This window comes from Antechinus flavipes, chromosome 3 (genome assembly GCF_016432865.1).
Source record: "Antechinus flavipes isolate AdamAnt ecotype Samford, QLD, Australia chromosome 3, AdamAnt_v2, whole genome shotgun sequence".
NCBI lineage: Eukaryota > Metazoa > Chordata > Mammalia > Dasyuromorphia > Dasyuridae > Antechinus > Antechinus flavipes.
In genome coordinates this window covers 547,637,562-547,709,650 of record NC_067400.1, presented here as the reverse complement: position 1 = coordinate 547,709,650, position 72,089 = coordinate 547,637,562, and positions in this window count along the sequence as shown.

The window sequence follows — 72,089 nt, the reverse complement described above, 5'->3', positions numbered from 1 at the left end:
GCAGGGCTTATTACAATTATGGGGAACTGGAGCCAAGCTACTTTACTTGTGAAACCCTAATCAGCACAGTGTGTAGAAAAACTGGAGCTATAGACCTGCCTTTTTTCCCCTCCTAATTATATATATTAATACAGACCAGTGATGTATATCAAGTCTGGTTTTTCCCTTCTGCTTTCACAGTCAAGATCACATGTGTCAGGAAAACAGAGACTTTTCACATGCCTCCCTCAATCTTAGCAACCTTCTAGCTCTCTCCCTTTAGTAACCCAGAAGTTATGTTGCTCTATAAACATAACTGAATTAATTGATCCCTGTTTATAGTTCATTTTGGGAAAAAACAGGCAGGAAAACCATGATCCTTTTCTCCAGATAAGATTCATCCCATGCATTCTTTTCATTTTCACCAAAATCTGGGCCAGCTAGATATGGCATTCACCTGTTTCCTGGCTATAAGTGTTCCTTATGAGTTTGCAGCTCTATATGTGTTCCTTGGTCCTTTATATTTTCTATAGTGTTGTTTTTTTTTTTTTTTCCTTTTCTTCTACTGATGGTGTGATAACATATGGGAGAATCCAGGCAGTGGGGAGAGAGATGCCTTTCTTGTTTGCTTTACTATTTAATTAAATGTCTTTTATTTTGAACTAATGTGTCTCCTATCTGGTAAAATTTGAGTGAGAACTTACTGATAGAGTGCCTTAAACCTAGAGTAATTTTTTTGGATCCCATGTATAAGAGAGGGATATTTAAAGATATTATGTGTATGATGAGAATTTATGGAACATTCAGGAAGGACTAATACCTCTGATGTAAAAGTTTACTGACCCCTTATCAGTGCTGCTTATCTACCTTTGATGTTCACCTTCACCCAACTTTCCCCTGTGGCTCCAAGAAGCTGGAGCATATACAGCAGCCACACCCCAGTAAAATCATCTTGGAAGATGGAATAAACCAAATTGAGAGTAATTAATTTGCAGCCTTCAAACCTTTAGGTGAGTTAGGGGAATGGCTGACCTAAGCATGTGAAGAGTTCCCTCTTTGGAATGGGTAGATGAGAACAATTTGTTACAGTGGCCATGAAACTAGCCAAAGTAAATGCTTTGGACCTCTTAGAGTTTGGTTAGACATCAGAGACATCCAGGCCATCTACTGCAGCCTGAGCCATTCTGACTTTGGTGGATTTGGATGACTCTAGAAGAGAGAGTGAAGTTGACCACTCTGTCTCACAAATCCAATTCATGGCATGAGTCAAGACATCACACTGTGCCGTCAATATCTTTTTAAAAAAATGAAGAGTGAACAACATATTTATGGCAAGTAAATTGGGTTAAAAATACATGAGGAAGATTCCCCCATATATTATTATGTTTTTTAGAATGATTTCAATCCCTGATTACAAGGACTGTTTCATATTTGTATTTGCATTCCCAGAACCTACTTATCTTATATCATGCAGCTTAAAATAGCTTTTTAAAAATTGAATAAGATCTTATATGTTTATATTCTGAATTAATATTTCCCTTATCTCCTATATCTCTATTCTTTGCAAAGAGATTGACTATTTACTGGGTAGGATGATTTCTAAGCTTGTTTTTTTGTGTGTGTGTGGTGATTAATTTATATCTATCAGACCTCCTTAGGAAATGGTGATAATCCACTTTGATATCCATTCTTTTATCCATTTCTCATTTTTCAGCTTTAGTAGCTCATTTAAATATATTGGGTTATCTCACTTGTATGCTCTATATTCTCATTTTTATTATTTCTTTTAATTTTCTATTAATTTTGAGTTTTGGTCTAAGAAGTTCATAATCTGGTTATAAAGATAGCAGATTTGGAGGTGACATCTACTTTGTTAATTAATTGTTTCCGGACTTTATAATTATATTCATTTTTTATATATTTAGAATTATTTCATTTGGATTTCTACATATCCAGTGCCTCCAGATTTCTTAAATGACGGATAATCAAGAAACTTCACTGAAGTTTCCAAATCTTTAATAGTATTCATTTCTTATTCCTGAATGATGTTTTTAAACATATTTTTTATCATCTTCCCTGTAACAATCTTTGCATTGAAGTCACTGAATATATATACTAAATATATAAATATAAATAATATATACTAAAGTATATATTTATTTGATAGGATAGATTCTGTTGAGTTCCTTACAACAATTCTCAATCTGTTCACATTTCTCTCTGCAATAGGAGATGAACAACTCTCCTATGAAATATTTTCTCTTTCCTTTGGATAAACATAAACCAATTCAGCCAACTTTTTTGTTTGCCTTTTTAGAGAGAATGTGAACTCTCTTTTCATTTCTCTTGATTTCACATATCATGAGAATATTAAGATTTATTCAATATTCTACTCAACAGTTTTAGAATGATAATAACATATTATCCAAAGCAATAGTTTTTGAATGATAATAGCAAATGAAAAAAAGCAAAATGTTTTTAAATGTTAAATATTGTGATTTTTAGCACTCTTTTACTTCTTTCTGACAATTGGCTACCTCTCTGCATGCAAGAGGATTACACACAAAGCTGAGGTGAATTTTACATCTTTCTTCTCTTTAAGAATTGCTTCGATCAAAGAATTTATCTCCAAGTGGCCTGCTAATTTGTGATAAGTTTCTCTATGATGAAACTTGTCTTGTTTAGGATAGCAGTCTGTTGGTAGATCATACTTAAAGCCTAACTTTTTGTATTATCATGGGCAAGTCACTTAAGTTATGTTTGCATCAGTTTATTCAACTGTAAAATAGAGATAATAACATCACTAACCTCCCATGGTTGTTGTAATAATGAGATATTTGCAAAAGTGCTTAACACAGTGCTTTGCACATAGTAGGTGCCATGTAAATGCTTATTCCCTTCCTCCTCTCCATCTAACATAGTAGAACCTGTCAGGGATGATGTTCCTGTAATGTAGATTTTGAGAATTCAAGATTATCTATCTTTACAACATGACAAAGAATCAGAGTAGGATTACACTGAGTGCAAAGAGAAAGCATTTGATAGGCACTTGTTCAATAGAATTTAACACCATTAATACCTTCTGTGCAAAGATTACTAAAATGATTAGAGGTGGTACTCAACCTGAGGTCATCTTTCAAACAAGTCAACTTGAAATAACTACTTGACTAAGGAATTTAACTTGGGAGCTTCCCTATGACAAAAAATGGAAATTGTATAGAAGGATATTGGGTATTAAGCTCAATAGAATGTTTTCATATCATGCATGAGTTTTAAAGTATCTCAGGAAATTAAAACATAAAAACCATAATGACTTTACTTTTTTAAAATAGTATTTTATTTTTCCAAATACATGCAAAGATAGTTTTCAGCATTCACTTTTGCAAAGCCTTGTGTTTCACATTTTTCTTCCTCTCCTCCCACCTTCCCTTTTCCCCAGGCAGCAAGTAATCTGATATAAGTTAAATTTTCATTTTTTCTAAAAATATTTCCGTATCCATCATACTGCACACACACACAAAAATTCAGATCATGATAGAAAAAAAAACACAAGAAAAGAAAAACAAGCAACTAAATAAACAACAATAACAATAAAAAGTGAAAATACTATGCTTTGATCCACATTCAATCTCCCTAGATTTGTTTCTGGATGTGGATGGGCAGTTTCCCTTACAAGTCTATTGAAATTACCTCGAATCACCTCATTGTTGAAAAGAGCCAACACAATCGCAATTGATTATCACATAATCCTCTTGTTACTGTGTACAATGTTTTCTTGGTTTTGCTCAGTTCACTCAGCATCAGTTCATGTAAGTCTTTCCAGGCTTTTCTAAAATCAACTGCTTGTTGTTTCTTTTTCTTTTTACTTATGTATTTATTTTTAATGCGCATTGCTTTATGAATCATGTTGGGAAAGAAAAATCAGAGCAAAAGGGAAAAAACATGGGAAAGATTAAAAAAAAACATAAAAAAAAAAGAAGTGAACATAGCATGTGTTGATTTGTAGCCAGTCTCCACGGTTCATTTTTGGTTGCAGATGGCATTTTTCTGTCCAAAGTCTATTTGGGATTGCTATGGATTACTGAACCACTGAGAAGAACCAAGTCTTTCATAGTTGATCATCACACATTCTTGCTATTATTGTGTACAATGTATTCCTGGTTCTGCTTGTTTTGTTTTGTTCAGCATTGGTTCATGTAACTCTTTCCAAGCTTTTCTAAAATCAGCTTGTTCATTATTTTTTATAGAATAAGAAATTCCATTATGCTCATTGTTTCTTTTTTTTTTAAAAAATAGCTTTTTATTTACAAGATATATGCATGGGTAATTTTACAGCATTAAATGTGGTGTTTTTCTTTTTAAAAATATAATGGTTCTCTCTGGGAGCAGGTTTCTTGGGGAGGTTTTCTGGAAGTAGTCCTAATATCAGTTAAAAGTAATAATCACCTCAAAACACAGCCAGGTGATAAAAGGTCAGATCTTTTATTGCTTCCTCCAAAATAGCCCAATTAGTTTTTCTTAGAAGCCTATCTCTCTGCTTGGTTCCAAGAGCTCCCTCCAAATGTCCCCAAATCCAAAAGTTTGTCCTTCAGCCTCCAGCCAGCACAAAGGTGGAAAATGGAATGGATCTGACTTTTCTAGCTCAACTTCGAATGTCTCCAGCCAGCACCAAGATGAAAGTTGGAATGAATCTCTCTTGCCTCCAAGAGAGGGCTTCTGGATGAACTCACTTGCCTCTCTCCTCTCAGTCTTTTCAGCTGAACTCACGACTGAGCCCCTGTCTACTTCTTATATATGATCTCCTCTGAGAGAGTGGGATTATGAGATCTGAGAGAGGGATTATGGGTTTCCTCCCAGAGTGCTCTCTGGCCCTAAGAGCTTCTAGGGAGATGTGAATTCACAAAGTTACACAGTTAACTTTGTGAATCTCCCATACTTGTGAACTCCAATGAGTACTTAAATACTTCTTGCTTATATGAGCTCTCTAAAGGTGTGAAAACAAGCATTGTTTCTATAAGTTCCACTTAGTATCTTGTCTCAAGTTCTCACCCATAACATCTCCTTGTAAGATCAGATCAATCATATTGAACCATGCTAAATTAGATAATTATTGTCTCTAAATGACTTAACAGTTTGTAAGGATTCCAATAATTGACAATTGCCAAACCTTTTGTTCTAATTCTTCCCTCCTTCCCCCCACTCCCTCCCCTAGATGGCAGAATGACCAATACATGTTAAATATGTTAAAGTATAAATTAAATACAAAATAAGTATACATGACCAAAAGGTTATTTTGCTGTACAAAAAGAATCAGACTCTGAAATAGTGTACAATTAACCTGTGAAGGAAATCAAAAATGCAGGCAGACAAAAATATAGGGATTGGGAATTCTATGTAATGGTTCTTAGTCATCTCCCAGAGTTCTTTCGCTGGGTGTAGCTGGTTCAATTCATTACTGCTCCACTGGAACTGATTTGGTTCATCTCATTGTTGAAGATGGCCAGGTCCATCAGAATTGATCATCATATAATATTGTTGTGAAGTACATAATGATCTCCTGGTCCTACTCATTTCACTCAGCATCAATTCATGTAAGTTTCTCCGGGCCTTTCTGAAATCATCCTGTTGGTCATTTCTTACTGAACAATAATATTCCATAACATTCATATACCACAATTTATTCGGCCATTCTCCAATTGATGGGTATCTACTCAGTTTCCAGTTTCTAGACACTACAAACAGGGCTGCCATAAACATTTGTGCACATACAGGTCCCTTTCCCTTCTTTAGTATCTCTTTGGGATATAAGCCCAGTAGTAACATTGCTAGATCAAAGGGTATGCACTTTGATAACTTTGATAACCTTTTTGGTGCTCATTGTTTCTTATACAACAATAATATTCCATTATATTCAACTACCATAACTTATTCAGCCATTCCCCAATTGAGGAACATCTACTCAATTTCTAGATCCTTGCCACTTTAAAAAGGGCTGCTACACTTTTGCACATGTGGAGTTCTTTCCCCTCTTTTATGATCTCTTTGGGCTACAGACAAAGTAGAGACACTGTAGGATCAAAGGTCATGAAGTTTGATAGCCCTTAGGGCATAGTTCCAGAATGGTTGGGTCATTTCACAACTCTACCAACAATAATTAGCATTTTTCCACATATCCTTCAACATTCACTATTATCTTTTCCTGTCATTTAGCCAATCTGAGATGTGAGGTGGTACCTCAGAGTTATCTTAATTTGCATTTATCTAATCAATGGTGGTTTTTCATATGACTAGAAATAGCTTTTAATTTTAAATTGCTGTAATTTCCTTGCTAATATTTAAGATTTTTACATTTCACCAGTGGAAAAAAATAAATTTTGATAATTTGAAAATTATCTGTTCATATCCTTTGACCATTTATCAATTGTGGAATGGCTTGTATTATTCAATTTGAGACATTTCTCTATATATTTTAGAAATCAGAAACAGTGGCTGTAAATTTTTTCCCCCAACTTTATGCTTCCCTTCTAATCTTGGCTACATTGGTTTATTTGTTCAAAAAACTTTTAAATTTAATATAATCAAAATTATCCATTTCGCATTTCATAATGCTCTCTAGTTCTTCTTTGGCTATAAATTCCTCCCTTCCCCACAGGTTTGAAAGATAAACTATCCCTTATTCTCTTAATTTACTTATAGTGTTATCCTTTATGTCTAAATTATGAACTCTTTTCAATTTTATCTTGGCATAAAGTTTTAGATTCTGGTCAACCCCTAGTTTCTGCCATACTATTTTCCAATTTTCCCAGCAATTTTTGTCAAATAGTGAGTTCTTATCCCAGAAGCTGAAATCTTTGAGTTTATTAAACACTAGATTTCTATTTCTTCAGTTAGCTTTTTTAGCTCCTTTTGCCATAGACCAATTAAATTCTTTTTTCATTGCATTATTTTTCCATTTTTTCCATTCCTTCTTGCAATGACCTCATTTCATTTCCCCATTTTTCTTCTAATTTTTTTTTTCTAATTATCTTTTAAGATCCTCTATGTAATCTTTGAAGAAAGCCTTGTGAAATGGGGACCAGCTCATGTCTCTCTTTGGGGCTTCTTCTGGAGTTGCTTTGCTTTTAGGAATCTCAGGATTTGAGATCTGTTTATGCTATGTTGAGGGTTCTTTTTTGCTTTTTATTCATTTTTTTAAGGCTTGAGGTCTGTTCAATGCAAAGAAGTAACAGCTGCTTTAATTTGCCAGCAGTTGTGCTGATTGATTTTCTGTGCAGAGTAATGGCAGCTAGGTCTGATTTTCTTCTGGGTCTCAGTGGTTTACAATTTGTCTTTAGTAGCAAATCTATCAAACCACCTGCTTGCAACCAGGACAAAGTAGCCTAAGAGGCTCACAGATTTCCAGGTGCATGGAACTGCAATGCTCTGACTCACTGCTCCATCTCCTTACCCTGTCTCCCTGTGCTGTGGTCTGGGGTCTACAGACTATCCCCTTCCCGATGGAAACAGACCTGTTTTGAAGTTTTTCCAAGAGGCTGCTTGGTTTGAGAGGTTAGAGGAGGTTACAGAGAGTCATGTCTTCTCTCCACCATCTTGGCTCTGTCCCTGGAATTCCCTACATTTATTTTAAATGGAATTTCTCTATCTCTTGCTACTGGACATTGTTGGTAACATATAGAAATACTAATGGTTAAATGGGTTTATTTTATATCCTGCAGCTCTGCTAAAATTGTTAATTGTTTCTAGTCATTTTCTAGTTGATTAAAAATACTATTATATCATCTGCAAAGAGTGATAGTTTTGTTTTCTCATTACCTATTCTAATTCCTTCAATTTCTTTGTCTTCTCTTATTGCTAAAGCTAACATTTCTAGTACAATATTGAATAATATTGGTGAAAATGGGCTACTTTATTTCATGCCTATACTTATTGAGAATGCTTCTAGCTTATTCCCATTACATACAATGCTTCCTGCTGGTTTTAAATAGATGCTAGTTATCATTTTAAGGAAAACGCCATTTATTCCTATTTTCTCTAGAATTTTTAATAGGAATGGATGCTGTATTTTTTAAAATTCTTTTTTGCATCTATTGAAATAATCATATGATTTCTGTTATTGATATTATTAATTATGCTGATAGTTTTCCTGATATTGAACTGGCCCTGTAGTACTGTTTGAATCTCATTTGATCATGGTGCATTATCCTGATGATAAATTGCTGTAATCTCCTTGCTAATATTTTATTTAAGATTTTTGCTTTTCACCAGTGAAATTTTTCTATAATTTTCTCTTTCTGCTTTGACCCTTTCTGATTTAGGTACCACATCTGTGTCATAAAAGGAATTTGATAGGACTCCTTATTCCCATATTTTTCTGAATAATGATTATCAGATTCATTGGCATACAATTGGGCAAAATAGCTTAGTTATGGTTTTAATGAGCTCTCTTTTTTCTTTCCTTTTTGGCTGAGGCAATTGGGGTTAAGTGATTTTCCCAGGGTCACACAGCTAGGAAGTGTTAAGTGTCTCAGACTAGATTTGAACTCAGATCTTCCTGACTTTAGGATTGATGTTCTTTCCACACAACCTAGCTGCCCCTTTTAATGTACTCTTCATTGGTGATAAGTTCACCCTTTTCATTTCTGATACTGGTAAGGTTGTTTTCTTTCCTTTATCTAATCAAATTAACCAAGGATTAATTTTATTTTGCTTCACTCCCTCCCCTTAAAACGAACTTTTTTTTAATAAACAGAACAAGTTTTGTTTATTAGTTCAATAGTTTTCTTACTTTCAATTTTATTACTCTCTCCTTTGATTTTCAGATTTTCTAATTTGGTATTTAATTGGGGGTTTTTAATTTGTTATTTTTTTCTAAATTTTTTAGTTGCATGTACAGTTCATTGATCTTCTCTTTCTTGATTTGATTCATGTAAGCATCTAGACATATAAAAATTCCCCTAAGAACTGCTTTGATTGCAACCCATAATTTTTGGTATGTTCTCTCATTATTGTCATTCTTTTGGATGAAATTATTAATTGTTCCTGTGACTTGTTTGACCAACTCAGTCTTTAGTATTAGATTATTAGTTTCCAATTAATTTTTGGTCTATTTTTCCATGGTCCTTTATTGTACATAATTTTTATTGTATCATGATCTGAAAAGAATGCATTTATTCTTTCTGCCTTTCTGTATTTGATTTTGAGGTTCTTAATGCCCTAATACATAATACATAATTTTTGAAAAACTGCCATGTACCACTGAGAAAAAGATACATTCCTTTCTATTTCCATTCATTTTTCACAAAGATCCATCATATCTAACTTTTCTAATATTCTATTATTTTTTTTAACTTCTTTCTTGTTTATTTTGTGGGTTAGATTTTTCTAGTTCTGATAGAGAGTTTGAGATCCTCCACTAACATAGTTTTGGCACTATTTCTTACTTAACCTCTCTAAAATTTTGGATGCTATATCATTTGGTGCATATAAATAAATAAATAAGTGTATATAGTTAGTATTGATACTACTTCATTATCTATGGTACCCTTCAGCAAAATGTAGTTTTTTTCCTTATCTCGTTTAATTAGACTTTTGCTTGGTCTGATCAGGATTCTTTACCCCTACCTTTTTTTTTTAAACTTTAGATGAAGTATAATATGCTTTTTACCTTTATTCTATATGTATCTCTTGGCTTTAAATGTATTTCTTGTAAACAACATATTATGGGATTCTGACTTTTAATCTACTCTGTCATACCATTCACATTTACAGTTAAGTAATCTTAATCTTTTCTCATCAGTGTTTTGCTTTTGACTATCATCTCTCAATCTGCTCTCTCTTTGTTCAGCTCTTCCCCACTTTCTTATCCCTTTGTCCATCTACTTTTTCCTTTTCTATTAGCTTTCCCCTTTCCTTTCCTCTCTCCCCTCCTACTTTCCTATAGGGTGAGACATTCCCCTCCCTTCTTTCCCTCAACTGTAATAAGTCTTTTGTGCCTTTTCATGATGTAATTTACTCCATTTTACCTTCCCTTTCCTCTTCTCCCAATACAGTCCCATTTCCACCCCAATTTCTTTTTGATATCATCACTTTAAAGCCAACTCTTACCAACACCTTCTAAGTTTACCCCTTCTAACTGCCCCGACAAAGGTACAATTTTCAAGAATTACATTATCCTCTTCCCATGTAGGAAAGTAAACTTTAACCTTTAAATACACATAGGGTTTTTTTTTTTCCTTCCCTTTTTACCTTCTTATACTTCTATTGAGTCTTGTATTTAAAGATCAAATTTTCTATTCAATTCTGTTTTTTTTTTTTCATCAGAGATGATTTCAACTCCCCTATTTCATTGAATGTTCATCTTTTCCCCTGAAAGATAATGCTTAATTTTGCTGGGTAATTGATTTTTATTTGTAGTCTAAGCTTCTTTGCCCTCATGAATATTATATTCCAGGCCCTTTGATATTTTATTGTGGAAGCTATTAGGTCTTGAGTAATTCTGTTTATAGTTCCTTGATATTTGAATTGTTTCCTTTTGGCTCTTTGCAGTATTTTCTCCTTGATCTGATAATTCTGGATTTAGTTACTATATTCCTTTCAGTTTTAATTTTGGGATTGGGGAGTGATTCATGAGTTCTTTCAATGACTATTTTACTTTCTGGTTCTAGGATGTAAGGGCAGTTTTCCTTGATTTCTTGAAAGATTTTGTCCAGGCTTATTTTTTTGAAACAAAACTTTCAAGTAGTCCAACAATTCTTAAATTGTCTCTTCTTTATCTGTTTTCAATGTCAGTTGTTTTTCTAATGAGGTATTTTACATTTTCTTCCATTTTTAATTTATTTTGAAATTTTGTTTAATTGATTCTTGATGTCACATTAAGTCATTCACTTCCATTAGTCTAATTCTAATATTTAGTGAATTATTTGCATCAATTAACTTTTTTTTAACCTTCCCTTCCAGACCTTTAAAGGAATTGTATATATATATTTTCATTACATCAATTTTTTTTTTTTAGGAGTTGTTATCTTCAGTCAAATTGATAGCTTTTTCTACAAACTATCATAACTCTTCTTTATAGTTCTCATTTATTTTCCCCATTTTTCTTCTATCTATCTTTTAAGATACTTTTTGAACTTTTCCAAGAGGGCTTTTGAGCTGGAGACCAGTTCATATCTCACTTTGAGGTTTCACCTGAAGACATTTTGCCTTTACTATCCTCTTCTGGATATGTATTCTAACCTTGCTGTCTCCATAGTAGCTCTTGATGGGCAAAACTCTTTTTGTTTTTTTCTCATTTTTACAGGTTGAGATCTGCTCTTAGGTATAGGAAATATTGTTCCAAGCTTCCTCTTCAGGGTGATGGGTGTTTCTCACTGACTGTGCTGGAGCTAGTGGTGCTACAGGCTTTCCTATTGCACTGGGTGGATTGGCCAAGTCTTGCCTGCTATGCTGGGGTTGGGGGCTTACAATTTGTCTTTTGTAATTGTGTTGGTGGTTTCACAGCTAGTTGGCTGATCCACTAGCCTTCTGAACTAGGACAGAGTAGCTAACACTGCTGTATTTTGACTAAGAGTCTTCCACTAGATTCCCTCCACCAAGCCTTCCTGTGCCAGTCCTCTCCATTCCCCTTGACCAGATCTCCCTATGCTGCACCTTACATATCTCACATATATTGAACTGTGTTCCCCCCTCCCCAATTGAGGCAGACTTTTACTGAAGTCTTTCCAAGATATTTTAGACTGGAAAATTATTACACTCGAATATTTGTGGGTTCTGTAGCTCCAAAATCCATTCAGAAACTTGATCTAGTGTTGATTTGAAGGGAAGCTGGGGAGAGCTGAGGTAATAAATATCCTGTCTATTTTCCACCTGCCTCCCATGACTCCACTTTTGAATGATGATGGGCTGGAAATGGGGGTTTATAGGAAGTTTTACTTACTATTCTCATGCTCAACTTCTAGGCTGTGGTTGAGGCTTATTGGACACTAAACATAATTGTTTGTATGTCATGCTATATTTAGTTCTTATTAGCTCTCTTCCCTGACTTAGTTCCAGAAGATGCACAGATCTATACATTTTTATGACTTTAAACTTATTTCTGATATTTGAGTTTTTAGACTCAAATTATTTTATTTACCTTTCTAGATCAGTCTGTTGAATAGATAGTGTATTAAGATCATATTACTGCTTAATTTCCCCTATAATGTATAGACTTCCTTATATACTGCCCTCTCCCCTACCACTTCATTCACATGAACTAATACATTAGTCTATGATAGATTGAATCGTATATTCTACTAGTGAATTAGCTGCAATTTGTGAAGGATTCCAATGTTTTGGATAGTTCTACTAAATGACTTCTTACTTCCTACAGGTGAATGATTCACATAATACTGTATTTAAAATTCCAACACTATTTTCCTTAAGAGCTTAATGTACATTTGAGTAATCAAGGCAACAAAGCCTTTTCATACCAGTTCTTTCATATTGTAAGGATAAAGGTCTATACAACTTTATTGTTAGCTTGTCTTTTCCTGAATTAAGGTCTTTCCTTTGAGGCTAAGTAGCCCAATCAAACATTATCACCCCATTTTTCCCTCTACTGGCCAACATCCAGCAGCCAATCATCTAAGCACTGAAATAAAGCTTGCTAAAGACAGCAAAAACTTGGCTATGATCTGACTTAAGAATTGTACCCAATCCACCTGGCTCTTATTTTTTTCCTTTTTTCTTTTTGGATTATCAAACTGAACTGAAGTTAGGGATCCTGTGACAAATATCAGATATGCTATGAGTACAGTAATTCATTTCCTTTTTGGCAACTTTGAACAGAAAAGGTATTTTGTCATTATGTTGTTTTAATTCCAAATTAGTAATAAGAAACTAAGAGAATTCAATAGGAACCTCAGAGAACTTCAAGGACACTTTCAAGTCCTCAGACTATTCTTGCATCAAATTCCATACTTCTACTAAATTACTGGCTTATTCCCCACCACTACTGCTCATATTAGGAAAGCTAGTTGGTAGAGTAAATAAAGTACCAGACCTGAAGTCAGGAAGATTTATTTTTGTGAATTCACATATAGTCTCATACACTTACTGTGACCCTGAGCAAGTCACTTAACCATATTTGCCTTAGGGTCCTCGTCTGTAAAATGAGTTGGAGAAGGAAATGGCAAACTTCTTCAGTATCTCTATCAAGAAAATACAAATAGAGTCCTGAAGAATCAGACATGACTGTAACAACTGAATAACCACAAAATTGCTAGTATAACCTTTCCATTTTATTATCTGACTGTAATTCTTGAATTCTGAAAAACTATTTAATAGTACTTATTCAGGGAACTCAGAGTATTTAATAAATATCTTATTCCCCCCAAAAAACAAAACTGTGAGATATATAATAAATATTTTGGAGAAGAAGCAATGGATTTTTCATGTCTTCCCTTAAGCATTGAAATAGAAACTTTTCTAAGAAATAGTACTTGGGATGAATATTTTTATGTTATTGCATTAAGTTAAATTTCTGGAGTCAGGCCCTATATGATTTGTCTAATGTCTAGGACTTTGTTAACATCAGAATTCTCTATGCTCTCTCCTCAACCTACTTTCCCATTCCCCCTCTTTCATTCCCCCTCCCCCATCTACTTTCTGTTCCACCAGTTTGTCAATTCATTCTGCATCTGTTTCCCACTTAAAACTCCTAAACCAAAAAAAAAAATTATTTTACACTTTTGTACTTTTTCCACCCCTCATTCTGTTGTGCTTTTTCCTCTACATTTAACCCAGACATTACCCATCCTTCTATGCTCAGTTCAAGTCCCTTATGAAGTTTTCTTAATCCAGTAATTTCTCTCTAATGTCCCTGATGTCACAACAATTATAATTGATATTAACCTAGCACTTTAAACACTCAAGTTCTGACATTCATTAGGCAATTAATCATTGTTTTCACTACCACAGAGCCTCTTATACTGTTGTTTTGACAAGAAAAATACTAAAACATATGCCAACTTTACTAGGTGAAAAGGAGGACGAATCAGATGAGAATGGAGTTAATTACAATTCTGAGTATGATACTTCACAGCAGGAGGAATTAGGTGATTCCACATCTCATGACCCTCCCCCCGCAATTAACCTTTCATGGGTGGAACAAGGGGGAGGGAGAGGGACAGAAACACAGTCAGCTTCTCCTGTAAAGCAGAATTTGACAAGATTAGAAAAAGCATTAATTAAAGCAAAAAATGAAGGAGAAGATATATCTGATTTTATAAATGCATATCCTGTGATTGAAGAGCTCAACTCCTCAGGTCAGAAAGGGAGAAGATACACTCCTTTTAATTTGGGAAAAATTAAAGATTTGAAAAAGGGTTGCACTCTTTATGGGGCTACATCATCTTATGTGAAGATGTTACTGGATAATTTGTCTAATGAAATCCTAACCCCGAATGACTGGAAATCCATAACGAAAACTTGTCTAGAACCGGGACAAAATTTATTGTGGCTTTCGGAGTTTCATGAATTATGTAGGATTCAAGCCCAACGCAATAGGCAAAAAGGAGCTGTTGTACAAATCACTTTTGACCAACTAGCTGGTGAAGGTCAGTATGCAGAGAGTTCAGAACAGATTTATTATCCCATAACAGTCTATGAGCAAATTTCTAAGGCTGCCATAAAAGCTTGGAATTCTCTCCCTGGACAGAAAGATGGAAATAATGCTTTCACAAAAATAGAGCAAGGTCCCAATGAACCTTTTGCAGATTTTGTGGGACGTTTACAAACAGCTGTAATAAGAACCATTGGAGACAATGCAGCAACAGAAATAATGACTAAACATTTGGCTAAGGAAAATGCCAATGAGGTTTGCAAAAGAATTATATGGGGGCTAGACAAAGATGCTCCTTTAGAGGAAATCATTAGATGCTGTGCCACAGTGGGCACAAATGCTTATTATGCCCAGACTATGATGAACATGGAAAGACAAGGTCCTTCTTGGCAGAGGAATTCTAGAGAAACTCGTCGATGTTTTCACTGTGGAAAAGTTGGACATTTGAGAGCTCATTGTAGATATGGAGACAGAGTGAGAAGACAGGGTAAGAGAAAACCCAAAACCCCATGTCCAAAATGTAACGGAGGCTTTCATTGGGCCTCTAAATGTATATTGACCCAGAGGAATGAGAGGCAAGGCCCAGCTCCAAAGTATCAATCAAAGGACAGGTGGGGCATGATAGCAGCTGAGGTTACACCCAGAGAGACTTTAGAAATTCAGGACTCTGATGTCATCAACCAACAGAAAAGCAATCAGGATTACAGTTGGGAAAAATACAGGCTTTTTAAGACAACAAGACAATATCCAATGCAAACAACTCCAATGTAATTACCAGATGATGAGGAGAAATCCCAAACTTGGTAAATAGAAGAGAATTAAATAGGTTAATTGCTTGGGGAAGAGGATCTACTTATATTTTCACAGGTGGAAAAGGCTAACAATGAGACTGGCAAAAGAACTTTAAAATCTTCAGCTTTCAGTTCCTGAAAAACCAGCAAGAATCACTGGATTCCCTGAGATGAAAAATTGTTGATGAGACCTTTTGCAGTACTTCAGAGCTTACAGGAATTATTAGATTCCTGGCACATGAACTAATGGACAATGGAATCCTATTGGACTGTTTCTAGGACTTATGGACATGTGTAAATTTTCAGGATGATTCATGTTATTTGTTACATTACTACTAGCCTGTGTTATATTGCTATGTGCTTATGTAAATTATGTATAATGCCTCCCATATTGATGGATTTATGTATACCATGTATATCTGTTACAAAGTTCTGGCCCATATTGATGGATTTATGTGTACCCCCTCAGAAACCCCCTATGTTTTAAAACAAAAGAAAGGGGGAGATGTTGGAATCCTTACTAACTGCTAAGTAATTAGAGTTGATCTAATCTTACAAGAAGTTGTTTTGGGCAGAACCTGAAACAAGGTACTAAGTAGAACTACCCATAATCCCTCTCTCTGGAAGGAGCATAAATAGGCCAATGGGCCAGTCGGAGAGTTCTTCAGAGGAAGACGCTACAAGTCAAGATTTCACCGGAATGACATGAAGACTGGAGCTGGCTGGAGGCTGAAGAAAAGCAGAGGCAGAGGCTGAAGGACCAGACCTTTGGATTTAAAGACATTTGGAGAGAGCTCTTGGAACCAAGCAGAGAGATAGGCCTCTAAGCTAACCGGGCTATATTGGGATAATAAAAGATCTGAACTTTTATCATCTGGCTGCGTTTTGAGAAGAAAAAGCTCACAACACATTTCAAAGAGGACTAATGACATTATAGGGTGATATCTTAACTCATTCTAAGTGAGTGACAAAGTTGCAGCTTTACTCTCTCTTCCAGAATCATCTAAGTCCAATGACAATAAAAAAGTCAGGATGACTTCTGGTGGATGATCTTACCATCTTCAATGTTCATCAGACATGGGGGAATTCTAAATACTTCACAGAAGCTGCTTCAGCCTTTTCTGTGACTATTGGAAAAAACTGTTCTTCATCCCATTCTCCCAAGCAAAACCATCACATTTGGGATAGATATCCCCCAACTCACCGGCAAGTTTGAAATCTCTTGGTTGTTTTCAACCTGTGTTAGCCTGTCTGCTGAGAAGCTTTTATTGGGTTGCAACTGTTGCATATGCTACAGCTTTTTGGAGTCTCAGGTGAGAGTTGGGTGAAGGAGGGCACCAAAAGGTGTTCAATGAACCCACACATCAGAGCTGCTAGTCCTTCTTGAATACTCTATAAACTCTTGTCATTCATATACTGTCCCTAGGTACATCTCTCTTATACTTTGGACCCACCAAAAATTACTCCAGTTTTATGGCATTCTATCAGTAGGTACCCACTCAAATTTTACCATATAGGAGACACATTAATTCAAAATAAAAGGGTGGATGGGCAGCCCTGAAAAAGAACTTAGCAAATTCTTGAACCAAAAGTGCTAATCCTCCTTGAACACTCAATACATACACATGGAAGAATATAAAGTGTTATAATAGTTGTTAGATGGTGTGGAGGAAGTCCCCTAACTGACATGATTGGTTCCATATTCAATATCTAATTTCAACCAAGCCCCCATTGAAACAAAGCAGTCTTCCCTTTTTTTTTCTTTCTTAATTGATTCTCTATCACACTCTTAACTGAAACTATTCCAAAATTTCTCTCCTTAAACCTCCCACACTATATTCTTTCTTTAGCCTTGCATATGAAGAATTTGTCTTATACATGATCTAAGAAAATAGAGAAAATTCACTATGAAATTCTTCTTCAACTGTACTCTAATCTCAAAAACTATTGACATCATCTTCCATTCTCTTCTCTCTTGTTCCAGGATCTGATGAAGAAGTTATCATTCCACTGACTAAGATCAACCTCTCTATTTACATCCTCTTATTCTATTCTCTTCTGTGAACCACTTTCTGCCCTTACCCCTTGTTCCTGCCCTGCCACCTTCCCCCCACACACTCTTCATTCTTTTTCTACATGCTTTCTCTCTTTCAGGGATCTTTTTAGCTCCCATGTATTCAACTATTTTCTCTATGCAGAAGACTTTCACCTCAACATACACAGTCCCCATATCTCTCCTGAACTTCAATTTTGTATCATCAACTGCCTTCTGGATATCTCCAACTAGATGTGGATAAAATGTAGCATGTCTAAACCAGAACTTACTTTTCTTTCTAACTTCCCTGGTTTGTTCTTTCTTCTTTTTTAAAAACTCCTCTATTTAAAAACTCTATTAAGAGCACAATCATTCTTCTACTAACCAAGTCATAATTTGGAAATCATCTGAGTTTCACTCTATTTCACCTCCCATATTCAATGGTTATCATGACTCATTGATTTGTATTTGCTGATCATTTCTTATACCTTTCCCATCCTTTCATTAGTCTAGTCCTTGAACTATTAGCTTAGTTCAGATCCTTATTACCTTTCAAGTTTAGCATTTTAAGGTCTCCTAACTGGTCTCTCTGTATTTAGCATTGAACATTCAGAAGTCTAGCCAAAGTGGTTTATTTGCTTTTCCCCTGAGTATCACTTTGAACTGTTGTTCTTCATGCTTGGAATGCAATTCCTCTTTACCTCTGCCTCTAGGAATTCTTTGCTTCCTTCAAGGCTAAGTTCAATTGCAGTTTTTGTTAAATAGTGTATTCTTATTCTAGAATCTGGAGAGTGTGGGTTCATCAAACACTAAATTATTCTGATCATTTACTATGATGTCTCTTACATCTAATTTATTCCACTGATCCACTACTCTATTGCTTAGCCAGTACCAAATAGTTTTCATGATTGCTATTTTATAATATAGTTTGAGATCTGATATCTCCAGACTACCATCTTTCAGATTTGTTTCCATTAATTCTCTTGAAGTTCTTGACCTTTTGTTCTTCCAGATAAAATTTTATTATTATTGTTTCTAATTCTTTGAAATAATTTTTTGGCGATTTGATTGGTATGATACGAAATAAGTAAACTAATTTAGGTAGAATTGTCATCTTTATTATATTAACTCATTCTACCCATGAGCAATTAATATTTTTCCAATTGTTTACATTTGACTTTATTTGTGTGAAAAGGTTTTTATGTTCGTGCAGTTCCTGTGTTTGTCTTGGCAAGTAGATTCTCAAATATTTTATATTGTCTATAATTATTTTAAGAGTAATATCTCTTGCTGCAGAACATTTTTAGTAATATATAGAAAAGTTGATGATTTCTGTCAGTTTATTGCTAACATTATTAATTATTTCAGCTAGTTTTTTAATTGATTCTCTGGGATTTTCTAAGTATATTGTCATATCGTATGCAAAGAATACTAGTTTTATGTTCTCGTTGATAATTCTAATTCCTTTAATTTCATTTTCTTCATTTATTGCTAAAACTAACATTTCTAGTACAATATTGAATAATAGTGGTCACAATGGAAGCCTTGCTTTCCCCTGATCTTATTGGGGAAGTTTCTATTTTACCTCCATTAAAGATATTGTTTGCTGATGATTTTAGATAAATATTACTTAGCATTTTAAAGCTTTATTTATTTCTATGTTCCCTAGTGTTTTTTGTTTTTTGTTTTTTTTTTTGCTGAGGCAATTGGGTTTAAGTGACCTGCCCAGGATCACACAGCCAGGAAGTGTTAAGTGTCTGATGCCAGATTTGAACTCAGGTCCTCTGGCTTCAGGGCTGGTGCTTCATCCACTGCACCAACTAGCTGCGGCCTCCCCAGTGTTTTTAATAAGAATGTGTATTGCATTTTGTCAAAAGCTTTTTCTCCATCTAGTGAGGTAACTACATGATAACTGTTAGCTCTGTTATTGATATGGTCCATTATGCTGATCATTTTCTTAAAATTGGACCCAGCCTAAATTTCTGACATAAATGCCACCTGGTCTTAGTTGTGTGATCTTGCTAGTATTTTATTTAAATTTTTTGCATCTATATTAATTAAGGAAATTGGTCTATAATTTGTTTCTTTGTTTTAGCTTTTCCTAGTTTAGATATTAGCATGATATTTGTGTTATAAAAGGAATTTGGTAGGATTCTGAGTATAATTGATTTTTATAAAAATACTATTTTTATAAAAATAAATACCAGCCTCCAAATTGATATGCTCTCTAAGATTCCCATTTCAATTCTTTCTGTAAGTCTATCAAATTTAATTTTACAAATATCTGTTCAAATTAATAACTACCTTCTTGTCTTTCCATTAGATTTTTCAACTTCTCAAAGTAAATCATAAGGTCTCACACTTCTAATACTTTACTATGTAGGTCTATTTGCACTTCAATTAACTTCCTTAAGTGTATATGAACTATGTCAAGTTAACACTGATGTCACTTTTTTGTCTATGTTGCCTTTAGAAATAATTTATTTTCTCTGTCTTCAAGCTAATTATTTTGACTTCTGCCTTATCCAAAATAATGTCTGCAAATTTTGTCTTTTTAGAATCAATACACAGAAAATTTTGCTTCAATTGTATCTAATTTTATCTACTGTGTGAGCAAAACACACAGCCATATTTACATTCTACCTCCCCTCTACCCACACCAAATATAGATTCTGAGATTTTATTTTTATTATTATAATCTTTTCAAAACTTTTCTAACTATTCTATTCTTCCAGATAGGAGTGTAGCTTAATAATCACCTACCTTTGTGTTTTATTTATTTTTTCAGGTATGATATTAAAATTCAATATATCTTTCTTACTTCTTCCATTCTTTTTTCCCTCAAAGTGAGTGAATTCTCTGTTTTCATTCTATGGATTTTCTTCCTCTATATTTTTCCTTAATGTTTCTATTAAAAGATTAGAATTCAAAGAAACAGTAGTCATATGACACACACTAGGAGTCATTTATTGATCATTCCCAACTTAAAAGTCTTGTTTACATTGCTATAAGTCTACTTCATGGTTGGCTTGAATGCTACGAGCCTTGCCCAGGATTAAGCTTTTGTTCATTTCTTTCTTTGTTTTAATTTTTATAGGGAACTGAAATCCTTTGGTTGTGTTAAAAAAACGAAATAAAAAAACCAACCAACTTCTTTTTTATGAAGAAATATGCTCCTTTTTGCTAGATCAGAAATATTGGGTCTAATAGTTGCTTCCCAAATTTTTTTAATATACTCCAAACTTTCCTTTCTTATACCTCAATTAGAAGTCCTATATGATTCAAATGAGTGCTTTTATATCAGTGACTTGCTTATTCCTAACTGCTAGAAAAATGCTATTATTGTCTCTGACTGGAATTTCACAACCAGAATAATAAGTCTAGAGTTGAAAGAAACCTTAGAGTTCATCTAGACTAACTCTTTCAATTTATGGATATAAAAATGGAACCCAGATGTTGTGACTTGCCCGAAATCACATGAATAATTAGTGGAAGAACCAGGATTTAAATCCTGATCCTCTGATTCCAAATTAAATATGTTTTTAATTATACCAAGTTATGAGAGAGTTAAGTTTGAGGCCCCTCTCTGAAGATATCCCATGGCTGCTATCAATTTTGCATTTTCCTTCTGTTTTTCATATTTCTAGATATCCTTATATGATTTCCTGAAATATGGCATTCAGATTGTCTCAGGAAGACTAATTTTTGAGTTATGTCACAGAACACTGCCTCCTAATTCCGTTATCTTCATTTATAGGCATCTCAAAAAAATTTTTTTCCAGTTGTGCTGTTTTCTAGTTTTAATTTCATTATTTATTGTCATATTTGAGAATTATCTTCTATTTGTGCCATTTTTATTTCTCAGAGGATTCACTGATATTTAAAAGCTTTTCCATTAGCTATTTCAAGCTAACTACTCTCAGGATTATCTTTTTTTCAAACTTGCTTTCCTTGATCCAGGCTTTCGTTGTCACATCTTCCTTAGTTTTCCTTATTGAATATATTAACTAGTCTATAAGTTATTACTTCAGATGATCTTGAAGCAATTTTGCTTCTTGGTGTCTTTTAACTTATACTGTTCATGATTTTAAAAGACTTGCTTTTATTTATCCCCACAATGTTTTTATTCTTCTTCCCAAGTTCTTTTTCTCTTCTAATATTTTCAGTTGCTCGTCTCATTTTTCTATGAGATAATTCTCCCTGTGAAAATTTTTCCATTCCCTTTTTAAAAATTGCTTTTTATCTGTTTATTTTGTACTTTGTTTTAAACAATAAAGGAATGTTTAACTTAATTGTGACCACTCACTTAGTCATATTACCAAAACCGATCCTTCAGCAATTTTGACCTAAGACTGTGAAAGATTACAGTCCAACCCAGCACACCAAACTTCCTCAGGAATTCTTACAACTCAAAGAAAGAGGAGGGAAAGCTGCCAAAAAAATAAATGAAATAACTATTCCTAACGGGGGAGAGAGAGAAAGAGAGAGAGAGAGAGAGAGAGAGAGAGAGAGAGAGAGAGAGAGAGCGAGCGAGCGCTCCTTAAGTTCACTAACTCTCCTTCCAAGGCAAACGATTTTGCAACAATACAGTGAGCTAGCCTAACAAACTTTGGTCTATAGTCTTGCTTTTCTCAGTTTTTATTTGCTGCAGGGATGGAAGATGCTTTCAGTGTATGAAGTCGAAAGAAGGAAGCTCTAGATAAAGAGGTTTCTAATGCATTCTAGAACCATGTTATTTTTAACTGGCAAAATAGTACCCGGATGTTATCTATAATTATTGATTATTGTAATATTCATTGTTATTTATAATTGTTGGGATACAAAACTGATGCATTGAATTCAAGACCAATATTTCTGATAGATGTTGCTATACCAATTGAGCTCCAAATTATATGAAGTGAAAAACTTTTGAAATATAAAAATCTAGAAGAGGAGATTAAAATCATATGGAAAAAGGATGAGATACAAGTCATCCTTGTCATATTATTTGTTACTGAAATTATCCCCAAAATCCTTGTAGTGAATCAAGAGAAGGTGAATTTATATCCCAATACTGTTATTTGATTACAAAAAAAAGTTATGTATTTGCTAGTGCAATAGGCCACATTCAATATACAAGAGTAATAATATTACAGTAATCTGCTCTCAGTCTATTTCAATTCTGAATATTATCAAAAAAGATGCAAATATAATAAGAGTGATATAATTACTAGTAATAATGGAAATAAGAGTACAACTAGTAAACTATGTTGGAGCTAGAACATTTTTCACATATAAAATTGATCTTAATAAATATCAGGACATATAATCTATGAAATAATTCAAGAATAATGTTTTTGACAGATATTACCATATCCAATGGCAGCATGATATAGTAGGTAGAACCGTTGGCTTGGAATTAGGAAGAATATTTTAACCATATTCTTCCTTTATATACTTATTAGCTGGATAATGGCATATTACCTAGTCTCCCTGTGCTTCCAATACCTCATTTTTAATGAAGAAGTTGTACTGGATAATCTCAAAGATCCCATTCTAACTTTAAATCTATTTTTTGAAAGAAAAACTTTCCTTTGTATAGAAACAGCAGAACTCAAACTATGTGAAAATAGAATGAGAAGATGTAACACCCTTGTCATGTTGTTTGCCACTGGAGTTAGTTCAAAGATGTTTACAATGACCTTAGATCCCACATTCTTATTCAACAACAACAAAAAAAATACAGTCATTTTCTATACTTAGTCATACTCAACAGAAATACACAACATACATGTATATATGTACATACATGTATATGTGTGTACATATGCACACACACAAATACACATATGCATAGATTATATATGTGTAGATATACATATATATTAACATCTATGTATGTATCTATAAAACAATAAGATAATGCCTTGTTTCAGAATTCAAACAGGATTCTACCAAACAAGATGAAAAGTATTTCTATAATGCATATAATCATAACAATAGTAATAAATATAGCCTTTGGCCATTACTTCCATTTGACCTCCATTGATCTCATCTAATGATCTGTATGGACAATTTTCATATAAGAAAAATTCTATGTTCATGTATTGCTAAGATTATAGTAATAAACTTACTCATTTCAAACCTAATGTCAACTGCAGCAAATTTTGACATGTACAATTCTCCATCAATAGACATGATCATCTTGATTTGAATTAGAATTAAAAAGAAAAGAATATCCTATGAAAATGAAAATTCACTGTTATAAAATTCATCTTTTTATGCTTCATAAATCCACATTAAATCATACAATCTGGTGAAATTACCAAACATTTAAATGCATATTTTAGTCTTCAGAAGAAAATAATTTTTGTTTTCAGTCATGTCATCTGATTTAAAAAAAAAAAAAAAAGCTTCAGATGTCTTACTGATCTGTAACATATGGCTAGTCCCATTTGTTTCCATAGAAAATTGTATTCATCGATTTATTTCCCCCCAAAATGTTTCACAATTCTCAAACTAATTATATCTTTTGTTGTTGGTCCAATTCTTTGTGACCCCTCTTTTTTCGTGGCAAAGATACTGAAGTTGTATGCCATTTCCTGCTACAGCTCATTTTTACAGATGAGGAAACTGAGGCAAACTGGATTAAGTGACTTGCCCAGGATCACCCAGCAAATAAAGGTCTGAGTCCAGATTTGTCAGATCAGCTGGGTCAGGTATGTAAATTTGAGTGATAATTCTTCCTGACTTCAGCCTTGGCACTCTGTTTGCTGTACCACCTTATTTTAGCCATTGCTTCAAAAACCTATTTGGATAGTGATTCTTGACAGGTGAGAGAGACTTGGGATGGCAGCATCCTCCTTTGAGGGAATATGTTCATCAATATTTCAAAACAAGAAGATGATGCTGCATAGTCCCTGATGTCAGAGATCTTCAATCTTCTGTAGTTAGAACTGTCATTTTTCTTCTTTGCCTAAAATTTCATAATTGATGAAGGTAAGGAGGGATGGCCATTTTGTGATAGACACATGCAATCCATTGAAAAGGAAAAAGTTTTCAAAAATCTTGTGTGTTTGAAAATACACACATTTGTTTATAAGATAATACATTAATAGAACTGATTTCTTACCAAGTGTCAGTACCTTGAAAGCACCCAAAATATGTGTTCCCCCTTTGTTATTGGTCTAGTCGGGTGTCATGATGCAGCCCCTTTTGATTTTATGTTACAGAGGATATGAATGGCATTGGTCCCAAATTCTTTTATGGTGATATCAAATCAACTTTATACAATTCCAACCATGCCTTAGCCCCACTGATTCAGACCAGTGCCCACTTAATTCAAATTCAGTGTTGGAATAAAATGAGTCATTTATTGGTAATTCAATGATTAATTCAGTAACTAATAAAATGCAATAATTAATACAAGTATATTCACTGAGCTATGCAATAAAAAGGCTATTTAATGAGAGTACATTAGCACTTTTCTTAGGTAGACATAGCCCACTCATTCCCATAGAGAAACTTGTCAAATCAGCAGGGTGAAATGTGTCAACTTGAGTGATCTCAGGACATCTGCCCAGTCTGAAGAGTTCCAATTCCACATGAATATGATTTTTTAAAAATGGCATTTGGTAATTAGGAAATCGAATCAATTTTGCCAGAGGCTATTGGAAAGCTGTCATAGAAGACAAGGCTTAAACTTTAGTCACCTAGAACAATCAAAAACGAGATAAATTTTTATTATTTTTCAAAGAAAAACAAACCTAAGAGCTTAAGATATTGCATTCATAGAACTCAATACATTTAACCATGCATAAACTCTTCTTTTGCCATTTTTAAGAATTGAAAGTTTTAGTGCTTTTTATGCTTTAACCAAATGAGAATATATCTCAATTAAAGACCTTATATAAATTGTAAGAAGTTCTTGAAAGTCATTGAATGAGCTGAAGTTGACAACAAGACTATTATACTTGGCTGACAGACTTCATCATGTACTGTGGGCTTGTATACATGAAGCTAGTTCTGAATGTAAGACATTTGAGTGAGTGGTGATCTAGGAAACTGTAGCTCCAGCTAAGGCTAGAGAAGGAATCTCAGAACTTCATTGAGTCAGAGGGTATGGATTTTTTGCAAGTATCTAAAACTTAGTCATATCCCCAGAACAAAGAGTGTGGTATGCATATCCAGGAACCAAGGACAAACATACTGAGAAAAGACAGATTCAAGGCCTTACAAGAAGCCCTAAGGAAAATCTCAACTATACCCAAAAGGAACATATTGAAAACTCTGTCAGAAAGACTTCCAGAATTTATATGTGTTCTTCAAGTTTGAATTCATTTCCCCTGGACCCTCAATGTACTAGTAGAAGAGTGTGTCACAAATTTTGGAGGAAATGTTTAGACTAATTCTACTACCAGTATAAATACTTATTTCTCAAAACTATTTTACTCTGCCTGACATAGATTTTAATAATTGACAATTAATGGGAAAATTTTAAAGTTTTTAAAAAATTAATTAAACATTGATAGTTACTAGAGAAAAGGACATTAGAGAGCCTCATGATCTATATAGTACTAGAACTCTATTCTGCAACCTTTACTCCTTACCTTCAGAAAACTTTTATTCTGGGAACCAGAGCCATCAGCTTGAGTGAGAATTGGGTTTATAACTTTAGAAACTGCTACAAAAGGTGGAGAAATACTATTCTTGATGAGCCTTACCATTTTCCATGGTCAAATGCTCTTGTAAATGCAAGTAAAGCCGTGAGTAGGTTTGCTGCTATTTGCCAAACCCAGAGCCATAGCCAATAGAGAAAGGCAGAACATGAGCAATAGGGAGTGTGGGTTATAAGAATTTCTGCTTTTATACAGATGGCTTAGAACTCCCAAGCTGAGTGTATCAGACAAAGGAGTTCATGCATGAAGCATCAGGGCAAAAAATAGAGGGGAGGTATTAGCAATGCTTACTAAAGATTGACTAGCAAGCAAAGAATAAAAACACAATCCTCAACCACCACAAACCACAAAATATAACTAGGAAAAGATAAATGAATTTAGTCATTTAATGGATATAAAGACTTTTTTTTTTCTTGAAGGAAGGTGTTTACTAAAACTAAACCATGCCAAAATATGAGGCAATATGACCTAATGAGTTAGCAATCACTTTACCCTTGGTTCTGCCACAATTCAAGTAAAGCTTAATAAATATTTGTTGAATTTAAAACAAACATTTACTGGACATGAATTCATATGGGATTCTTTTAGATAGTCAAAGAAATACAAAGTTAAAAAAGGACATGGTCATTAATTATTATATGATCTTGTTTTGAAATCTGTTTCCCAGTATCTTTATCTATAAAATGAAGAAAATAATATCTATTTGACTCCTATTTGCTCAAAGGAAGAACTACTGAAAGCATTGTATCTAGCACAATGGAAGTACAAATGATATTAAGTAATCATTCGGCCATTTCTTTTTAAGCACTTAAGCATTTAAGAATAGCATATGTAAGACACATACCTTTTACATTGTTCAATTAAGTGAAAGCATTCCATCTTCAGCAATTTTCTTCCAAACACACCCAGCATGGGGAGGTAGTCAGAATACCAGTCATATTAGTATTATGATACCATTTACATAATACCACGGCACCCGATACTTCAATTTTAGGGATTACAGCCTGTCCTTAACAAGGGTTTTACAGTGCAATGCTTCAGACTCTGGACAATAAAAGATAGCATTACAGAAAAAGGACACACTTGGCTGAGAATATGTTAATAGCTTTCATGCAAAATCAACAAGGGCAAAAAGTATTCAGTTAAAGGAGCACATGTAGTCCATTTCTGAATCATACATTTGGGACTAGAAGGTATTGTAGAGATCATGGAATCTAACTCTTTACAGAAGAGATAACTGAGGGCTGAAGAAGTAAAGTATCTTGCTCAAAGTCACACGAATATTTTGATTTGCAATTGATTCTCAAAGGACTTTCACTGGAGTCATAGAATATTTAGCCTCTAATCTTTTTTTTTTCTTTTTTCTTTCTGCTGTTGCTGACATTTCATTTTGGTTCATGCATTAAAGAACCTGAATAAGTCTTAGAATAAAGGGACTAGAAACTATCTTTATGTGTATTTGGATAAATAAAATACTATCAAGAGGGAAAAAAAGAATTAAAAGTTTAGAAGCAGTGTCAATAATAAATGGCTCTCTGAGAAAAAATATATGTGTATATGTATATGTATGTGTGTGTATATATAGATATATGCACAAAATACTTCTAAGTTCAATGTGTATCATGAAGGTTTTCTTCATTTTCCTAAATTTAGACAACAAAACAAAGAATAAAGCTCTGATTTGTAGCAGGCTGAAAATTCCTCCAGTTGAGCCACTCACTAGAAGGGATCAACTTTAAGGAGTCTTCTAATTCAGTGGTTCTCAAAATTTTGTTCTTAGTATCTTTATACTAATAAAAATTATTGAGAATCTATCCAAAGAGGGGCAGCTAGGTGGCGCAGTGAATAGAGCTCAGCCCTGAATTCAGAAGGACCTGAGTCCAAATCTGCCTTTAGACACTTAACACATCTTAGCTGTGTGACCATGGGCAAGTCACTTAACCCCAATTGCCTCAGCAGAAAAAAAAAAAAGAAAGAAAAGAGTATTTGCTTATGTGAGTTATATTTGTAGATATTTGCCATATTAGAAATAAAAACCAATTTTGAATTTGTAGCTCCCCTGAAAGGTTTCAGAGGACCCCAGGATTCTTTGAATCATACTTGGAGAACACTGATCTAATTGACCTAGCATTTAGTCCAGTGCTTGGCACAAAATAAGTATTTGATAAATGCTTATTTACTTCATTTCAGATAGGACCCTAAAACCTTTCCAGAAAAATATTGATCAACTTCTGTCATAAAAATTTCCAACGCAGATTCTCCATTCTTCCTAGGTAACCTGTTCCAATGTCTCAAAAACCTTAAGAGTCAGAAAATTCTTGCTAATATCAAACTTAAAATCACTTCTGCCATAATTTAAGGCAATATACTGCTTGTGGCAAATTTATCCAAGCATGAGATAAGTTACTCTATGAAAATAGCAATGAATTTTTGTTTTATTTCCCTGGTTTTCTATATTCTTTTGGGAAAGGTAATGAGGATAAGAGCAACAAAATTTTGAGGACAAGTATTTAAAATTTTTTTCTTTTTCCGAAAATTTTATTGATTGCTTCCCCCACCCCCAGAGTACACTCATTTTCCAACATATCCTTCAACCTAAGAACCTGACCTTGTAAAAAAACAGGTAAGCACTAATCTACAAGCTCAGAGACCATCTGTAGACTTCTTACCCTTCTACTGCAAGGAGGGGAATATTTTTTCATCATTTATCCTCAAAGGCTATTTTACTTTCTTTCAAGGCTGTCATTTTCCTCTTAAGTTGCATTCATTGAAAGGAAAAAGCAAACACTGACCATAACTACCTATATTAGATCTTTTCATGTAATCTGATTGTATAAGGTTTCTTTTCATTCTTTTCTGCTTTAAATGAAATAATCCAAATTCTGTTAGCCTTTATTCAGAGGGCATATTTTTCATTCCTTTCCTCTGAGATCCTGGCTAAAAACTTGCCATAATTTTTTGTCTATTCCAAGGCCCTGAAATGGTCATACTACCTTAAAGAAGGGCTCTATATAATAAGAGGATTAGCTCATTGTTCCCTTATACTGTGCTTCTATTTATACTGATAGTTGTGCTTATGAAAGAAATTGGACAAGTTCAGACAAATTATGATTCCACAACAGGACATGTAAAATACCTAAGGAATCATTCACAGTTACTTAAAAGCAGGTTAGGGAGGAGATGACTGGGAATGAGTTAGTTGAACCAAAGGTTGAATATGTCAGATTTCTTCACCTGAAAGGCATTTTTGAGTTTCCTGAACTTTATTATCCTATGATATTTAAATCAATGGGTATATATCTTGCTATGGTACTTTTAAAAATTCTTTATTCAGTTTTTTGTTTGTTTAGTCATTTCAGTTGCAGCTGGTTCTTTGGAACCCCATTTGGGGTTTTTTAGGCAAAAACACTGGAGTGCTTGCCATTTCCTTCTTGAACTCATTTTACAGATAAGGAACTGAGGCAAACAGGGTTAAGTGACTTGCCCAGAGTCACACAGCTAATAAATGTCTAAAGTAAAATTTGAACTCAGATCTCCCTGCTTCTATCCAGTGGGGTGTCATTTTTTTTTTTTTTATTCAGCTTATAGATGGAAAATATAATGAAGCATGAGCACAAAAACACAAGAAAAAAAAAGAATCTTAAACTATTTGCATTATTCAAGTAAGAAGTTTTACTTATATAATTATTTAATGAATTTAACCCCAATACTTTTAAAATATTATTTTCAAAATCAAAAAAGAAATAGTCATTGAAGTCAAATTCTGTTCCTTAGATTTTTTTTTTTTTTTGATTTTGTAAATGCCAGGCCCATTGGTTCTTTCTAACATTGGTAAATTTTGGAGAAGTAACAAATGTTTTCTTCAGGTGCTGGATTATATTCTTAAATATCAATCTTTTGCATGATTGGTTATTGCATTGATCATCATCTTCTCTCATAGGTGTTAAGGAAGACAGAAAATTTGCAGAAGACTTCAAATGGAAAAACAGGAATAAACAAAGGGTCTCTTTAAGTTTTAACAGTAACATTCTCCATTGTTTGACCCAATATAGCAGAATTTCTTGTATTCAACACCTGCATAGTCAGGCAGTGACCAATATAATTCCATAGCTTTGACGACTGTCTAGAGATCTAAGTGGCTTTTTAGCTTGCATGCCTAAGAGCCTTTTAAGTAAAAGAGGCTTTCCTAATAGGAGTCATGGAAGCCTCCACTTGGTTTGAACCCATGATGCCAGTAAATTCCTCTAGACATTGGTTTTTGCTTTTTCACTGTTTCAAAAAAAAAAAAAGTACTTAGCAAATACTAAAAAGAATGAGCATTTACATATACACAGTAAAAAAAAAAAGAGGATTGGACATGAAACTACAAATCCTTATTATGTATACAGTAGCTTGCTTTTCTTTTAAAGTATATAATAAGATCACCTTATATCTTTCAAAACTATTTGCTTGTCTGTGATTTTGGCCTTCCTTCTGTTATTTTTTCTTTTTTCTTTTGAAAAAAATTTCTTTACAACATAATCCCTTACACTCACTTCTATTATGACTTTTTCCTTCCCTCCTTCCACCCCCTCCCCCAGATGGCAAGCAGTCCTATACATGTTAAATATGTCACAGTATATCCTAGATACAATATATGTGTGCAGAACCGAACAGTTCTCTGGTTGCACAGGAAGAATTGGATTCAGAAGGTAAAAATAACCCGGGAAGAAAAACAAAAATGCAAACAGTTTACACTCATTTCCCAGTGTTCTTTCTTTGGGTGTAGCTGCTTCTGTTCATCATTGATCAATTGAAACTGAGTTAGATCTTCTCTTTGTCAAAGAGATCCACTTCCATCAGTATACATCCTCAAACAGTATCGTTGTTGAAGTATATAATGATCTCCTGGTTCTGCTCATTTCACTCAGCATCAGTTCATGTAAGTCTCTCCAGACCTTTCTGAAATCATCCTGCTGGTCGTTTCTTACAGAACAATAATATTCTGTAACATTCATATGCCACAATTTACCCAACCATTCTCAAATTGATGGGCATCCATTCAATTTCCAGTTTCTAGCCACTACAAAAAGACACTACAAACATTTTGGCACATACAGGGCCCTTTCCCTTCTTTAGTATCTCTTTGAGGTATAAGCCCAGTAGTAGCACTTCTGGATCAAAGGATATGAACAGTTTGATAACTTTTTGGGCATAATTCCAGATTGCTCTCCACTTCTGTTCTTTTTTCACCATTAAAAAAAAAAAAACTGGCTTCCTCCCTCCCTCCCTCCTTCCTTCCTTCCTGTCTGCTTCTCCTATTTCTTTCTTTCTTTCTATTTTTCTTTCTTTCTTTCTTTCTTTCTTTCTTCTTTCTTTCTTTCTTTCTTTCTTTCTTTCTTTCTTTCTTTCTTTCCTTCCTTCCTTCTTCCTTCCTTCCTTCCTTCCTTCCTTCCTTCCTTCCTTCCTTCTTTCTTTCTTTCTTCTTTCTTTCTTTCTTTCTTTCTTTCTTTCTTTCTTTCTTTCTCACTTTTTCTCTTTCTCTCTTTTTCTTTGTCTTTCTTTCTTTCTTTCTCTCTCTCTCTTTCCCCCTTTTCCCTTTCTATCTGTATTCCCCTCACTCTGCAATTATACCACCACCACCACCACTTCTATGGAAGAAAGAGGAAATAAAAAAACAAAGTCTTTGTAACAAAAAATTAATTGTCCAGAAAAACAAATTCTCATATTGACTGTCATTAAATGAATGGTTCAATCTATATCTTTTGTTCATCACCTCCTAGGAGCTTTTCAAAATCTTTAGTCATGATTAAATGCATATATATGAAATAACATGTGATAGTTACATGACAAAAATAATGAAAACAGAATAATTCTATATTAGCTAATTTTTAATGTATATCTATAGAAATAAAGGTTAATTTCTCGAACATTTAATGTTATTTTTCTTTTCTTAAAATAATATAGTTGTTAATTATTTCAAGTGGGATTTTGTTGATTCCCTAGAATTCTCTAGGTATACCAATATTTTATCTGCAAAGAGATAGTTTTATTTCCTCATCACCTATTCTAATTTCTTCTATTTCTTTTTCTTCTCTTATTGATAAATAAAAATAGATATTTCTAGTACAATATTAAATAATAGTGGTGATATTGGGCATCCTTGTTTCACCCCTATTGTTTTTGTTAATGTCTTTTTTCTTTCATGAAATCTACAAAGAATGCAGAGCAAATTCATTTGTGCATTTTTAACGTAAAGAATGTTTGTTTTAACTTGGAAATATGATCAGTCACCATTCTTCTTCCACATTGGCACAATTGGTAAAGACCTGGAAATATGCAATGTGATTGTAATCTTCTGATCATGTTAACATGTAGTATACCCAGGCTGATTTCACTAAAAAGCTACAGTGGAAATGTTTTGCTATCCCCAAATATGTGAGTGTGACCCTTGCCTCAAGATTTGCCTGAAGTCGGTCAATGAATCAGGTAATTCTATCACAGTTGTTAAACAGCCTAGATAATCTTTCTGATAACGCTGGCTCTTTCTGGATTCCTTTTCTATTCCTGGCAAACTTCCTTTTGTCTTATACTTCCTCTCCCTTGTCCCAACTTCTTGCCTTCAGAGAACTCTTGCTACCCCTGGAAGATATTACATTCTTACTAACTCTTTCTAGTACTGGGTGTACTTTGCCTCATGCCTGCTAACATCCTTATCCTGGAGGAGGGAGAGAAAGCATGACTTTTGCTCCTCAGTTTCACTTCCAAGCCCTCTCTACATTGCTTTTCCTCTGAGTGGGTTGAAAGGAAATGTTGCTGATGTTGAGTATTTTTAAACACTCTGTTAAAAGTTACCTGAAAGATTAACCTAAGCTTATTTACTATTAAGCAGCTTTTTAAGTGGCCTGACTTAACAAACACAGATTTCGTTAGTTTCATCAATTATTAGTTTGTTAAGATCTGCTTAAACCAAACTTAAGGTTTATATTCTTATTTTAGAGGAGAAAAAAGCAAATTTTTGCCCAAGAAAATGTTTTGAAACTCGTCTTCTGATAGCACCAATAAGATCCAATAAACACACACACACACACACACACACACACACACACACACACACACACACGGCTATACATACGCAATTCCTGACCTCTTAAAATTAGAAATATTCATGTGTGCATGGCTCTTTTTTCAAACTTGTAAAAATTACAAATTTATCACTTCTGTGCAAATGGTCATGCTTTAAAAAATAAAATTGCCATAGCTGCAATTTAATAGATTACATCTGATTCTGTGAACATTTGAAGGTAATTTATAACTTCAGAAGAATAGAGGAAGAACCAAGATGGTGGAGAAAAAGTGGAGACTCAACTAAACTCTCGCCAGAAGTCCTCCAAACATTTTTTTTTAAAATGGCTTAAAATAAATTCTAGAACAACAGAATCCACAAAAGCAAAATTGAAAGAAGAACTCACAAAGGATTTTTAAAATCAAATAAGAAAAGTAGAGGAAAAATTGGGAAGAGAAATGAAAGTGTTGCAGGCAATCATGAAAAAAGATCAACTGCATGGTAAAAGGAGGCACACACACACAAAAAAAAATACTGAGAAAAACAATACATTAAGAAAAAGAGTAGACCAAATGTTAAAAGAGGCACCAAAAATCTCACCCTTGAAAAGCAGAATTGGCCAATGAGAAAGAGGTACAAAAATCTACTGGAGAGAACTCCTTAAAAACCAAAATTGACCAAATGGAAAAGGAGGTACAAAAGCTCACTGAAGAAAATAATTCTTTAAAAATTGGAACTGGATAAGTAGAAGCTAATAATTTTAAGATACAACAAAAAACAATAAAACAAAGTCAAAAGAAGGAAAAAATAGAAGACAATGTGAAGTATCTGATTGGAAAAGCAACTGATCAGGAAAATATATCCAGAAAAAAAAATTAAGAATTATTTGCTACCTGAAAGTCATAATCCAAAAAACCAAAATAAAACAAAACAAAAAAACAAAAACTAGATAACATCTGTCAAAGAAATTATCACAGAAAACTGTCCTGATATTTTAGAGTAAAAGGGTAAAAATAGAAATTGAAAGCATCCATGGGATCATCCTCTGAAAGAGATTCCAAAATGAAAACTGCCAGGAATATTATAGCCAAAATTCCAGAGCTCCCAGGAAAAGGAGAAAATATTGCAAGTAGTCAAAAAGAAATAATTCAAAAATCATGGAGCCACAGTCAGAATAACACAAGATTTAATAGCTTTTACATTAAAGGATTAGTAACAACAATAATAATAATAAAGTAATATGACATTCTGGAGAAAGAACAAGGTTAAAAGCTAGAGAGTAAAGAAGAGGGAAATTGTAATGTAGGGAAATACATAGTTTAAAAATTCTGTGGGGAAAAAATGTTACAGCAAATTTCTCTGATAAAAACCTCATTTCTCAATTATATAAAAAATAGAGTCAAATTTATAAAAATAAGAGCCATACCTCATTTGATAAATGATCAAAGAATATGAACAGGCTATTGTTGTTATTGTTGGTCCTTTTTTCTTGAAAGAGTCAATGATATCAGGAGGGTGCTTCTTGACTTGCAAGTGAGTTGGATTTAAGTGAGACTGATCTATGCAGAGTCATCAGCTTCACTATCACCTCTAGAGTCATCAGAATCTAGTAGCAAGACATAGGTCAAAATAACTGGCAATGGCCCTGAGTACAGTTGGAGAGCCCTAGCTTTTTAAAGCTGAGATCTTTTCCAGTTCTTAGTTTTTTTTGAGGTAATGCCCACTCAGTAGTTAAAGACTAGGCAAGAACTGAGGCAAAAGATGGCATAATTTGTTTTCACAAAAGTGTTAATATGGGAGGGAAAGATCCTCAGAGTTTCTGGCCAAAATAGAAATAATTGTTATTTATACAGAGCTATCTATATTCACAAGAAAAAAAATTCTCTAAATCACTATTGATTAGAGAAATGCAAAGTTCAGAACTACCATCCTACACATATCAGATTGGCTAATATGACAGATAAGGAAAATGGCAAATATTGGAGGGAATGTGGGAAAAATAGCATACTAATGCACTTTTGTTGGAGTTGTGAACTGATTCAACCATTGTGGAGAGCAATTTTGAGCAACTATGTTCAAAAAGCTATAAAACTATGCATACTTTTTGACCAAGTAATACTACTATTAGGGCTATATTTCACAGGGATCAAAAAAGGAAAAGAATCTACAAAAAATATTTATAGCATTTGTTTTAGTGATGGCAAAGAACTGGAAACTGAGCGGATATCCATCAATTAGGAAATGGCTGGACAAATTATTGTATATGATCATGATAATATACTATTGTATGATAAAAATTATGAACAGGATGCCCTCAAAAAAGTGGAAAATCTTATATGAACTGATGCGATATGAACCAGGAGAACATGGTACACAATAACAGCAATATATATTTCATACTCTTCATATAGAAGATCAATTGAAAATAACTTAGCTATTCTCAAGAACACAGTGATCCAAGATAATTCTGAAAGATTTATGATGGAAGATGCTATCTATCTCCGGAGAAAAAACTGATAATGTTTGAATGCAGATAGAAACTTACTTTTTTTTTTACTTTATTTTTCTTGGATACTTTTTTGGCTGTGTTTTAGTCCCATCGTTACTTAGATGGAAATATATTTTGCATGACTATATGTGTATAACCTGTATCAAACTGCTTTCTTTCTGAATGAGAAGGGAAAAGACAAAGGAAAGAATTTGGAACTCAAAATTTGGGGGGGGGGGCAGAATGTTAAAATTGTTTTTACATATTATTGGAAAAATATTAAATAAAAAAATGTGGAAACACTTAACAAAATAATTTTTAACCATAAAATGATATTTTGAAAATTTTTGGAAAACATGCATTGTTGGGTACTTTCTAAAGTCTGATACAAACAGATTTGTTATAAATGGAATCAGTAACATGGAAATAAATGTCAGAAGCACATGAATCAGCTTCTCCCTCCTATTCTGTTTAATATAGATTGGTTCTAATTTGAAACTATTCTCTATAAGTAGTCAGAAACTTATGGTCTGTTTCCTCTGATTTCTATTATTAAGAAATAGTAAATAATGAAATTATATTGTAATTTTGAGAGGTAGATTTCTTCTAAGAACAATTTGGAATCAAAAGATTTAAGACCAAATAGGAATTGTCTTCAGGCAGTTGGCACTTTTTCTCTAAATTAATAAATTCTTGAAGATGAGAGAAGAGGAATTGACCTCATTATTTTAACACCCACAGTTTCACTGTAGTATAATGATGAGATCCTGTAATCATTAAGCTGAAAGGAACCTCAGTAGATATGCCAGATGTCAGAGTCATAATTCTAAAACTAGGAATTTTTGCACCTGGGGCAAATGCAGTGGGGGATCATACTTAGGAGAAAAGGTTAGAGAAGATGGTGACAATTTTCTTTCTTCTTTTTTTGAATCCTTGTGACCCCCTCCCCTTCCCTCCCAGCTATGAACTGCCCTTATAAAAACTCCTTTCCCATGATGCTTCATTTTAATCCAATTCAAACCTATTTCTCCAGAGTATTAATCCTTTTATGATTTCTTCTTCTGTTATGCTTTCTGGAATTCCTGTTTTTGTTGTTGTTGTTGTTGTTTGTTTGTTTGTTTGTTTGTTTGTTTAACAAACTTTCTTGTCCCCTAGAGCTCTTTCTTTCTTTTATTTAAGATTCTTATACTCTGGTTCTTCCCAAAGGTTACTATGTTCCTACCAAGGATAAGGTATCTTCTCCTCTCTTCTCCTCTCTTGAGGAAGAATAGGAGCAAGCATATTTTTGCTCTTCCTTATGATTTACATTACCTGTCCTCATTACCATCACTTAGGAACCTCTTCTTTGACATTTATTCTATTGCTATCTTATCCAGATAATAATGATAATAGCTGACATTTAAGATTTACAAAGCACTTTACATATATTATCTCCTATGAGATTCACACTATTCCTCTAAGATAAGTCCTACTAGCATTATCCCCATTTTATAGATGAAGAAATTTAAGGTGAGGATGGCCCATTGTCACCCAGTTTGTCACCTATAATATGTATCTGAATTGGAATTTAAGCTCATATAGTCATAACTCTAATTCTTTCTCTCTTTTCAAGGAGGTCAATTCTTCTCTAACAGGTTTCCTCTTCAACCCCTGATGAATGAGGCATGTTACCATGCCATCTTTATCATGATCTGCTCTGATACTGTGCCTCTCTCTTTTTATCCACTGGTATGAAAGGAAAGGAAAAAGCGACATTTGAGAAAGGCTCTGTTTTATCTCTATTCTTCTTCTCTGTCTGTTTTACTAGTGCACCTGTTGTTTGTCCTTTGTTCTTGAAGGGGATCAATGACATCAGGGAAGTGATGTCTTGACTTGCGTATGATTTGGATTTAAATGAGATAGAGCTGAGCAAAGTCTTCAGCCTTATTTTTTTTCCTCCAGAGCCATTAGAGTCCAGTGGCAAGACCTGGGTCTGGATGACCAGCAATGACTCCGATGCAGTTGGGGATATTGGTTCTTTTCAGCTAAGGTCTTTTTCAGGGCTTGGTTTGTTTCAGGCAATGACCATTAAGTTATTAAAAGTTAGATAAGAATTGGTATAGCAATCCTTAGTAGGCAGAGAAACAGGTTGAAAGTTTGGGCTTCTTTCAAGAGGTCTCATCTATCTGCATTATTGCTGCAGGATTTGGATATAATTTATGGTGAGTCTCTGCTTTTATATTCAGAAGAAACTGCATATGTTGAATCTTAAATGATCAGGGGGCTGCTAATAGGGGAGGTAAATAGCATGACATTGAATATGAAATTTAGATATTTGAATGTTAAGTGCTGCCAACATGTCATGATACTGTCTCTATTTAGTAACTAGACTTTTGTTTTCTATGTATTAGATGAGCAAAGACTTATTTTTTTCTGCTTCATGCTAGTGCCAGTTGAGACCCCTTCACCCTTTGTTGGCAAAGTAAAATAAGAAGACAATGGCTACTGACAATTCTTGAAATCCCCGAACATACAAAACACAATTTTGCTGCTCACAATCTCCCAGGTCTCTTAATTCCCATGTTTACTTAACTATACTTTTCAAAATCATTTTATGCTTTTTGTCTGGTGTTTCTTGGACTTTCATCCCCATTTCCCCATCTCCTACAATGATGAACTGATACCTAATAAAAAGACCATTGCTTAGAGATGGTCTTCTTTTCTTCCTATTACATGTTACCTATGCTATATTAATCTTTAAAGTAGATCACCTAACAAGACAGTGTTCCTGAATCCTATTCTTGTACTTCATATAGTAGTAGTGGGGTCTGGGCCCCACTTATACCCTTAAAGCAAAATTATACCCCTGAAAGCAAAATTAAAAGTTCAGAAATTCGATGGAAGTTGTGGTAGAAAAAAAAAGTGACTGAGGAAATGAGTAAATCTAGATCTCCCTGGCTTAAAAATGAGATTCATGGGCTCCAGATTAGAGTATAAGCAAATTTTCCAAAGACAAACCTTTTGTGATAGTTAATAAAAAATGAAGAGACCAGAAGCCTTGGAATTTGATTCACTATATTTTGTTGTATAATATACATCTGGAATGCTAAAATATTGCTTGCTTTCTCTTGTTCCATTTCCCATTTCTCTTTTCCCATTTTTGCTTTGTTTATAAAACAAGCAAGAGCTTCATAGACTGAAGGTCACTGAACAAGTTTGCTGTTGGCAAAGCAGTACAGGACACCCACATAGTACTCCAAGTAGCAAAAACACACCTTGTATATAGACAGCCTTTGTTGGGGTTGCTGTGAATTGGTCTAACAGATCTGGAAAGTGATTTGGAACCATACCCAAGAAGTTATAAAATTCAGCATATCCTTTGACCCAGTGATACTTCTACAAAGGGATCAGAAACAGAGTACGGATATATATGCATGAAAATATTCATGACAGACAATAATTATTGCAATCACCATCCTACTTCCATGCCTCTGTTAGTCAGGATTCAGGAAATTATCTCGTTTCTTACATTTCTTTGTTAAGTAGCTCTGATAGAGAAGAGATCTTCATTTTAGGACAATGTTTTCTTGTGCTTTTATAACTTTGCTCTTAGTGATGCATAAACATGCATCTGGCCTCTGCTTGAATACCTCTAATACTAGGCAATCCATTCTATATTTGGATAGCTTCAATTTTTGGTTTAAAGTCATCAAGTTCTAGGAGATTATATTTCCCATCTCAGAAAAATATGCTAGAATGATAGCAGAATACCAGGGCAATAAATCATTGCCTCATTATTCCTCATTAGGGAGTTACCAACACCATTACTGATCTTTTCTCCCTCTAATCCTTACTGATGGTCTCTCTTCTCTGTATTCATGCTTTCTTCTTGGTGGTTGCAGCTTCCTCTTGTTTAGGGAAGACTTTAATATTTATCACTTAACTCTAAGTGTCCAGCCCATCCTTTCTCCATTTTGTAACATTCTTTAAATCTCAAATGTCCTGAAACAGGTCAGGATTCCCCTCTGCATCTGTAGATTCCCTTTTCTTCCTGTTTTTTTTACATTGAATCTCTCTTCCATTTTAAAAATGAATTCTTCATTTTCTCTGTAAACCTCAAGAGTGGAGAAACATTCCTCATGTTTCCTGATTGACCTTCTCTGCTGGAAGATCAGTCTATACTCTTAATCTGTGCTTTTTGTCAGGCTCGTCAACTCCTGTTATTATTTTAACATTATAGATCATATGTTGAGATATTTCCAAAGTCATGGCATTATAAATTCAATGCTAGATGGAACTTTAGTAATAACCTTGTTTAACCCCATCATTTATAGATGAGAAAGTTAAAGTCCAGCAAAGTTAAATGATTTACTCTTATTAAAACAGATACTAAAACAGTAGAATCAGTACTTGAATTAAGGATTTTATTTCCAATGAAAAAAAGGGTACTTGACAGAGAGTTGAGCCTGGAGTCAGGAAGATTTTGAGTTCAAATTTGACCTCACATATTTACTAGCTGCATAAACTTTGAGCAAGTCGTATAATCTCTATTTGCCTCAATCTCAACTGTACAATGGGAATAGTAATAAGAGCTTCTCATGGGTGTGAAACTCAAATTATATAATATTTATAAAGCATTATGCTTATTTACTAGAAGTAGGCTTTTAATAAATGCTAGTTTCATTTCTTCTTTTCTTTTGGAGGAGTAGGGTGAGACAGTTGAGGTTAAGTGTCTTGACCAGAGTCACACATCTACTAAGAGTTAAATATCTCAGGTTATATTTTAATTCAAGTCCTCTTGACTTCTGGGCCAGTGCTCTATTATCCCATCTAGCTGTCCCTAATTTCCCTAATTCTAACTCCATTGTTCTTTCTACTACATCATATTTTCTTTAATCTAGTCTAATTTATTCTATTATATCTACAATGCTGTATGTACAGTACAGTACAGGAACTGCAGTTGCTTGGTCCAACTAGATTCCAAATAGATTCTGACCAATAATTGAATACTATAAGATTTTTGTGTTATTGTTTTTATTGAAAAAAATAAAAAATTGAATATTATCATATTCTTGGTCAGTAGGATCCACAGTATCATGTTAAATTTAAAATAAATATATTTCTGTGAGATCTACCATAAATGGCAGTCAATATAACAACATATTATAATGATGATTTTATTATTTGTATGATTTTTTTAAATTACAAGATTTAAAAACACTCTGACTCTGGGATATGCTTTCAGAATAAACTTTGGTGTTCTCATTTATTTCTAACTTCCCCAAATATTTCATAAGATAGATTTGATGGTAACTGTTTATATTGAAGAAATAAAGGATTACCTCCAAGAGCATGTCAATGTAGTAGAAAAAGCACTGTTCTCAGAGACTCCTGTGTTATTCACCTGGCTCTACCACTTACATTTTGTGACCTCAAAAATGCCATTTCCCTTGTTCAACCTTATTTTCTTCATCTTTAAAACAAAGGAGTTGTGCAGAAGATTTTTAATTCTTTCCAATTCTTGATAAGACATGAAATGAATCAAGGTGCCATGAGCTAAATGATCTATGAACTAATGTTCCCTAATGTTTAGTGTAGTGATCTATCTATGAAAAGAAATTATCATCAAAGATTATTATATGAAAAAAAATTTATTCCAGAGCCTTGTATTCTTCTGAAAGATCAAAAATTGTTGGCATATTTTTAAAAATATAAAGCAAAAATACTTCTCCCCCTGCTTTTCCTAAAAACTTTCCTATTATTCTCTTTCTTCTATCAAAACTATCTATCTTTATGTATTTGTATAGGTTGTGATACTTCTGAGTTTTTGTGAAAGAATTACAGTAAAATGTTATGATTTTGCAAAATTCAAAACTTTTTCGAACTTGGAAAGCAGTTTAGATTTGCTAAAAATAATTTTTAAGATAGAAATATTTCACAAAACCTCAATTTTGATTTTTTAAAAATTATGTTTATAGGTAGAAAAATTGAGAAATGTTCCTTTGGCTGGCATAGGGAAGTAAGGGAAAGGTTTAGGGTCATATTTACATATCAAATGAGAGAATTTGTACAAATTGCTTTGTAAACCTTAAGGTCCTATATAAGCATAAAGTCTTATTATAATCTAGCTAAGGTTGACATGATCTGGATGGATTTGGTTAATGTTATCATTGAAGTGTAAGGCAGTGAGCTAACCAAAATATTGTGGAAACAGGTTATTATCTTTCCCATAAAGTCAAGTTAAATTCTATCTTTGTAGCCTAGATCCATAATTCAAGTAGGCTGAAATTTTTTGAACCCTGACGCTTGGTAAACTTATCAAATGTTTTTTTTTTTTCTAGCTTTGTGTCATATGAGAATTTCAAAAAGCAGAAGACCTGCCTTCAAATCTTTTTGTTGTCCTGTCTTGTACAACTATCCATGACCCCATTTTGGTATTTTCTTGGCAAAGATACTGGAATGGTTTGCCATTTTCTTCTCCAGCTCATTTTACAAATGAGGAAACTGCTACAAAAAGGTTAAGTAACTTGCCAATAAGTGTCTAAAGGCCAGATGTGAAATCATTAAACTGAATCTTCCTGATTCCAAGCCCAGTGTTCAATCTACTGTGTCATCTAAACTTCCCACTTCTAAAGCCAAACTAGCTTATGACTTACTTCATATATGACTTTAGACAGGTCTCTTAATTTGTTTCATTTCCCCCATCTATAAGATGAGAAGATTGGACTAAATTGGATTAAATAAAAACTTTTCCCACTTAAGACCCTTTTTACCCAAGAAATATTTACTTGACCCCAGGTATATAGGTTTATAAAATAGCTATGCAAATTGAACATTTCCTGATAATAACTATCATTTCCCAGCTTCACATTCAGTTAGGAGACCCTATATGGGATCATGAGCCACAGTTTAAGAAGCTGGGCACTAGATCAATTCTGAATAAAGTCTTATTTCTGAAGTTGATTCTATAATCCTAAATTGAATAGCACACAGATTCTTTGGTGGAGATTCCATTAGAGACCTTCCTTTCCTGATTTTCTTGAATGCCCTGTCCCTCCCTTTTCTAATCCTTCTCTGGTTATTTTGTATAAATCTTATACTTACTTACCAATGAACATTTTGTATTTCTTAGTTGATACAAAGCTCCTTGAATACAGGGACGGACTCTCTCTCTCTCTCTCTCTCTCTCTCTCTCTCTCTCTCTCTCTCTCTTTCTCTCTGTGGTTGGTTTGTTTGTTTATATGTTTTTATCCCCAATACCTAATATAGTTCCTGTCACACAGTAAGTACTTGAAAAATATTTGCTGACTGATTGATCTTGAAATTGATCCTGGACAATCTATGAATTAGATTTAGCCATTTAACCAGTCTCCCTGACACTTCTGGCTAGAAAAAGAAAAAGCCAGAGAAGGCTTTGCAGCTATATCTTCAATATGGTTGGGTAATGCAGAATCCACTTGAGTAAATACCTATTTACACTGATCTATATAGATGAGAGAAAGTCACTTTGATGAGTTTTGTACATTCCTAACGTAAAGAGAAATGCTGTTCATATTAAGAAGTAATATTCTCTAAATGCTATTTTTAGGATGGTGGACAATCGAAAGAGTTTATTAAGGCTCATTAAAGTTCCAGTCAAAAAGAGGGGGATTTCCCTAGCTTCAGGATCAAGCAGTAAATAGAGAAGTTGTTTAAAGTATGTAGAAGTTCCTGAATGGACCAATTACATTGAAGCCTGCAGTCTTGACTTGTGGGTTAATTTGTCAGTTTTCCTCTCTCATTTGTTTCCATGCCCAATTTCATAATTTCATGCCCTTCTTCGCCACAAAGTTATTGAATACCTTGGAATAGTGGAATTGTGTGATCTGGGTTTATATGTGTATTATAATATATTTTGTTATTTATGTTTTATTTGCTCCATTATGTCATTTCCTGAAAATGGTTGTAAAAGTTTGTTATTATGAGTGCTTGGTTGTGTACACAAAACATTCACTAAATGAGAACTCAAGAGCTAGAGTGATTAATAGAGAAAGTACATTTTCTGTCATCAAGGTTACCTCTGGAATTCTTATAGATAAGAGAAATAACTAGAAAAAAGACAAGAAAAAGAGGGTGAGAAGAAGAAAAAAAATAGGAACAAGATGGCAAGAACGAATGGGAGAGAGAAGATTGAGGATTTAATGTAACTTAATTTATAGAACATAACAGCTCTTAAGAAAACTACAAATGATGGATTCAGCAGAGGTTGAATGCAAAACACCTGAAAAGAAAGAAAGGAAAGTGGGAAATGCATCCAACAAAATTTTTATAGCAATAACTCAAAGACTACATAATTAATTGAGGGTCAAAAAAACCATAGAAATGTTGCTCAGAATCAATCAGAAAATGATAAAGGATAATAAAGACACTTATTGTGCCTCTATTTTCTCTTGGATCTTTGGAATGCAAAGGATGAAACCACAAGAATTGAAAGGTAAATGAAACCCAAAATACCTGGGGAGGTGGGAAGACAGCACTGAACTCCTCTTTTTTTTTTTTTTTTTTTAATTATTTATTTTTAAATAACTTTTTATTGACAGAACCCATGCCAGGGTAATTTTTTACATTATCCCTTGCACTCACTTCTGTTCCGATTTTTTCCTTTCCTCCCTCCACCCCCTCCCCCAGATGGCAAGCAGTCCTATACATGTTAAATAGGTTACAGTATATCCTAGATATAATATATGTGTGCAGAACCGAACAGTTCTCTTGTTGCACAGGGAGAATTGGATTCAGAAGGTATAAATAACCTGGGAAGAAAAACAAAAATGCAAGCAATTTATATTCATTTCCCAGTGTTCTTTCTTTGAGTGTAGCTGCTTCTGTCCATCCTTGATCAATTGAAACTAAATTAGCTCCCTTTATTGAAGAAATCCACTTCCATCAGAATACATCCTCATACAGTATCATTGCTGAGGTATATAATGATCTCCTGGTTCTGCTCATTTCATTTAGCATCAGTTCGTGTAAGTCTCGCCAGTCCTCTCTGTATTCATCCCGCTGGTCATTCCTTACAGAACAATAATATTCCATAACATTCATATACCACAATTTACCCAACCATTCTCCAATTGATGGGCATCCATTCATTTTCCAGTTTCTAGCCTCTACAAACAGGGCTGCCACAAACATTTTGGCACATGTGGGTCCCTTTTCCTTCTTTAGTATCTCTTTGGGGTATAAGCCCAGTAGAAACACTGCTGGATCAAAGGGTATGCACAGTTTGATAACTTTTTGAGCATATGAACTCCTCTTAATAAATATAAATCACCTAGAATTCCATTCTAGGATATTGAAGAGATAGGAAAATGTGATTATTGAACATCAGTGAGCAATCTCTGAAATATTATAGGGGATGGGAAAGGTAGAATAGGTCCTGGAAGACAGTAAATGTTTTTCCAATTTTCAAAACAAAAAGTTAAAATGAATGTATATTTATAAACAACAAGCCAGTGAGCTTGACTTCGATTCCTTGTGAAAAACTAAATCCATACAAAATCTAGAATGTTCAGAATCAATACCCATAATCCCTAGAGAAGTTAATTCACTCAGATTCCTGTTCTTTACATCTATCATTTTGATGGCTAACTAAATGAGAGTGAGCTTACCTAATGATCTCTATCTAGCTTTAAGTTCACATTCCTTCTAGCTATCTGCCTTGAGTCTTTTCTCCTCTTAGTCACAACTGAATTAATACTACCTATTGCTTCTGGAAAAGGTGTGTCAATTAACTGCCTCATGAATCAACTCTGTGACTATTCAGACATCCCTGATTAACAATCATTTTGGCAAGTTTTGCTAAAAACCCTGGTAGTTGCATTTCTTCCCAAGTTGAGAAGACAGGAAGCTATTGTGGAATTGGAACTGGAAAGTGTAGTTTTTCTGAGATAGCATGATTATTTTAAAATCTCTCAGGAGAGGAATGAAGAGAGAGTTATAGAGTAAGACACAGACTGATAAGAAATAATGAAACTTCACTGAAGAGCAGCAGGAATTGGGTCAATCTTCCTAGTCCTCAAGCCATGAGTTAATGAACTGAGCCTAAAAAAAATCAGATGCAGAAGAAGGTAAAAGAGAAAGAAAAAGTAGTGTTGAACTGCAGCAGAGGTGGAATAAAATAAGGAAGGCCATTGACTCCAACTAGCATCTCAGAATAGTAGACTTTGGCTGAAGCCATAAATTACGTAATGCTCTTCAAGAATTATAAGAAGTTCAAAAGTCAGCACTTCTACAACTTCCCAGACACAGTGTCTTTCTTTTAACAAACATTGTAATATACCCTTCTCACTTATTTTACCCGATCATTTCTAATAACCCAAATTTTGCCTCAATCTGCAGAGGCCAGAAATTAGACCACATCTCTGGCCAGATCTCCAACTGAATGAGACCACCTAACTGCCCTGAAGGGTGCATCTCTGTCAGAGGAGAGTTTTAGGGTTTACCCCCATCATTTGGACAGTTTCAGAGTTCACCCCCATCAATTTCATCACTCAAATCCCATTCACTTACATGCCATGACAACATTTCTCTGATGTCCTTTTTGAGAAAGGACAAACAACAATATCTTTTATACAGTAATTACACTGCTTAAAAAAAATTATCTTTACTTGTATACATACCTGATTCCCTCTACTAGCTTGTAAGGTCCTTGAAGGCAAACATCATATCTGAGGGTAGAAATGGATTCTTAACATGCAGCGTCAAGTGTGCAAAAAGCAGAAATGGGGAAAGTCTGGATGGAATGGAGAGTACCTTGTATACTGAGGCATTAATAGCTGTTTGCTAAATTAATATTTCCAAGGAACTTGTGTTCATACATATAAGGACATCTACTTTGTGAATGATTGGTCATGAATTTATGATTCCATTCTGACTTCTCCCTTATCACATGACTGCTTCTTGCTTCTTCTCTGCTCCCCTAAGCCAAGGTGTGCTCTTAGAAATGCAATCTAATTTTAACATCAGATTAAGGGAAAATATAATAAACCCACTGAAGGAAAATCATCCAATATGAGTTCTAAAGAAAAATATAAAAGATTTGAGGAAAGTCATCAATCTGGATCATCTTTGCTATTGTGCTGCTCATTGACCCAGATAATTGTGCATGAATGTATAACTATACATACATCTATAATGATGTCTGGGTCCAAGATTTAAGAATTTTAGGCATTTGTTCCTTCTTTCCATTCAACTAAGATAATCTGGTTCATTCCCCAGTTTTGAGTTCACAATTCCTCTCCAAGCCTTGTTGCTCTCGCTGAGCCTACCCCCACTTCACTAGGTGATCCTTAGCTTACAGAGTTCATTTTCTAGTTCTGATAAGACTTTGTGATTTTCTGATCTAGTTCTAGAACCTACTGTGAACTTTGAAATACAATGAGATTGAATCAGAAGAGAATTTCATTACTGGATTTTAACATGAATTTTAAGCAAATCAACCCCCCTAATTTCCAACTAAATTAGAGAAAAAGAAAAGACATCTATCTAAAGAGGCAATCTTTCCCTCTTGTCCCCTGGTGAATGGTACAGGCCAACCAGAGTTGCATAAGAAGGATTGCCAAGGCCTATTTTTCCTGATATGCACATGACTTTTTCTAGCTGGGAGGGAGGAAGGGAGGGAAGGAGATGTATTTCTTATCTTTTCATTTTCCTTCCATGAGAATGGAGAGTGTACACCTGAGACTCTCCCTTGGATATAGTTCAACTGGCTTAGGCCCATTCTAGATAAAACAGAGCTATGCTAATCCATTGGAGCCAAGTGCATTTATTTGATAAGAAACCCAGTTGTGACCTCCTCTACCTCTACTGAGTGATCTTGTCCACAGTTTAATGAAGAGCTGTCTAAACTTAAAATCTGAAAAATCTATTGCATTTCTTTTATTTCCTGCCAGCTTAGCACTAGGGATATCAAAGGAACAAGCTGGAAGGAGCCACTTTCTGAGACCCCTGGCCTGTGTCAATAAACAGTTTTCATATTGCAGAACACACTTTGGGGGCTATACTCTCCTGGTTGGCTCAATAATATAGTTTCTCTGGTTAGATGCCAATATTCCATTTTACTTTGGCGAGGAATGAAGAGCAAAAATGGTCTCCCCTAGCTGTCCACAAGGAAAAAAAGATTTCAAACTCACTTCACCATGAAATCCTTGCTACTGTAATCTACCTGGTCTCCTTCCCTCACTGGTACAGTCTAGTTGAAAACCATAATCAACTCACTACATTTTCATCAGTTTTCCCAGAGTTTCTGAAATCATGTTGTTATTTAGTTACTAAGTTATGTATAATCAATATTTAATCAGTTAGTTTGCCATTTCCTTCTCCAGTTCATTTTACAGATGAAAAAACTGAGGATAACATGGTTAAGTTACTCAATGTCACTTGCTAATAAATGTCTGAGTCTCAATTTGAACTCAGAACTTCCTGACTCCAGCCCTGGTGCTACTTAGCTGCCCCAGGATCATAGAGTCTTGGATTTAGAGCTGGAGGTAGCTTAGAAACCATCAAGTCCATCCTTCTCCTTTTAGAGACGATGAAAATGAGACTTAAAGAGGTTGTCGGGAATCATATAGCAAATGAGTTTGAGAGGTGAGATTTGAATATAGGTCTCCAAGACTAGCATCCTATTGGCTAAAGTGCTCTGCTTAAATCATAAAACTTTTACTTTTATTATTCATAGTGTAGATTAAGCTATTAACTTCTATTACATTTCCACAGTAAAATATTTGATAAGAGATAGAGTAATGGGAACCTCTGTTTGAACTTCTGTGATACCTCTTGTTAGTCATGTGGCCTTAGAAAAGTCCTACTGAATTCATTTTCCTCATCTGTAAAATGGGGAAGTCATTCTAAATGTATCTAATACTTTATAGGAATGTTGTGAGGAAAGCTTTTTGCAATCTGTAAATAGTATTCAAAAATTTGTCCGTGGAAAAAATTGACAGTCTATACATATCAGAATTCTTCCATAACTCAATAGATGTTCTGTGGCCAAAAAATCAATCACCCAGTAGATTTTTTTTTTTTTTTTTTTTTGGCTGAGGCAATTGGGGTTAAGTGACTTGCCCAAGGTCACACAGCCAGGAAGCATCAAGCATCCAAGGTCAGATTTGAACTCAGGTCCTCCTGACTTCAAGGCTGGTGCTCTATCCACTGCACCACTTAGCTGCCCCCACTAGGCAAGTTTTTATGAACTTAACTAAGCCAGTCTTTTCAATTTCATGGAGGTATGCTAAAGGTAGGCTCTTACCAGAGCCAGCTGTCTAGAGCTGATTTTTAAATTTTTACCTGAACATTTACATTTTAAAAATCAAGAAACAGTGCGACTTGTGGTTTCATTTATTGCCTTTTTTTTTTTTTTATTGTCTAGTCTTTAAATGATAAGGAAAATTCTAACAATGCCAGTTACACGTGAAAGTGTGTCATGTGTAAGTTTTCTCTTTGAAGAGCTGGTTGTTAAATATTTAGCAGCATATCCTTCCATATAGTTCTTATTACTTCCAAAATTTAAACGTTTTTTTTTTCCAATTTGACTGAACCTTCTATAATTCAGACTCTAGTTGGTGAGAACCTCCTAAATTTGTGCCCCACTGACAGAGTCTTCAAGATACAGTATGATATAGTGGATTGAATGCTGGACCTGGAGTTGGTTCAAATGTCTCCTTTGATATTTACTAAAACAAGAGGCAGGAAGCAGCTAGATGGGTCAGTAGATAGAACATTGCATTTGGAGTCCAGACAACCTGAGTTAACTCTATTTGCCTTAAACCACTGAAGAAGGAAATGGCAAACCAATCGACTATCTTTGACAAGAAAACCTTATAGACAATACAGGTATGATATGTTCCATAGAGTCATGAACAATCAGATAAGAGTGAAAGACTGAACAAATTAAATAAGACAAAATCTTATCCAAACCTTCAATGCTTCAGTAAGTCTGAACAAAAAAGAATTAACTAATAATAGCCATGCAAATAACATGTTTTTATTTTTATTCCCTCCTGGGCCTTTCCATAAGTCAGTCTACTTTTAATTCTGTTTTCTTTCTCTTCTATTTTTCCCTCATGTTTTATATGTTTATTTTATTGTTTCAATGAATAATTATGAAACTAATAACAGTAACATATGAAACTTATGTGATATATCCATCCTGTATCTTCAAAAGGTGACTTCAGCTCATATATCTCAGCTGATTCTGATTGTTATTAATCTTGGATCCTTTGCTCCCCTTTATTCTTTTCTTGGGTCTGATCTGCTACTTTGGACTTCTTTTCATAAATTTGGCTTTCATCTTTCTGGATTTTGCACTTTTCTTCTCTTTTCCTTTGAAGAAACTTGAGCTAGTTTCTCCCTCAAAAAGTCTGGTGAACTTTCTTTGAGACTCAGCTGGTTTAGGGAGCTGGTCCTCAAATTCTTAACTTTGTTTCCTAGTTACGTAGAGTGGAAAAGGCAAGTCTATGAGAAATTTATCCTTATTAGACACTATAGAATCCTCATTGCAGTATTTAATCTTTCTAAATTCGTATAGTACTCATCTTTTTCTGCTACTGTGACAAATATGGAGGGAAAAAATGAATTGTATCTATCTGAATTAGCATTAAATTCTTCTTAAATCTCTTTTTTATTTTTCCCCTATTTACCAATAATGTCTCATTTTTGCTACCATGTTCTCTGCCTCTTATTAGAATATGTTAAGTACCCCTTAAACTGCTATTAACCTCTACAATGAGGAGATATCTCAGTAGTAAAGTTTTCTTTTTATAGCTATCTGTTTTCCTGACATTTTTCTGTCAGGTTCTCACTGTCCCCATTACCATCTCATCCCTTTTGGTATTTATGGGTCTGCTACATCTTATTTACCATATAAATATTTTTTTAAATAAAGAAAAAGAGTAGATATAGAGATGGTCTTGAAGTCAAGAAGTCTTGGACTCAAATCTGCTTTTGATATCTTCTGGCTCAATGACCCTCACTTAGCAAGACATTCAACTGCTCAGTGCACTAGGCAAGTTTCAGAAAAAGTGCCAACCTATACTGGTAAAAGGAATTTCTTTATTTGCAAATTCCCTACACCACTGAAATCAAAGATGTAGTTCCTAATCTCTATCCTTGTTTGTTAGTAACCAGGAGTAAGGATATGAACCTATAGAAGTGGCAAGAGCTAATGTGAAAGGCATTTATTTAGTTGAATCAAGCGTCAAAAGGGCTAGAAAGAATTCCAGAGACACCCAACACAATGAGATAAATGAGCAACTCTGATGGAAAATTAAATTGGATGTACAACTCACAAGTGACAGGAGAAGCCTTTTTGAATGAACAATTTAAGCTAGTCAGACACAATGATAGTTTCTGAATTGCTTTCAAGCTTTCAGGAAACAAATTTAGGCATCATGGTGGACACCTTAATGAATATGTCCCTGTGCTTAAGGGGTATTGATAAATAGGGTGTTCAACAAATAAGACATGCATCTGTGTTATGAAGCAAGAATGACTGAGAAAAATATTATGCCATTATGGAAATTGATCATACGCAGGCCATTTCAGCACAAGATTTTTTTTCAAATATCAGAGCAAAAACTACCTAAGAATAAAACAGAACAAGACCACACAGGACCCAAGCAAATACCTAAAAAGAACAAGAACAGGGTATCAGGAATGAAATTTGTACATGTAGAGGACAAAATTTTCTTACCAGAGAGGTTATAGAGTCATCATCATCTTCATCTTCATCCCTATTGGAAAGTATCTCTTGGGAGTCTTTATCTTTTAGTACTGTGTTAGGTATCATTCAGGAATGCTTATCCTTTGCACTAATATTTTTAGGATAGATTCTAATGAAAAGATGTTTAACAGACTAAAAGAAGTAAGCAAATACGGAATTGACTATAATGACTGATTTTAAATGCATGTGAAAGTTAGGTTTAGTCTACAGTCACCACATTTGCTACACAAATGGAGTTTTGATGAACTCCTGGAAATGCTGTTGTCACACTAACTTATTTAAGATCACAAGACTATTAGCTTAGAAGAGATCTTAGAAATTATTTAGTCCAATTGCCTCTTTTTTTTGTTTCAAACCTCAGACAAATTAAACCTAGAGAATTTGAAAGATTTGTCTAAGGTTACCCCAGGAGTAAATGAAAAATTGGAATTCATAATGTATAGATTTAGACTTTAGAGACCATCTAGTCTCTAATGTGTAAGAATGGTATAAAAGTTGAATAATTCAATCAACCTAAAGTAAGTAATATAAGGGGATGTACCTTTAACAGGTGGGAATGTCTCTATTGAATCAAATCAAACAAAGCATTCTAACTAAGTGAGAAAAGGCTTTCATCAATTTAGGTTTCCCTAAATGAGCCCCTGGATAATGAGAAGGGAGGTTATAGAGAGAGTTTAGGATACAGAAATTCATTCATATCCCAAGGCAATTGAGGCCTGAGAAAGATTTAAAGTATTGTGAATATCTGGAGACACAGAGAAAAGAGAACTACCTCCAAGAATGAATTGTAGGAAGAGGAAAGTACCCTAAGCTTGAATTTCAGTGTCTTTCCCATCTGTGTCCACACTTCCCCTCAGAGGAAGATTTCTTTTGAACTTCAGAGAGCCAGAAGATTTCCCATCTTTGCACCAGTAGCATCTCTTAATTCAACATCTGAACTAAGCACCGATTGATTGAAAGAAGCCCAGAAAAGTAGTACACTGTGGATAAATTGAGGCTAATCTCTGAGGGGAAAGCACTAGCATAAGGAAACTTGGGAAAAATCGAGCATCCCATGAAAGATAAAAAGAACTTCAAGCAATAAGAAGGTATGAGTTATTACTTTGTCACATATGCTCTCTAAACTTGAGCCCACTAATGGTATTATCTTAGTAAATACCTCCTTTAAAAAAGCTAGTTAAATGTAACTGACTTATTGATACCCAATTCATAATATGGCAAGAAGCACACTGGTGGGGGCTTCTCAACTAGCATTAGAAAAACAATTCTCCTGTAGTCCAGAGCTAAATTTGGAAAGGACAGAGCAGTTTTCTCTAAGACCTGACATTGGAGTGTGCAAGAGTTGGGATAGTCATTCAGAACACATTCTATGTAAAGAAAACTGAGGTGAGAGGTCATAATTTGCCCAAAGTTAAAATGGAGTAAAGATGAAGGAAAGATATAAAGTCAATACCTCTAATCCCAAAGCCCCCTTGTGTACTTTTGCTACAAGACTATATTCCTCTTCATTCTCTGCATTTGGTTTGTCAGCCAATGAATCAGCAACCATTTATTAAATGCTCCTTGTGTGCCAGGTACTTTGTATTAGTCAAGCTTTTCTAATACAAAGAAAAGGGAAACAATTCTTGCTCTCAAGAAGTTTACAATATAATGATGGAGACAATATTGAAAGACCTAATTACAAACAACAGAAGCATGATAAATTGAGGCTAATCTCTGAGGGGAAAGCACTAGCATAAGGGGACTTGGGAAAAATCTTCTTGCAAAAAGTAGAGTTTTATATGCCAAAGAGCTTTGATCCAGAGGTGTCTCTACTGGGTTTGTATCCCAAAGAGATCATAAAAATGGACCCACATGTGCAAGAATTTTTGTAGCAGCCCTTTTTGTGGTGACAAGGAACTGGAAACTGAGTGGATGCCCATTAATTGGAGAATGGCTGAATAAGTTATGGTATATAAAGGTAATGGAATATTATTGTACTGCAAGAAATGATAATCAGATAAAAGTCTCTCCTGGAGAGACTTACATGAACTGATCTAAGTGAAGTGAGTAGAACCAAGAGAATCTTGTACACAGCAACAACAAGATTATGTGATGATCAACTATGATAGATGTGTCTCTTTTCAACAATGAGGTGATTCATTGGAGAGAGCCATTTGCATCCAGAGAGAGGACTGTGGGAACTGAATGTGGATCACAACATAGTATTTTCAAGTTTTTTGTTACTATTTGCTTGTTTTTTTCTCATTTCCCCCCTTTTTGATCTGATTTTTCTTGTGCAGCATGATAAATGTGGAATTATGCTCAAAAGGATTGCACATGTTTAACCTATCCTGGATTTCTTGCTGTCTAGGGGAGGGGTAAGTGAAGGAAGGGAGAAAAATTTGGAATACAAGATTTTGCAAGGGTGAATGTTGAAAAATATCTTTATTTACAGGTATTTTGAAAATAAAAAGCTATTATAAAAAAAAGGAAAAAAAAGTAGAGTTTTAGCTGAGACTTAAGACAACTTTGGTGGAAATTCATTTGTTTTTCTAATTGTTCAGTGATGTCTGATCCTTTGTGACTCCATAGACCACAACATACCAGGCCCTTCTATTCTTCACTATCTGCCCAAATTCATTTTCACTGATTCCATGATATTCTCTATCCACCTTATCTTCTGCTGTCACCTTCTCTGCTTGCCTTCGATCTTTCCCAACATCAGGCTCTTTTCCAACAAGTCCTGCCTTTTCATTAGATGGCCAAAGGATTTAAGCTTCAGCTTCAATATTTGAGTTTCCAATAAGTAGTCTGAATTAATTTCTTTAAATATTGACTGATTTGATCTCTTTGTTGTCCAAAGGTCTTTCAAAAGTCTTCTGCAGTGCAACAATTCAAAAGCTTCAGTTTTGTGATACTCAGCTTTCCTTATATGTAACTCGCACAATTATAAGTTGCTACTGGGAAAATCATAATTTTGACTATATAGAGCCAGTTGCTTTTATCTTTTTGGTAAAGGGTAGGAGACATGGTATAGTATAATTGAAATGGAGGATGACAAAAGACAGGGCAAGTAGGGACAGGAAAGCTAGTTGTTCTTATTTAATCAGTCCTTAGAGGCCTCCTGGAAGAGGTAGGGATTCTGCAGTGATCTGAAGAATTGAAGAGATGTTACTTACTTAGTGGTAGGAAAAGGAATATTCCAGGAATAAAATCATAGAGATGAAGAACCAAAGGTGAGAGTGATATAATTGGACAAGAGACTCATGTATTATAGAGTGGAACAGTGTAAGAGTTGGGGGGATTTAAGACCTTTGATTTGATGGGAGAGATGGGGAAAACCTAGAGATTTAAGACTGAACTACAAGAAAAAGGCTCCTCAGATTCCTCAGTTTCAGCATTATAATTTTTGGCTAACTGAATTGGAATTTATCTTGGATTCCTTAATGTCTTGTATATGATTAATCATTTATTTGTTGAAATCTTAATTATTTACTATTCATTTCCAATTTCTTCAAGGGACTTCAAAATCCAAAATAGCTTGACCTAGTTTGGAGAGTTAAAAAAAAAAAAAAATTAAAGAAGGCGGCTAGGATAAGAGAGGACTAAGGCCTACACTAAGACTATAATGGGAGGGAGATATAGAAAAAAGTCATATTGAAAAGGAAAAAACAAAAGGATGTGTCACTACACTAGATATGGATATTGAAGGACAAGTATGAATAAAAGATGATTTGTGGGGTGAGCTTTTTCATTTGGAATTTCAGGATATTGGTGATTCTGATTACAGGAATGGCGAAGTTAGCTACAGCAGAGTTATGTCTAGTTTGCAAATATTCTTTCCTCCACAACTTTCTCTATATGCATAAGTAAGGGTGACTATTAGGATTAGAGCCTTGAAAAATCAGGGAAACTTTTTTAAAAGAAGAAAAAAGAAGAAAGATGGGAAGGGAAAAAAAAAACTAGGAAAGAAGGAGGAAGGAAAGAAAGGAGGAGAAAAACACAGAGAAGGAAACTTTATTTTCTTATTTGTTTTTTTTTTCCTGCTCAGAATATAAAATGCTGCTGAAAACTATACATACATATAAAGAAAGGAGAAAGAGAAAGACAAAGAGAGAGTGGAAAGCAGAGAGGGATGGGGGAGGGAAGAGAACAAGAGGGAGGAGAAGAAAACAGGGAGGAGAGGGAAAGGGAGAAGGGGAAGGAAGAAAAAGATGGGAATAAGGGAAAGGGAGAAGGAAAAAGAAAAAAAGATGAGAATAGAGGAGGAAGGCATGATGGGAAGGAGAAGGAAACAAAGAAAGAGAAAGAAAAAAAGGAAAAGGGACAGAGGAGAGAGAAAGAAAAAAAGAGACGGGAGGGGAGGAAATAGAGAAAGGGAGAAGGGGAGGGAAAGGGAAAAAGAGAGAGGGTGGGAGAGAAAGTTCTTTGTTAGAACATCTTCACTGTGTTCCTCCTGGGAGTACAAGGGGCACAGTTGGAATAGGGAACCGGAGAGTGGTGATGCCTTCTAGAATTAAACTAATATGTCATTTATAAATGTATCAGAAAATCTAACTAGATGCTTTCAATCCATAGGTTTAAGTCCAAACATCTATTGAACACTCTAAATACAAAGTACAGTGCCAATTGCTGTGGGGAGACAAAGGTGAATAAAAGCTTTTCTTCACCTTCAACAAATTTAAATTTAGTATGGTGCAAACTGTTGGGTATAGAAATAACAAAGAAGAAGGGAGGAAAAAAAGGAGATGAAATGTTCCAGAAGAAAGTGCTATGAAGCAGAGAGGGAGCAGTGCATGGGAGAAATGAAATTATTTTTGGCAATCAGTCAATATTTAAAGAAATACATTTTCTTCAATAAATAGGTGGCACTTTATGGAACTTGAAGTGTGAAGAAGATTTTTGCAAGGGTGTGCTGGGAAAGGATGGAGAGAACATTCTTTTGACAATTTAAAATCTATTAGGGCACCGCAGCACATATTTTTCAGAGCAGAGCAAAGAGGGCATTTATCAGGCAGGATCACTCTCCATAACAGTGCCCTCCTGCTGATTGTCCAACACAGTTAGAACCTGACAGATTTCCAAGGTCATTGTAAGGCCTTTTTATGTCTGCCTCGGGTTGAACATGTGAGGGAATTCCCACTAGCTGATTAAATATTTGTATATTTTATCATTTTCCTGCAGCTAATGGCTTTTGGCAATTGGGGTATTATTATAAATCTTATAAGTAAATATCGCAGAATCAGCCACAGAAATAACATTGGGCTACAGGTCCAGGACCTGAGAGATATTAGACTCAATCCAGGGGGAAAAAAACCCCCCACAATGCTGACTATGGGAAATTTTCAATTAGGAGATAAATGAAAGAAAAGAATTAAAAGACAAAATAAACATAAAACAAAGAAAATGGGAGGGGAGAGAGGGAGAGAATCTGGAATTCAAAATCTGAAAAAGAATGTTAAAATTGGTTTTATATGTAATTGAGAAAAATATATTTAAAGAAAGAAAAAGAGCTAAAACTCTAGAGTAAAAATGTAAGATGACCAAAGTGTTAATAGGTAAAAGTAAATTGCTTTTTACTCTTGCATCTATCTAACTAGTAGAATTTGGCTATTCCAGATCTGAATTGAGCCCAGTTCTTAGGATAACAATAGCATATGGAAAATTATCCTATCACATTTCAATGTTCTAGACAAGCTCATGCTATCTTTGCAATTCATATCAATCGACCTCTCTCAAGTACCTACTATGTTCAAGGTACTATAGCAGGTCCTAAGGATACAGAAAAATAAAATCAATAAAAAATAAAATCAAGTACCTGCTTAGGGGATATGACACGTAAACTGATTTTAAAAAAGATGATTTCAGGTAGGGGATAACATTAACAATTACAAGGGTTAGGAAAGGTTTTCTGTGGGAGGGGTAAGGCAGACCTGAGTTGAACCTTAGAATTAATTGGAAGAGACCATCTGGTCTATTCTCCTCATTTTATAGATGAGGAAACTGAGACCCAGGAAGGTAAAGTAATTTGCCCCAAATTGCTAAGATAATAAGAATCAGTTGCATGGGTCCTTTGACTCCAGAATCAGTATACCTATAACTGTACTTCACTGCTTCTTTGGAAGAACTAATGATTCTAAGAAGAGGATCTGAGGAAGGGGTGCTTCCCTGCTAGGGATAACAAATTGCAAAGCCACACAGATGGGGGAAATGGAACACTAAATCTGGGAATAGCAAATATATCTATTTGGATAGAATATATAGTTTTTAAGAACAGTAACATAAAATTAGTCAGAAAAAAAAAGTTTTCATGGATGACAAACCATGTTTTATCCCCTTAACTCTGAAAATTTATTTTTTTTAAAAAAGCAAATAAGGTGTAAGTCTGTGTTATAGACTACCTGAATTAAGTACTCCATTGTACCTAAGAAAAATTTTTTTTCTTGATTCAGCAATTCATTGTAGCTAAGTCTCTTCTCCTCCTGAAATCTCCATCATCTGTCCGATTCATAGAACCACACATCAGGAAAATCTAAAGAATTCTATAGATTTATTTTTTTTTGATTGTTACCTCCCAGCCCTACCTGACCCCTCAACCATCCCACACCAATAGAGATCTCTGGTTTTTTCTTCCCTAACAACTTTCACTTCGCTGTCCTCCACCCAGACCTGGTTTCTAATCTATCTCTGACATTAAAGGATACCTATTTAGATCTGAAAAAGATCTTAGAGTTCACTTAGTCCCATTCCTTTATTTTCTAGATGAAGAAACTGAGATCTGTAAAAGTTAAGACATCCAATATCATATAACTAGAAAATGACAGAGGTAGGCTTTATGTTGAGATATGGATTATGTCTTTTTTACTACTTTGTAAAAGCTGTAAAATTAAAATGTTAGACTAGGTGATTTCTAAAAGCATTTAGCATATCTCAAAAAGTCAGAGTGAATATATATCAGAGTACTTTTAAAATATTCACAAAATCCTCTTTGATATTAATCTGCTTTTCATTTATTTATTTATCTAAGTATTTCTTTATTCATACATTTCTTTCTTTATTTATTAATTCACTTATTTCTTTATTTATTACTTGCCTTTTTACAGGCAAGTAAGTTCCTGTCAATCAGTCTACCGTTTAATAAACACTATGTGACATCTATTAAGTATATATAGATATACATATATCTATATATCTATATATAGCCAGGAAAAACCTTGAAAGTCAGTAGATGAACTGTTCTTTGTGAAAAGATAGTGTCATTGCATCACAGAATACGTGGAAAAGAATGAGCTATGTGAAATCTGGAAAAGCAGTAAGGGATCAAGTTAGGGAAGACTTTAAATACCAAAAAGCATTTTATATTTGATTCTGGAGCTATAAAATTTAGTTTCCTCATTACTCTGCTTTTTTCCTTATTAATGGTTTCACTGAGCCTTCTAGTGAAGTTGCCCAGGCCTGGACTCTTAAAGTAAATGACCAGTTCTGACACTTTTTCATCATATTACAATTTTTCTTCACATTGAAGTTCATGAACTGTATCCCAGTTAGCAATGTGATTCTCTCCAACTCATTACATCATCTCAGGGATGTAGGAAAGAATGCTTGGAAAGTTCAGATTTCTTTCTTCAGATCCTATTCGGATTCACTTTTGACTGATCTCTACTGTTCTTTCTTTTCACATAGGAATCAAACTCCCCAAATCTCTCAGATTTAAATGAGTTCCTCACTTTGCTGAATATTTGATTTCCCTTTAGAATCATAGATTTATATTGCTGAAAAGGACTTTAGAGATCATCTAATCTAAATCTGTCATTCTATAAGAGAAGAAATTGAGCACCCAAAGCATATAATAACTTGCCCAAGATATTGAAATCCAATTCCCATTGCCCCAACATCATTTTACAGTGTTTAAATAAAATTGATATCCTGTGTATTTGTAATCCTATATTTTATTTTATTCATTTAAAATACTATTCAGAGAAAACTGCTCCATTAGATTGCCAAAAAGATCCAAGACACACACAAAAGTGAAGAATCCTTGCTTAGACTGATAGTATCAATCAAGGAAAAAAAAAAGGAAGATTTTTAAAAAATTGAGGAGGGTTCTTTTTCATTTTTTTTAATGAAGACATAAGATGTCATATCAATTTATTCCCCAGAATTGATTGAGAGTATCACAGGACAGGATGGTAGTGGTATTTTCCTAAATTAGTCAATCATGTTTTTTATTATTCCTTTGGTTAAATATATTTTAAAAGAAAAAAATGGACTTACAAAAATAAACCATATCTAAAAATCTAAACTTTGATCCCACTATTGTAGCAGTGTCTCTTGTTAATTTTTTTTAATATTATCACTTTGGGCCATACACACATCCACACCCACATGGGTTAGCTTGTCCTAAGATGAAAAGATAAAAAAAAAAATACAGTTCTTTTTTGCTTGATTTTGTTTTGTTTTTATTCCTTTTAAAAACAGCAAATTTGAATGCATTCATCACTGAGCCAGTATTGCCTTTTTTGGGGAAGTTTTTGAGTTAAGAAGAAAAAAAATACAATTCTGCATGTGATCAACAATACTTTTGAATACAATCCCTTGTTGAGTTATAAGAGAAATTCTCCAGTTTGTGAATTAGCAAAAAGAAACTGCTGTGTATAAGACTTTTTTTCATATTCATAATTTCCAGTGTTCTTTAGCTCTAAATTATTTATATTTATTGTGTGTGTGTTCATTCATTCATTCATTTGTTTATTTGTATTTGTTGTCTCTGTGATGGAAGGAAAGCAACTCTATCACTTAGAGGTAACCAAAAAGTACAGGAGTTATAAAATGATTAACCTGGAATCAGGAAATTCTTTTTTGTTGTTCAGTCCTGTCCAACTCCATTTTTGGGATTTTCTTAGCAACTATAACTAGAGTGGTTTGCCATTTTTTCCTCCAGAAGGTTCAAGAAAATCTGAGTTGAACTCGACTCTTAGCTAATAGCTGCAGGAAGTTGAATGAAACACTTAACATTTCTCAGCCTCAGTTACTCATCTATAAAATGGGGATAATAATGTCATCTGCTTTTCAGGGTTGTTGTGAGGATAAAATAAAATATTTGTAAAGTACTTGGTAAATGTTCAAGTACTATATAAATGTTAACTATTAGTAGCAATCAATCAACAAACATTTACTCAATAAAATGCTAACTCAGCAAGAGACCAGGCCTTGTGCTGATGAATGGGAGACAAAAGATGAAAGGGAAATTGTCCCCATCCTCAATGATCTTACTTTTGAGATAAGATAATAAGAGCATTTATGATTATATATTAGATATATACAGAACAGACAAAAATAATCTTGGTGAGTCTACTAGCTGGTCACTGGCTCTGGAAGAGAAAGGACATTTGAGTTTTGTTTTTGTTTAACCAGTACCCAGCACAGTATCTGGCGCATGGTTCAGTTGTAATTCATTTATTTTTCCACTCGTGTTCAACTTTCTAATCAAAGAGTCAAATCTCTCATTTTTATTCAAGAAGCATCCTAAAAAAAAAAAAAAGAAAGAAAAAATTTGATGGGAAGGTGGCTGTAACAGAGTTAGTCTATTTTCCTTAAAGGCAAAAGTCTCAAGATAGCTAATTGTTCCCTTTAAGGGAGTTGAAACTTGGAGAAATCGCACTTTTCCTGTGCTATATCATGACATTTTGGTAAACTGGATTATGAGTTTCTATTCCTGAGCCCCTTAAAAACTTACTGAAGTAGGTTCTTTAGCCCCAGGAAGAGCAAGGATGGACTTTGATGATGGAGAGATAATTACTGACAATTTCTACCTCCCACCTGTATATCCTTTCGGGAAAATCCCAGAGTAATGGGGAGGATGAAGGGGGGAAGAATTCATCTCATTTTGGATCTATGGATATTGCTCCTCTATTCTCCCTTCATATTGTCTTGGATATATGCAAGAATTATCTATATTGGAAAGTTCATTTTCCTTTCCCCCTCCACCCCTTTCCTCTATAATTGTTTGATTTTCTCCTAACTTGAGTGATTTTTCAGCAATGTCTGATAGAAACAATTTTTAAACTTGCCATTTGAGCAGCTCAGTATTTAATTGTTAAGTTTTTCATATTCTAAGCTTCTCAAAGAGAAAGGAAGTGAATGATGCAATCTACTATTCAAAGGCAAGGTGAATATGAGAAATATGGGGAGAAGGGCAAGAATTTATGATTGGTCTTGGTGCCTTCATAAACAAGCTGCATAGAGCTTGTGTGTGGAGTTGTGTTTGAGTAAAGTTAGATCAGACCTCAATGTGCTTAATGAATTACTTTTTTTATTTTTTAGAAGACTAATCTCTCAGGTAAAGTTGTTTGGAGAGAGGTTTAAAAGTATATTAAACATTAATAGATTAATTTTCTAATTTGTAAAGTGAACTGGAGAAGGAAATGGGAAAGCCCTCTAGTATCTTGGTTTTTTCCATCTATAACTTTGAGGTCATCTAGGTTAAGTGACTTGCCCAGGATCACACAGCTAACAAATTTGAGGCTGCATTTGAACTCAGGTCCTCCTGACTCCAGGGCCAGTATTCTATCCACTGTACCACCCAGCTGCCCCTATTCATCTCTCCAAAAGAAACTTTAATTCACAGAAGTCTACTCTTTACTATAACCAATTCCGTTTTTTTCATATTAAGAAAATATCTTTTTTTATACACAGTTGTTGTGTGTACAATGTACACACACGGCTGTTTTCATTTTGATGATTGAAGAGATGAATAATATTAGAAAATTGTTGTTAGGATGAACTATAGAGTCTGTGTGTCTTTAAGAGGTTGATATGATATTTTAAGGGCTATACTGTAGACATTTGGGATATTATTTTCCTCTCTTTTAAGTTTCCTTGAAATTCCGGGATAGTTTTAATTTTCAGCACACTTTCAAATAGAGGCAGAAAATAAGTTGTTTCTTGTAAGATTAATTAATTAATTAAAAAGCCAAGATTTTTTAAAGACCAATCAATATAGCTAATTCCTTTTTAAAGATACACAATCCTGTTTCAAGGGTCTTCAAGGGGCTCCCAATTCTAATCCAGACCTCTTTTCTACTATCCACCCTAGAATATTTCTCCCATTTCAGTCATTTTTGCAAAAAAGAAATAAATTCCATGACATGAAGTCTTCATGGACCTGTAATATTGATTCAGAGTGGGGAGTATTCTTTTTTCCAAAGTCCTAACTAAAGTACATTTTCTTTTCTTGAAAATCAGGACTGTTCCAGAAAATCTGAGATGAATGACTACCAAGCTTAAAACTGAGAAAACAAGAACAGATCCAAATCAAAAGAACCAAGAGTTGGTTTGAAGAAAGCTTGTGCTGAATTGTCTGTTGGCTAGGCCATGTCAAGCAAGCATTAGCCTGTGGAGGATAAGCAGATGGCTCCTTTTACTCTGGGGTCCAGACCCAGATAAGTGGTCATGAGTTTTCATTTGCCTTGCACTATGAATTAACCATGGAAATACCAATCCCATTAACTTCGCTGGAAAGTAAAAGTTTTCCTTTAAAGTCACTGGACACAGTTGGACATTTCTGGACACTGCATTGCTATGGAGGGGTGATTCTGAATAATCAACAGCCAATTACTGTTCAACAGCAGCGGCAGGAGCAGCAGCAAATGAAGTCAAACAGTAAGTCCAAAAAAGCTGGATTCAATTTGGAACAGATTTAAAGATTTTTAAAAATGTCTTTCTAAGTGTTTGATGCCAGTTCGGTGAACCAGAGTTAAAAATAAAAGATTGGCTTGTAGCTTCCAAGTTTCTGACTAGGTTTATAGGTGAAATGCCTACTGTCCCAGCAAATAAGACGATGGGAGTGTAGATTGGCAAAGCTGTAACATGTTTGTTCAATTTGTTTCTTTGGAATTCAGAAAGAAAAGTGTTGCCTGAAATCTGTCCTTTTCCTTGTCTTATTTCCTTGAAATCTGCCCCTGCAAATACTGATTTCAGCACTTCAAGCCATCTCTGAATCAAGCAGCTGGCACAGATTTCAGATCCCTCCTTGCTCTCTGCCTTTCCTCACTTTCCCAAAGAATCATAGATTTAGAAATGGAAGTGATTTCAAGGTTCTTGGATCCAACCCCTCATTTTTAATATAAAGTAACTGAGGTATAGACCAATTATTGATCTGCTCCAGATCTTAGTTCAATTGTTGAATTCTTGCGACAAAACAAACATTTGTTATTTAGTGACTGGGCTTCTTGTAATAAACTTTTCTTAATTTTAATTTAATTTAAATTTCTTCAGAAAATGGACAGACTTAGACTCGATCTTTTTTTTTTTAACTTTTATTCTAAACAACAAATCACAAATAAAATGAATGTTTCTATATATTGATAATAACAATAAAGAACATTTCTATAGTGGTTTGCAAAATACTTCATAAATATTATCTCATGTGATCCTCCAAACAACTTTCTGAGGAAGGTGCTATTATTGCTTTCATTTTATCAAAAAGGAAACTGAGGCAGAGAGAAGTTAAGTGAGGTTAGATTTTAAATCCGGTCTTCCTCATTATATGTCCAATATACCATAAGAAGTGCTTTTTAATGCATAAAATAAACAAAATTTAAAAAGAAAACAAAGGATTGTGAAAGAAAGATGCATTCTTTTTACACTATCTAAATTGATATACACTGTTGCCCTTTGCTCAAAAACTTCCAGAGTGAGAGAAAGTATTTAGTCTTTAGAATGGAATCTTGTTATGAGCCAGAACTTGAAACAAGGTGATAACTCAATGGAATTGATAGAAACAATGCTTAAATTTACTCCTTTGAGAGTTCACACATTAGCTCACACATTAGAGTTCACAAGTCTAGGAGATTCACAGTTACACCTCCTACAATCCCACTCTCTCAAAGGAGGAGTCAACCTTTGGGTTCACACCTTTAAGACATATATATAAGAAGCTCTTAAGAGTCAGTGGAGTAGTCAGTTGAGGAGATTGAGAAGCTAGAGACTGCAGTCAGGCAGAACTGGGGATTCGGAAGAGGAGAGGCTGAGGCTGGCAGAGGCAGAGGCAAAGGACTAGCAACAAGAGCTGTCGGAACTAAGGAAAGCTTACCGGGCTATGTTGGAAGAGACAATAAAGAACTGGATTTTAACTCCTGGCTGCATTTGAGGTGATTATTGATCCGAACTGAAACTAAGGCTGTCTCCAGAAGCCCCCCAAGAAACCTGCTCCAGAGAACAATCACGTATTTGAGAAAAGAAGAACACTACAGAATCTATAGAACAGGAAAGAGTCCTTGAAATTATCCATGTGTCTTGATTAGGTCATATTTATTTCCTCAGGCTGCCTGTTCTGTAGCCTTAAGAAACATTTTCTTCCTTACAGCCTCTTCATGGTTTGGTCTCTACACAGAGCAGAGAAAGATAAAACAGAGAGCTATCTCTACAGTACTGAGTTCAAATTAGGTCCTAGACACTCATTAGCTCTGTGACTCTGGGCAAGGTACTTATGTACTGCTTGCTTCAGCTCCTTCATCTATAAATTAGGGAGAATACTAGCACCTACTTTCCTGGTTATAGTGAAGATTAGATGAGATAATATTTATAAGGTACTTGGAACAATTCCTGGCACAAAGAAGTGCTTAATAAATGCTTATTTCCTTCCTTCCAAGAGTATTTGCTTTTCTTCCAGGGCCATCTCCAATTGTCCTGATACATTTCTGGCCATTGGACCCAGATGGTTCTAGAGAGAAAGAGAGACAGGTGACCTTGCACAGCCCTCCCTCACTCAAATCCTATTCCCTTGCATGTCATGGCATCTCCTCCCTGATGTCTTTGAGAGCCAAGGACAAACAACAACAGCTATACAGGTGTACAATGGGCACTCTAAGGGACAAATTAAATAATTTAAACCCTTTCTTCAATCAGTTTAAAATCTAAAATATAGAGCATAGAAAACTAGAGCTGGGATTGCTTTGATAAAGGATGTCCCTCTAACATTATAATTTGACATCTTCTCTCTTCAGGGCCTGGGACTTTAGCCTTTCTGTGTATCCACAGTATTTAGCAGGGTATATAGCAAGTACTTAATAAATGCTTATTGACTGATTGAAATAGGGATCCTAGAAAGAGTTATTTTGGTACAGAGAGGATTTGAATTTCCTGAGTCAATATGTTTCAGAGGGAGGATTTGAATCCATATCCCTCTAACTCCAAATCAAGCATTCTATCCATTAGTCCATTTGAGTTTATCATTGGCTAATAGTTCTATAAATTGTTATAAACTCATTTCATCCTTACTTTGATCTTTGAACATAGTAGTATATTTGGCAAGTGGAGCTTGAACATAAACAAAATCTTGTGGCTCTAGAAAGTCCCCTCCATTTCTCTTGCCACTGGATTATACTGACTCACAGACAAATGTCCTATTAGTGGTTAAAAAAAAAATTAAACAGCTATTATGGAATTTCACTTCTACAGGCACACTAATATCCCACAAGTTAGCTGAATTTTTCTTAGGACAGTGTATTGGGAGTGTTTGCATAATGCCTTCATGTAGTATGCATAAATAAAGATTTGTCGAAGAAAAAAAACCAGAAAGTGGAATTGATTGTGCAAATTGAAGCAGCTAAATGCATGGCACAGACAAAGCATGCTGAAGTCTCAAAGAACAGGATGGGTCTGTCAGAGTGGAGAGTGGTTCAAAGAGCCCAGGCGCTACAATCCATTTTCTATTAATGAGGCCTTCTGGGCCTCAGGGTCTTGAGCTATAAAATGAAAGGAAGATGGTTCAGAAAACCTCGGCAGACTTTTGGAAAAGTGGATCCTAAAGGGGGTGGAAGGGGAGGAAAAAAAAGAAAAAAGAAAAAAAAATAAAACAAGGCAAGAAACAATCTGTAGCCTGCACCAGGATCAGTGAGTGATAGTATCTTTCTCTTCTGAGATAAGGCTGAGGAGGAGACGGCCTGCACTGAAGCATTAGCATGCTTATCTCTGAGAAAATCTGCCCGTTGAGTTTGCCAGAAGATAAAGTCCTGTTGATGGATCTCAGCCCAAAGGAGAAACTCTGGAATCACAAGCCAAGCAGTGTGGGTGTCTGTCTAATCAGCTTCTCTTCTGCAAAGGTGGAAGGTTCAATTGGGTTTCAGGAGCCAACAAATTGCCGGCCCCTTTCCAGTTCTCACCACCCTGGGTTGCAAAAACCCAGTTCAGCTTGGCTCCATCCGGGCTAAGAGGAACAGAAGCAGACATAACTTTTTTGTTTTGGGTTTTTTGGTTTGTTTGTTTGTTTGTCTGTTTTGTGCATCAAGAAAAATCTTGCCTCCGCTGACCTGCGCAGCAGGTGGACCTGAGAGATCGGGTGAGAAGCATCTCGAACACGAGGCTTTCGCCTGATACATTCGTACCTGCTTAGGACTTGCTGTACCAACCCCTCCTCACATTTCTGCAGAGATCGAGATGTAAACAAAAGGCAGACGGGAGAAAAAAAATCACCTTGGCCCTCCCAGGCCCTTCCAGAAGATAGCACCTACGTAATTGCTCTGTTTGCTTGCCTGTGACCCGGGCCCACCTCCAGCCTGGCCTGCGTGGGACGGACAGGACTGAATCACCCTCTCCTTCCTCCAGACCTTGTGCAACCTGTACTTCCAGGACTGACTCGCTTTTCCTGGGTCTCTCCCCGCCCGGCCTCCCATTCACACGCAGGTGACCTTTGGGCTGGAGCTGCCGCCTCTGCCAAGCTGTCTGTTGTAAGCTCCGAGCTCTGCTTGAACACCGTGTCCTCTGCCCAAATGCGTCAGGCTAACCTGCCGAGGCCATTGGGGAGCTTAGAGTCGGAGGGGGGTCATCCTGGGACACCGTGTTGTGCTGCTGAGTCGAGAGACACAGATTAGCCTTGATCACTCGGTCCCTTAACCCTCACCTGCCTCCAACCCCCAGAAGGGAATCCACTTCTTCCCAGAGCTCAGTTTGGAAGCGAGGTGCAGCTTAACAAGGTTGCCAAGGGAATGGGAGAGGGTCTGCACTCAGTGGGACAGGAGTCTGTCTGTCTCTCCTGCTTGCGTAATATAGGAAGTCTAAAAATAAGGCATTTACGTGCTGGTGACACACAAGGTGTTCCATATACTAATTTCTGGGACACCCGGTACACACAGCTCAGGTTTCTAGTGGAACGTATAGTCCTCTTACCTGCCTGCTGCAAGGGGAATAAAATAAATAATAACCCAATCCTTTTTTTATTTTTTATTAAAGCTTTTTATTTTTCAAAACATGTGCATGGATAATTCTTCAACATGAACTCTTGCAAAACCTTGTGTTCTAATCCCCATCCACCTACCCAGTGGCAAGTAGTCCCATATATGTTAAACTTGGTAGAAATATATGATAGTAACCAATCCTAAAACGAGAGAAGACAAAGCAAGAATTTTTGTTGTTAGTTTAGTTTTGTTTTTAGATTGGCATTGGTTTTAGATACTTTATGGTCCTGGCTCAATCTCCCATTCACTTTGTCTTAGAATAAAGTTTTCTGTGTGTCTTCCAAAGTAAATTAATGCATTGATAATTATAGAATTGTAGATTTAGACATAGAAAAAATCTTGAAAGGCATCTAAATTTAACTCCATTATTTTACAAATGATGAAACTGAGGTTTAGAAAGATTCGATGGATAGGATTTAAAATCAGATCCAACTCCACCACTCTCCCACTAAGCTGAATTTTTGTAGAGAAAAAGAGATCTGCTCAGCTCTTTTTTTGTTGTTGTTGTTTCTTTTTAATGTTGAAGTTTTAGTTAGTTTTTTTATATCTTCTAAATTTCCAAATAGAATCTTTCTGCTTCTTAATCCACTGAGTCAATCCTTGTAGCAAAAACACCACTAATAAGAACAAAATGATAAAGTGAGAAAAAGTCATTCAACAAAATGAATCAATACATCAACAATGTATACAATCTTACACATTCAATTTCCCCACCCCCAATACATGCAAAAAAAAAAAAAAAAAGGAAAGAGCTATTTTTTTCCTCCTATCTTTTTGGGGAATAGGCTTGTTCATTCTAATTATACAGTGTCCAGTCATTTTTTTGTGTGTGTGTATTTGTTCCATTTACATTATCATTATGGATACTGCTTTTCTGCTTCTGTTTACTGAACTATGTATCGCTTCATGTAAATATTCTAGTGTTTCTTTGAATTCTTAATATCTTGATGTTTGATTTTTCATTAAATTTATATGCACAATGTGTTTAGCCCTTCCCCAATTTGTAATAGTTGTTGGTATTTATATAGGATTTAAGATTTACAAAGAGCTTTGTGAACACTCTATTTTTGGATCTTCACAACTCTGGGAGGTCATAATACTACTAATAATGATAATTTAATGACCAAAATAGTCAATGACTATAGTAGTCTAGTGTTTGACAAACTCAAACACTTCAATTTTTTTTTTTATAAGTTTTTTTATTTAATAATTACATTATATTGACACTCATTTCTGTTCCGATTTTTTTCCCCTCCCTCCCTCCACCCCCTCCCCTAGATGGCAAGCAGTCCTTTATATGTTGGATATGTTGCAGTATATCCTAGATACAATATATGTTTGCAGAACCGAACAGTTCTCTTGTTGCGTAGGGAGAATTGGATTCAGAAGGTATAAATAATCCGGGAAGAAAAACAAAAATGCAGATAGTTCATATTCGTTTCCCAGTGTTCTTTCTTTGGGTGTAGCTGCTTTTGTCCGTCATTTATCAATTGAAACTCAGGTCTCTTTGTCAAAGAAATCCACTTCCATCAAAATATGTCCTCATACAATATCGTTGTCGAAGTGTATAATGATCTCCTGGTTCTGCTCATTTCACTTAGCATCAGTTCATGAAGGTCTCTCCAAGCCTCTCTGTATTCATCCTGCTGGTCATTTCTTACAGAACAATAATATTCCATAACATTCATATACCACAATTTACCCAGCCATTCTCCAATTGATGGGCATCCATTCATTTTCCAGTTTCTAGCCACTACAAACAGGGCTGCTACAAACATTTTGGCACATACAGGTCCCTTTCCCTTCTTTAGTATTTCTTTGGGATATAAGCCCAATAGAAACACTGCTGGATCAAAGGATATGCACATTTTGATAATTTTTTGGGCATAATTCCAGATTGCTCTCCAGAATGGTTGGATTCGTTCACAACTCCACCAACAATGCATTAGTGTCCCAGTTTTCCCGCATCCCCTCCAACATTCATCATTATTTTTTCCTGTCATCTTAGCCAATCTGACAGGTGTGTAGTGGTATCTCAGAGTTGTCTTAATTTGCATTTCTCTGATCAATAATGATTTGGAACACTCTTTCATATGAGTGGTAATAGTTTCAATCTCATCCTCTGAAAATTGTCTGTTCATATCCTTTGACCATTTATCAATTGGAGAATGGCTTGATTTCTTATAAATTTGAGTCAGTTCTCTATATATTTTGGAAATGAGGCCTTTATCAGAACCTTTAACTGTGAAAATATTTTCCCAGTTTGTTGCTTCCCTTCTAATCTTGTTTGCATTAGTTTTATTTGTACAAAGGCTTTTTAATTTGATGTAATCGAAATTTTCTATTCTGTGATCAGTAATGGTCTCTAGTTCATCTTTGGTCACAAATTTCTTTCTCCTCCACAAGTCTGAGAGATAAACTATTCTATGTTCCTCTAATTTATTTATAGTCTCGTTCTTTATGCCTAGGTCATAGACCCATTTTGATCTTATCTTGGTATATGGTGTTAAGTGTGGGTCCATGCCTAATTTCTGCCATACTAATTTCCAATTATCCCAGCAGTTTTTATCAAATATTGAATTCTTTTCCAGAAGTTAGGGGCTTTGGGTTTGTCAAACACTAGATTGCTATAATTGACTATTCTGTCTTGTGAGCCTAGCCTTTTCCACTGATCCACTAATCTATTTCTTAGCCAATACCAAATGGTTTTGGTGACTGCTGCTTTATAATATAATTTTAGATCAGGTACAGCTAGGCCACCTTCATTTGATTTTTTTTTCATTAGTTCCCTTGAGATTCTCGACTTTTTATTGTTCCATATGAATTTTGTTGTTATTTTTTCTAGATCAATAAAATATTTTCTTGGAAGTCTGATTGGTATAGCACTAAATAAATAGATTAGTTTAGGGAGTATTGTCATCTTTATTATGTTCGCTCGGCCAATCCAAGAGCACTTAATATTTTTCCAATTATTTAAGTCTGACTTTATTTGTGTGGAGACTTTTTTATAATTTTGCTCATATAATTCCTGACTTTCCTTTGGTAGATAGATTCCCAAATATTTTATGGTATCAACAGTTATTCTGAATGGAATTTCTCTTTGTATCTCTTGCTGTTGGGTTTTGTTGGTGATGTATAAAAATGCTGAGGATTTATGGGGATTTATTTTGTAGCCAGCTACTTTGCTAAAATTATGAATTATTTCCAATAGCTTTTTGGTAGAATCTCTGGGGTTCTCTAGGTATACCATCATATCATCTGCAAAGAGTGATAGTTTGGTTTCCTCATTGCCTACTCTAATTCCTTTTATATCTTTCTCGACTCTTATTGCCGAGGCTAGTGTTTCTAATACTATATTAAATAATAATGGTGATAGTGGGCAACCTTGCTTCACTCCAGATCTTACTGGGAAAGGTTCCAGTTTTTCCCCATTGCATATGATGCTTACTGATGGTTTTAAATATATGTTCCTGACTATTTTAAGGAAAAGTCCATTTATTCCTATGCTCTCAAGTGTTTTTATTAGGAATGGATGTTGGATTTTATCAAATGCTTTTTCTGCATCTATTGAGATGATCATGTGGTTTTTGTTTGTTTGGTTATTGATATAGTCAATTATGCTAATAGTTTTCCTAATATTGAACCAGCCCTGCATTCCTGGTATAAATCCTACTTGGTCATAGTGTATTATCCTGGTGACAATTTTCTGTAATCTTTTTGCTAATATTTTATTTAAGATTTTAGCATCAATATTCATTAGGGAGATTGGTCTATAATTTTCTTTCTCTGTTTTCAGCCTACCTGGTTTAGGTATCAGTACCATATCTGTGTCATAAAAGGAGTTTGGTAGGACTCCTTCAATCCCTATTTTTTCAAATAGTTTATATAACATTGGAGTTAATTGTTCTTTAAATGTTTGGTAGAATTCACATGTAAATCCATCTGGTCCTGGGGATTTTTTCTTAGGGAGTTGATTGATAGTTTGTTCTATTTCTTTTTCTGAGATGGGACTGTTTAGGATATTTACTTCTTCCTCTGTTAGTTTGGGCAAGCTGTATTTTTGGAGGTATTTTTCTATTTCATTTAAGTTGTCGAATTTATTGGCATAAAGTTGGGCAAAGTAACTCCTAATTATTGCTCTAATTTCCTCTTCGTTAGTGGTGAGTTCTCCCTTTTCATTTTTAAGACTAACAATTTGATTTTCCTCTTTCCTTTTTTTAATCAGATTTACTAAGGGTTTGTCTATTTTGTTGGTTTTTTCATAGAACCAACTCTTAGTTTTATTAATCAATTCAATAGTTTTTTTACTTTCAATTTTATTGATCTCACCTTTTACTTTTAGAATTTCAAGTTTAGTGTTTGACTGGGGGTTTTTAATTTGTTCCTTTTCTAGCATTTTTAATTGCAAACCCAATTCATTGACCTTCTCTTTCTCTATTTTATACAAATAGGCCTCTAGAGATATGAAATTTCCCTTATTACCGCTTTGGCTGCATCCCATACATTTTGGTATGATGTCTCATTATTATCGTTTTCTTG